This window comes from Lepus europaeus, chromosome 5, assembly GCF_033115175.1.
Source record: "Lepus europaeus isolate LE1 chromosome 5, mLepTim1.pri, whole genome shotgun sequence".
In the NCBI taxonomy this organism is placed as follows: domain Eukaryota; kingdom Metazoa; phylum Chordata; class Mammalia; order Lagomorpha; family Leporidae; genus Lepus; species Lepus europaeus.
This window is the reverse complement of record NC_084831.1, coordinates 71019984-71092072: the sequence shown is the minus strand read 5'-3', so window position 1 is coordinate 71092072 and position 72089 is coordinate 71019984. Positions and strand designations below refer to the sequence as shown.

General features: G+C 40.7%; 2 protein-coding genes across 2 annotated transcripts; both read left to right on the top strand.

Moving 5' to 3' along the window:
- The first annotated feature begins 39942 nt into the window (after positions 1-39942).
- LOC133760818 (large ribosomal subunit protein eL39-like) lies at positions 39943-40098 on the top strand. Its single transcript, XM_062193409.1, has one exon. The coding sequence runs from the start codon at positions 39943-39945 to the stop codon at positions 40096-40098; it is 156 nt and encodes a 51-aa protein (XP_062049393.1).
- Positions 40099-69208: 29110 nt separating this feature from the next.
- LOC133760817 (ubiquitin-conjugating enzyme E2 K-like) lies at positions 69209-70021 on the top strand. The gene has a single exon (XM_062193408.1). It carries the CDS (start codon positions 69244-69246, stop codon positions 69844-69846), a length of 603 nt encoding a protein of 200 aa, XP_062049392.1. The 5' UTR covers positions 69209-69243; the 3' UTR covers positions 69847-70021.
- Positions 70022-72089: the final 2068 nt, after the last annotated feature.

Here is a 72089-nt window from a genome sequence, read left to right as displayed (position 1 = left end):
AGCCTCTACCTGTTATGTTGGTATCCCATCCCCACTCCCATACAGGTCCCTGCTAATGGCCTGTGAAAAGCAGCAGAAGTTAGCCCAGGTGTTTGGGTCCCTGCATCCACATGGAAAACCCAGAAGAAGCTTGGAGCTCCTGGTTTCCAGCTGACCCAACTATGGCCATTGCAGCCATTTGGGGAGTGAACCAGCAGTAGGAAGATAGCTCGCTCTCGCTCTCTCTCTCTCTCTCCTCTCTCTCTCTCTCTCTCTCTGCCTTTCAAATAACTGAAAAATAAATCTTAAAAATGGAAAAAACTGTTTTAAAAACTAAATCAAATTTTGACAGAAGTAATAAATATGCAACTCTAAATTTCGACAGGAAATGAAGAAAATGTCACCAAAATCCACTGGTTCACTCCCCAATTGGCCACAATGGCCAGAGCTGCGCCGACCTGAAGCCAGGAGCCAGGAGTTTCTTCTGGGTGCAGGGGCCCAAGGACTTAGGCCATCTTCTACTGCCATCCCAGGCCATAGCCAAGAGCTGGATCATAAGAGGAGCAACCGGGACTAGAACCAGCACCCATATGGGATGCCAGCACTTCAGGCCAGGGTGTTAACCCACTTGCCACAGTGCTGGACTCCGCTATTTTATTTTTAAAGAACAAGCAACAAATGTTTTCCATTATAAATTGTTTAAGACAAAAATAGACAGGGGCTGGTGCTGTAGCACAATGGGTTAAGCTGCCACCTACAATGTCAGCATCCCACGTGGATGTTGTTTCAAGTTCAACTGTTTATGTCTGATCCAACTCCCTGCTAATATCCTGGGAAAGCAGTGGAGCATGGTCCAGGTGTTTGGGCCCCCAATACCTGCATAGGAGACCTGGAAGAACACATTTTCTGACCAGTCTGCACAAATTCAAGTAACAAACTCACTTGTGTTCAGCAGCGGATGATGACAATAGGGGCCTTTGCTGAATAAATCAGGACTGCAAGGACAGAGGATTGTCACTGAAAGCACAGGAGAAGAAAAAAGCAAAAAGCTGGTACTACTGTTTATCTCAATTTCCTCTTCAATTAAAATGGAAGGAGAAAAAAGAAAAGCTTAGAAAAAGTTCTATTGTTTTTTAAGCTTAGAAATCCCTGCAAAGCAGTTCTTGCTTTATCAGGTCAGGTCACATAATTTTAAAAGAATTTGAGGACTTGGTTTCATTGAAAACCGAATAGATGGCAGCATGTATGTCACCACTACAAAGAGAGCCTGCAAAAAAATCTAAAAATATAATGGAAAAAGAAACAATAAATTGAGTCCTGGAGCAGATTAAAATAAATAAAAAGTAAACAGCATGGAAGGAAGGAGGGAATGTGTCTTTCAGAAACTGGAAAAAATGGGTGGTGAAGTTGTGAAACTTGATGACAAAGAAGATGGGAAGCTAAGGGATTTTATCCCTGAGAACCTTGAAGTCACACTCAGGAAGGACAAGGCAAACCTGTCCACTCATTTTGGAGAGCAGGGGCAGCACAAAACAAAGTAGAGGCATTATAAGGGCAGTGATGAAGGTCTGGGATAGTCAATGAGGACAACTGGGAGGGAGGAAACCACCAGATTTGTAAACAGATTTGAAAGCTCACCTGATATTGGGCACCACAAATGTATGGAGGCAAATGTACACACAACTGTATGATATTTCCAATAACCTAAATGTAAAACTAGAGTAGGAGGCTATAATGGTCTAAGTTTGGCAATTTGCAGGAGCAGTGTGGTATAAAATAAAATGGAAAATCTTCCATGTTCATGAATTGGATGAATCAACAGCATCAAAATGTCCACACTACCAAAAGCAATTTATAGATTCAATGTGATACTAATCAAAATACCAATGACATTCTTTGAAGATCTAGAAAAAAATGATGCTAAAATTAATACAGAAACACAAGAAACCTCGAATAGCTAAAGAAATCATACAACACAAACGAAGCCAGACACATCACAATATCTGATTTCAAGACACACTACAGGACAGTTATAATCAAAACAGCCTGATACTGGTACAAAAAAAGATGGATAGACAAATGGAACAGAATAGAAACACAAAAATCAATCCAAGTATCTATAACCAACTTATATTTGACCAAGGAGCTAAAACCAATCCCTGGAGTGAGGATAGTCTCTTCAACAAATGGTGCTGGGAAAACTGGATTTTCACACGCATGAGGATGAAGTAGGACACCTACCTTACACCTTACACAAAAATCCACTCAAAATGGATCAAAGACCTAAATCTATGACCAATACCATCAAATTATTAGAGAACATTGGGGAAAACCTACAAGGCATTGGCATAGGCAAAGAATTCTTAGAAGACCCCAGAGGTATAGGCAATCAAAGCCAAAATTGACAAATGGGATTACATCAAGCTAAAAAGCTTCTGCACTGCAAAAGAAACACTCAACAAAGTGATGAGGCAACTGACAGAATGGGAAAAATTATTTACAAACTACACAAATGATAAAGGGTTAACATCCAGAGTCTATAAAGAGCTAAAGAAATGCAACAATAACAAAACAAACAACCTAGTTAAGAAATGGGCAAAGGACTTGAGCAGACATTTTTCAAGGGAGGAAATTCAAATGGCCAACAGACATTTGAGAAAATGCTCAGGATCACTAGCCATCAGGGAAATGCAAATCAAAACCACAATGAGATTTCACCTCACTCCAGTTAGAGTGGCTTACATACAGAAATCAACAAATGACTAACACTGGTAAGGATTTGGGGAAAAAGTACCATGGTCCACTATTGGTAGGAATATAAATGGCTGGTGCCACAGCTCACTTGGCTAATTCTCCACCTGTGGCACCGGTACCCCAGTTCTAGTCCTGGTCGGGGCGCAGGATTCTGTCCCGGTTGCTCCTCTTCCAGTCCAGCTCTCTGCTGTGGCCCAGGAGTGCAGTGGAGGATGGCCTAAGTCCTTGGGCCCTGCACCCGCATGGGAGACCAGGAGGAAGTACGTGGCTCCTGGCTTCAGATCAGTGCAGCACGCTGGCCATAGCGGCCATTTGGGGGGTGAATCAAAGGAAGGAAGACCTTTCTCTCTCTCTCTCTCTCTCTCTCTCTCTCTCCCTCCCTCCCTCCCTCCCTCCCTCTCTCTCTGTCTAACTCTGCCTGTCTATATATATATATATATATATATATATATATATATATATATATATATATATAAACTGGTACAGCCACTGTGGAAGCTAGTATGGAGATACCTCAGAAATCTGAATATAGACCTACCATATGATCCAGCCATCCCATTTCTGGGAATTTACCCAAGCCAAAATCAGTATATCAGTATATGAAGTGGTCATCTGCACCCCCATGTTCATTGCAGCACAATTCACAATAGCTAAGATATGGAATCAACCCAGATGTCCCTCAACTGTTGACTGGATAAGAAATTTTTGTATTTATATAAAATGGAGTATTCAGCTATAAAAAAAAAGAAATCCTGTGTTTTGCAACAAGATGAACACAATGGGAAACCATTTTACTTAGTGAAATAAGCCAGTTCCAAAAAGATAGGTATCGTATGTGTTCCCTGATCCAAGGTAACCAACAGAATACCTGAAATGTAATGTGTTGGAGTGAAATAGACATTCTGAGATTTGATGATTATTTATAGCCCTTGTCTCTTCCATTGAGGAACAGGGTTTTGTTCTAGTTTTTGTTTTGTTTTTTCTCTTCATACTATTTATTGAACTCTTTTACTTAGAGTAGGGTTAACTATACAATCATTAATTATACTGAAATTAGATCTTTGTAAAAAATTGAGAGTGGGGATGTGAGAGGGAGGGAGAGGAAGGGTTGGAGTACAGGTGGGAGGAAGGGTGGGGGTGGGGGAAGTGTCACTATGTTCCTCAATCTGTATATATGAAAAACGTGAAACTTGGATAAATTAAATAAAATTTTTAAAAAACATGGAAGAAGAAAAAAGAAAACTGTTAGAAAAGTAAAGAATGAAGTAAGAAATTGTTTTCTTTCTTTTTTTAAAGATTTATTTATTTTACTTTGAAAGTCAGAGTTACAAAGAGAGAGGAGAGGCAGAGAGAGGGAGAGAGGTCTTCCATCCAATGGTTCACTCCCCAATTGGCCACAATGGCCAGAACTGCGCTGATCCGAAGCCAGGAGCCAGGAGCTTTCTCCGGGTCTCCCCATGTGGATGCAGGAGCCCAAGGACTTGGGCCATCTTCTACTGCTATCCCAGGCCACAGCAGAGAGCTGGCTTGGAAAAGCAGCAGCTGGGACTAGAACCGGTGCCCATATGGGATGTTGGCGCTTCAGGCCAGAGCGTTAACCTGCTGCACGACAGCACCAGCCCCGAAATGGTTTTCTTTCTATCCTGAGTTTCTAGAACACTTTGGAAAAAATTTTGACCAACACATTAAAAGAAGAATGAAGAATATGTAGAAGTGAAATTACATATGGAATTCAATTATAAATGCAATTTACATTTTTTATTTGTTAGACTATGCATTACCAAATTTGAAAAAGAATAAACATCTAAATTTTTCTAGTTGTATAAACCACTCTGTAAGTGCAAAATGCTGCTGTATTCTCAGAGGATGAGTAAAACAAATCAAAAAGAAGCATTTAAGTCTTGTGTCACAGGCTACTATTTCAAACTTCTGTGGCATTATTATAAGTGGCTAGTTTAAGAATTGCCATTCCGGCCGGTGCCGCAGCTCAATAGGCTAATCCTCCACCTGCAGCGCCAGCACCCTGGGTTCTAGTCCCAGTTGGGGCACCGGATTCTGTCCTGGTTGCTCCTCTTCCTGTCCAGCTCTCTGCTGTGGCCCAGGAGTGCAGTGGAGGATAGCGCTTGGGCCCTGCACCCGCATGGGAGACTAGGAGAGGCACCTGGCTCCTGGATTTGGATCAGCGCAGTGCGCTGGCTGCAGCACACCAGCCACAGCGGCCATTGGAGGGTGAACCAACGGAAAAGGAAGACCTTTCTCTCTGTCTCTCTCTCTCACTGTCCACTCTGTCAAAAAAAAAAATCTGAAAATGCACAGATGTTCCTCCTATAATCCAATCCACCAGAAAGCCTGGTGATTCATTCTCCAGCAATAAAGATCCAGGAAAACTTTGATTAAATTGAACCCACCAGTGCTACATCATTGCTCAAAAATTCACACTTAGGAAAGAAAAATAAAGATGTTCTTCATGAGAAAATAAGCCAACTACATATTCTGAATACCCTCCCATGTCAGAGAATCACAAGCCATTCATATTGTGAAATGATACCAGTGACATAAAAAGGTTTGCCTCACAAACTCTCTGTGTGTGATCTGAAACATTGAAAGGGTCAGAGCCTGGCAAGAGCTCAGTGTTGTGTGGAAATTATTGAGAGATTTGCTCTACCTTGGGAGCTCTCAGTCACTGAGGAAACTCCAAATTACGGCAATAAGCTATCGCACATGTTGATTGTATTCACTCTAAAATTTATTACTCCAACATCTTCTATTCAAAAGTAGTCAGATTCTCTCCCATGGGCAAACAACCTCCATTGAGTCCAAAAGGAATTGTGCCAATCTGAGAAGAATACAATGGATCCTTCAGCAGCTGGGAGCAGAACTAACCTTTTACTGCTGAAAATAAACATGAGCATCACAAAATTCTTTCTTCTAGAAACATGTTGTACCTGAAGATTAGTTTCCCATGTCAGCTCACAAACAGTTGGTTAATTCTCACTTTTCCTTAAACATCTTATAGACATACTAGAGGACCTATCCACATGAAAACCTTGCTTCATGGATTTAATAAGTATTTTGGGAACACTAGTCGTCAGATACTGTGCTTTTGCTGGTTACAGAGTTGCAGAACACAGAGAATACAGTCCTTGTTCTCAAGGAGCTCACAGGGAGGGGCACAGACAAGGAGAACATCAAATCTGTTAATGAGCAGTCAGTGTCATGGCAGAAACACAACAGGGGTGAGGGAGGGAAACAACTAGTGCTGACAGTTGAGGAAACAAAGGGTTCTCAAGACAGACAAAATCTCTGACAACCCACAGCATCAAAGCCCATGCAAAGCTAGAACTTAGGTCCTATTCAGCTATGATTCTCTCCAGTTATTATTCTCTCTTGCTTGCTTGGCCTGCATCCTACTGAGCTGGAGGCTCCATGTGGGGTCTCTCCTAGGTGAGAGCAAGACCTAGCAGAAGACAAAGCACTGAGGAGCAGAAGAGCCAGAGGAAGTGCAGGGGAGCCTGGGGCAAGCTGGGGAGGGCTAAAAGAAGGAAGCAACATCTTCAGGAAACAGGAATGAGGCACCTTATGGGAAGCGATGTCATAGATCCATCATTCTGGAGAACCTACCCTATTCTGTGGGTATACGAGGATCCATAAGACATGTTCCCTACTAGGAAAAATCTTTGAGATTTAACAGCTGGACCAAGTGTATAACATGTCTTGAAATGGTTAACAGGATATTATTTATTTTGGATGTCAGTATGAGGATTACAGAATATGATACACATACATGGTACTTGGTATATGATAAGAACTCAATAAATGTTAATATTAAGTGCAAACAGAATTAGATGAGGTCATGAGTATGGGCCCCCATGATGGCATTAGTGGTTTATAAGAGGAGAGACCTGAGCTAACATGTTTGCCCTGTCTTCCATGTGATGTCCTCCGTCATGTTATGACGTAGCAGGACAGCCCTCACCAGCACTGAGCAGACACTGGTGCTCTGCTCCTGGAATTCCCAGACTCCAGAACCTTGAACCAAGTAAACTTCTCTTCTTTATGAATTATCCAGTTTCAGGTATTTTACTGTAGCAAAAGAAATGGGTCCAAGACACCTGGTGTTGTGTAGTTCCAAACTAACCTTTCATACTTTCTGTATTGCCTTTATCCTCTACCAAGGATTGATCTTCAACTGATACTTCACAGTAAAATATTGTCAAAAATTCCCCCTCTTTATACTCTGCTACATGGCACCCTTAAAATTTCCTGGGCTCAGTGAGTTCTTTCATTCCTTCAAAAATCATTCATTCCTCTGCTATTCATACTGTTCTAGAGCTAGATAAGAGAAATGTTATCAGTTCATTTTCTGAAGCTAGCACATTCCTAAGGAGAGAAAATCATAACAAATATAACAAAAACTTATATAATAGAAAAAAATCCTTAAGACAATAGCCAAATTATTCAACATATTTAAAGGAAAACAAACCATAACTTGGAAAGATAAGTTTCTAAGAATAAAGAATTCACCAAAGGCTCTAATAATTTTACATATAAAATATGTGAAGTCAAACAATATACCATTTTGCTCCCAAACTAAGATTGGAAAAGATAAGAGACAATGAGTACTCCAGTTTCATAGGAGTATAGTTGGTTTGATATTTGACAAGATGATTAAACAAGTCATTTCTAAACCCTTAAAAAGGTGTCCCAGTGATTCCAATTTTAGAAATTTATCCTAGGGGCCGGCACTGTGGTGCAGTAGGTTAATCCTCCACCTGCAGACCAGCATCCCATATGGGCGCCGGTTCTAGTCCTGGCTGCTCCTCTTCAAATCCAGCTCTCTGCTGTGGCCTGAGAAAGCAGTAGAAATGGCCCAGGTGCTTGGGCTCCTCCATCCGCATGGGAGACCAGGAAGAAGCACCTGGTTCCTGGCTTCAGATTGGCACAGTGACCATTGCAGCCATTTGGGGAGTGAACCAACAGAACAAAGACCTTTCTCTCCGTCTTTCCCTCTCACTGTCTGTAACTCTACCTCTCAAATAAATAAATAAATAATCCTTAAAAAAATAATAAAATTTATTCTAGGCAAATAATTGCACACAAACAAAAATATATGAACACGGATGTTTAAAATAGCTAAAAATATATACATACAATGAATGGTTAATTCAATAAATCACAGAGTACCCATTCAATAAAATATTATGCAGGAGAAGATATTTAGTGTAGCAGTTAAGGTGTTCATGTCCCACATCAGAGCGCTAGGTTTGATTCCTGGGTCTGGCTCTTGACTCCAGACTCACGCTAATGCAAGGATAGGAAGCAACAGTAACAGCTCAAATAATTGGGTTCCTGCACCTATGTGGGATATCTTTTTTTTAATTAAACTTTTATTTAATGAATATAAATTTCCAAAGTACAGCTTATGGGTTACAATGGCTTCCCCCTCCCAAAATTTCCCTCCCACCCACAACCTCCCCCTTTCCCGCTCCCTCTCCCCTTCCAATCACATCATGATTCATTTTCAATTCTCTTTATATACAGATGATCAGTTTAGTATATATTAGGTAATGATTTCAACAGTTTGCCCCCATATAGTAACAAAAAGTGAAAAAAAATACTGTTGGAGTACTAGTTACAGCATTAAATAAGAGTGTACAGTACATTAAAGACAGAGATCTTACATAATATATTTTTTAAATTAATTAATTTTCTATGCCATTTCCAATTTAACACCAGGTTTTTCCTTTTTTCATTTCCAATTATCTTTATATACAGAAGATTGATTCAGTATATAATTAACAAAGATCTCATCAGTTTGTACCCACACAGAAACACAAAGTGTAAAAATACTGTTTCAGTACTAGTTATAGCATCACTGCACATTAGACAACACATTAGGGACAGATCCCACATGGGATGTAAGTACACAGTGACTTCTGTTGCTGACTTAACAATTTGACACTCCTGTTCATGGCGTCAGTAATCTCCCTAGGCTCTAGTCATGAGTTGCCAGGGCTATGGAAGCCTTTAGAGTTCGCTGACTTTGATCTTATTCCGATAGGGTCATAGTCAAAGTGGAAGTTCTCTCCTCCCTTTAGAGAAAGGTACCTCCTTCTTTGATGGCCCTGTTCTTTCCACTGGGATCTCACTCCCAGAGATCTTTCATTTAGGTCTTCTTCTTTTTTTCTTTTCCATGGTTTCTTGGCTTTCCATGCCTACAAAACTCTCATGGGCTCTTCAGCCAGATCCAAATGCCTTAAGGGCTGATTCTGAGGCCAAAGTGTTGTTTAGGACATCTGCCGTTCTATGAGTCTGCTGTGTATCCTACTTCCCATGTTGGATCTTTCTCTCCCTTTTTGATTCTATCAGTTAGTATTAGCAGACACTTGTCTTGTTTGTGTGATTCCTTTGACTCTTAGACCTATCAGAGCCATCGAATGTGAACTGAAATTGATCACTTGGACTAGTGAGATGGCATTGGTACATGCCACCTTGATGGGATTGTATTGGAATCCCCTGGCACATTTCTAACTCCACCATTTGGGGCAAGTCTTTTTGTGCATGTCCCAAATTGTACATCTCCTCCCTCTCTTTTTCCACTCTTAAATTTAACAGGGATCACCTTTCAGTTAAAATGTAAACACCTAAGAGTAATTGTGTGTTAATTACAGAGTTCAACCACTAGTACTAGAACAACAACAACAAAAACAACAACAAATACTAAAAAGGATAAAGTATTACATTGTATATCTAGAGTCAGGACAAGAGCTGATCAGTTCATTGTTTCTTACAGTGATATCTTAATTGAATCCAGCTCCTGGCTTTTTTGGGGGAGTGAACAAACTGATGAGATAGCTCTCTCTCTCTTTCTTCCTCTCTCTCCCTCTCTGTGTCCCTCTCTCTCTCTCTCCTTCTCTCTCTCTACCTGTCGAATAAATAAAACACTCTACAACCGATGCGCTAGAAAAGTACTTAATGACTGGAAGATTTACACTAATGTACACTGAAAGTGTAATGGGAAAATAGTATCCACTAAAAGTCTGACCAGGTTGTGAATGAACTTGAAAGAAATGATTCTATATGCGTAAGACACAGAAAGACACCTCCTGCAAGATCTCACTTATATGTGGAATCCAGGAAAGTCAAACTCATAGAAATAGTTGAATGGTCAGGGGGTAGAAGAAATGATGGTTAAAGGGTATAAAGCTGCAGTTGTAAGACTAATAAAGCATAAAGCTCTAATATATAGCATGGTGGCTATACTTAATAATAATGTCTTATTTAGCTGAAATTTGTTAAGAGAGTGTATCTGAAGAAACCACAAAAAAAAAGGTTACTATGTTACGTGATGGTTATATTACTTGGCTTTAATATAGTACTCATTCTCTCTCTCTCTCTCTCACTCTCTCTCTCTCTCTCTCTATATATATATATATAAAATAGATATATATATTTATATATCAAAATATCATCTTGTACCCTTGAATATATACAATTTTGTCAGTTTTATGTCAAAAAATCTGGAGGGGGCAGCAATAAGTGTGGTAAATACATAAGTATAATATATCTGGCAGGGCACCCCCATGTTTCTTCTTGAACTACTTAGAGCAAATGGCATACAGACACATCTTTTGTCAATTGTACATCAGAAAGACTAAGAATTTCTTCGAGAAAAATTTATACAGGAGAGGAGGCTGCAAAAACTAGGACCCCCGGATAAATTTTTTGAAAACCTATTAGTCATTCTAATTCTTTCTCAAAACTATTATCAAAAATGCCTACCTGGGGCTGATATTGTGGTATAGCAGGTTAAGCTGCTGCCTGCAATGCCAGCATCCCATATGGATGCCAGTTCAAGTCCTAGCTGCTCTACTTATGATCCAGCACCCTGTTAATGTGCCTTGGAAAGCATCAGAGGATGGTCCAAGTACTTGCGCCCCTATACCCATATTGGAGACCTGGAAGAAGCTCCTAGCTCCTGCTCCAGCCTCACCCAACCCTGGCCATAGAGGCCATTTGGAAAGTGGGCCAGCAGATGGAAGACATTCTCTCATTCATTCATTCTCTCTCTCTCTCCCTCTCTCTCTTCCTTTCAATAAAATAAAATAAATATTTTTTAAATGCCTACCAAATCTCACTGCAAGAAACACTGAAACTGAGTTCCAAATGAAGACCTCTTTTCTCATTCTAATTGGATGCAAAGAAAATAATAGAGAAAATAGAAAGATTAAAAAAACTGCACTCTGCTGTGATCCTCTGTTATATTGACTCATATGCTTTACAATGGGTCATTAGACTGCCCAGTTTAATTCAATTACTTAATGTGTAGAAAGCTGTACACAGGAAGGAATACAATTGCATTGCATTTATTTTTTGTTAAATATGATTTGAATTTTGTGATGATCTACTAGAAACTAGGTCAATTTTCAGAAGGCTACCTTCTTAATCTTGATTGCAATTTAAGAATATTTTATTATTTCAGTTTTCACCCTCTTTTAACATGACAATAATCTACATCTGCAATATGTAGTTAGCTACATACTGTAGACCTGTGCTAGTTCTACATCCGCTTTATCTTTCCTATGCCTCAGCTTGTAAAAGGATAACACTTTTGTCTTCAAAGAGAAGAGTTTCTAACACTGACACAATGACCTCACTCCTGTAGAAAACTTTCTTAAGGAAAAAAGTTAAATAAGCTTGCAAAAAGTGTAAAAGATACCAGCAGCTGCTCAATTACATAACAGCACAAGACAACATTGTTGTGAACAACTTGGGTGAAACTCCAGGAAGCATCTACAATGGCTGTCTTTCTGAAGTAAACATCTGCGCTGAAGGGAATTAATACACAAACACACATCTGTACTCACAATTCAAACACAATTTCTAAGTGAAGTGCTAGAATTCTGTTGGCTTTTAAGGGGGAAAAATGTTCTAAACTTTGTAAAATTGTCTATAACAGTAGCCAAATTCAACCACATAAAGATTTCTTTCATCTATGTGTTTTAGAAAACAATTAGGAAAGTTGAAATTGATATTTCATTAGATTTTTTTTGACTTGAGCATCTTCAGCAGTCCCTACATCGCATCTATGGTCCTTCTGGGCAGCTGACGCCAGCCATGGTATTTGTCCTTGATGATGGTTTCTTCCCCAGTCTAGTCATCGATTTTTTCCATTCTACAAAACACTTAGTCATGAATGTTTTGTTTATATACTTTGTTCCAAAAGCATTCTTGTACACCACAAGCAACAAGAGCTGTCACTCATGTGCCATTACCTTGAAAAACGACATATTCCTCTTTCCCATTCTCATTCTTCCTTCCAAAGATAGGTCATAGTGGAAAGATTACTTCACTGGCCTTAGAAAATACACCAGAGCAACCCCACCTTGTAAGTGAACCACACCCATATCATCAGGAAACACAAAAATACGAAGATGTTATATGTGAACCCTTGCTGTCTCCTTTTAAATATCAGTCCCTTTAGGAAAGGAAAGATTTCTTCTCATATTCCTCATGATACTAAGTTTAGCTTTATTGACAAGTAAATTCACAAGAGAAACTAACAAAAACCCAAAAGCCTTTTCTTATTGTTTCCTTTCCTTTGTATGTAGTGTCTTTCTACACTGGGTCTTTTTGGGAGGGGGAAGCCATTGTAACCCATAAGCTGTACTTTGGAAATTTATATTCATTAAATAAAAGTTTAATTTAAAAAAAAGAAAAGAGATAAAAAGAGCAAGGATAAATGACAGAGGGAGTGTGAAGAAGTAGACTAGCACTTTATATACCCCAGCCCCAAGCCTCACAGAAGACCTGCAGAGTTTATTCATTCCCATGTTAGTAATGAAGAACCTGGATTTCATAAGCAGGTAACAAACTTGTCCCTGAAGACAACTAATAATTGACAGAGACAGATTTCAATGTCATTGACAATTGACTACCTGGAATTCAGCATTTCTATACTGCCAACTTAACTGCAGAGCTCTCAACAACTGAGTGAACAGTCAACCTAAAATGATAGAATCATTTTATTCTGAAAATCTGATAAAGCTGGTATAGCGAAAAGCGCAGGCTGACCCTAAAACAATCTTAGGAGAGCATTCATAAAATTTCTAGTGTTAAGCAACATAACTTCCTGGTGAGTCCTCTTATAAAGCAATTGCAAAATTTTTATGTAATAAGGCAATTTGTTTTATTTATGGGATTATTACCTACAAAACAGTGAAGAGTCAGGAGACTATATTACATTTCTATTTCTGAATAACAAATTACTGCAAATTTAGCAGCTTACAAAAGCACTTATTAAAGCTACTGTTGAAGGTCAGAGTCCAACATCGGGACTGGCACTGTGGCACAGTGGGTTAAACCACTGTATGCAGTGTCGGCACCCCACATGGGCACCAGTTCAAGTTCAGCTGCTCCACCTCCAATCCAGCTCCCTGCTAATGTGCCTGGGAAAGCAATGGAAGATTGCCCAAGTCCTTGGGTCCCTGCACTCACATGGGAGACCAGGATGAAGCTCCTGGCTCTTGGCTTGGCTGGCACAGCCCAGGCTGTTGCAGCCATCTGGGGAGTGAACCAGCAGATAGAAGATAAGAGTATGGCAGAACAGCACCAGCAGCTTCAAGTTAAGGGTCCAGAATCTGTCTGCCTGGGTTAGGATCTCAACTCCATTGCGTACTTGCTACTTTTAACAGCTTTTTCACGACCTCTCTAAATCTCAGTTTCCTTATCTCTAAGATGGGGATAGTAATGCTACACTGCCATGTCATTGAAAGGGCTTCTTCCTTAAGAGAGGGGACTCCACATGTCTTCAGGTGGAAAACTCATTAGATTCATTCTGTCTAGGTTTAGTGTTGACAGAATTTGAATACATGAGGAAGAACTCATTTTGTGCCACCCTCTCAGACCTACCAGCCGCATCTCATTGTCAATGGCCAAACACGCCAACCTCTAAAAATGTGCATCTGCTCTTCATGTTCATTTCCTCTGATAGATCTGTCTGCTTGAAAAACTTTTCTTCATTCTCTGAGTCTTGTCTCTTGCATTGTGCCATCTGAAAACATTTTCCTGACTTCTCAAGACAGAATGGGTGATCATTTGGCCACCTTTCAATGGCACTTGTGAATACCACTAAAGTCATACACATTACTTTGCAACAAAATTTCATACTTATATGTTAAACTCCTCACTGTTTTGAGCTTCTGGAGGGAAGAAACTAAATACATCACTTGGCACGTATGAGACAGCAAACAAGTTCCTTGAATGAATGATGTTGATGTCTTCAGAGATAATGAACTCCTACCACCAGAACTGATTAAACAAAGACTAGACAGGGATCAAGTTAAAAGGATTGAGGCATCTGACACTGGAATAGAAGTCCACTAAATAGGAAGCTCCAAGCCTGAGTACCCATCAGGGAAGATGAGGAAAATGGATAAGCACAGGCAGAAGGGAGAGTGATATATTCAGTCAATAGCAAGTGACAGCATTGGCCTTGGAAAGAGAGGAAAAGATGGGGAGAAGATTCCAACAAGAAAGAGATGATTCATTCCAAAGAGTAAAGGAAAATGATTTAATAAAAGTGTTATTTAGAGGAATTAGGGAGGAAAAATATCCACCATGGATTGAGAACATGACAAGGACCAGCAAGAGTAGGCAGTCAATCCTATCTGTGTGTCTGAAGGGACAGAGGAAAGAAATGGAGTCCCCAGAGCCCCACTAAAGACAGGTGACTTGATGTGAATTGTGGCCTAGGTAGAGCAACAAGACTCAGTCACCACCAAAAACAGAGAGCAACAGGAGAGGGAAAGGATCAATATCCAGACAAGTACCTCCCTCTGCCCTCTCCAGTAGCCAGCAGGGCTTGCTATTGGTCAAATCTAACAAGAAGACAGAAAATAAGGGCAGCTAGGTGAACCAAGCTATAGAAATCAGCCCCCTAGGGCCAGCGCTGTGGGGTAGTAGGCTAAGCCTATACCTACAGCTCCTGTATCCCATATGAGCACTGGTTCATGTCCCAGCTGTGCTTCTTCCAATTCATCTCTCTGCTATGGCCTGGGAAAGCAATAGTAGATGGCCCAAATGCTTGGGCCCCTGCACCCACATGGAAGACCCATATAAAGCTCCTGACTCTTGGCTTCGGATCAGCCCTGGTACAGCCATTGTAGCCATTTGGGGAGTGAACCAGTGGTTGGAAGATTCTCTCTCTCGCTCTCACTCTCGCTCTAACTCTGTCTTTCAAATAAAATAAATAAATCTTTTAAAAAAAATCACTTGTGGGGCCCATGCTGTTTCATACCAGGTAAAGCCACCACCTGCAGTGCCAGCATCCCATACTGGTACCAGTTCATGTCTCAGCTGTTCCACTTCTGATCCAGCTCCCTGCTAATGTGCCTGGGAACACAACAGAAGATGACACAAGTACTTGGGCCCCTACGCCCACATGGGAGACCCAGAAGTTCCTGGCTTCAGTTTGTCTCTGGCTGTTGGGGCTATGTGGGGAGTGAACCAGTGGATGGAAGACTTTTCTCTCTGATTCTCTATCTCTCTATCTGTAACTCTAACTCTCAAATAAATAAGTAAAACCAGAAAGGAAGAAAGGAAGAAAGGAAGGAAGGAAGGAAGGAAGGAAGGAAGGAAGGAAGGAAGAAAAGACAGAGAAACAAAGAAAGAAATCAGCCTCCTTTGGCTCGGGCAGGCCAGATAATGCACCTATACCTGGAGAGCCCAGCAGAGAATAAAGCAGCACAAATCCGGTAGGCCACAGTGGCAGGCAGTTGGTGCAAACATCTTTCTGGTCCCAGACAGCAAGGGTTGCCCAGTTCCCAGGTCTTGACTTTGCCCCCCAAGAAAGAGTTCATGAATGAGTTGGAGAATGGTGAAGAGCAAATAGCAAGTGCTTCATTAAGAAAGCGAAAGTATATACCCCAGAGTCAGAGCATGCCCCAATAAGAATGGAGTGGCCTGTCTCTGAACTGTGTTTACATTATATGGTTATTTAATGAAAGGGGTGGTGCATGCTAATAAAGGGAAGAAACAGCCATGGTTCTTTTGGGAAGTAGATTTTCCAGAACCCAGCTACTGCCCCCTTCCACTACTATCAATGAGTGTATAATGAACTGTACATCAGTCTAGGTCTGGTTGGCCCCCTAAACCAGTACGAACCTGGTCAAGGAAGGGGGTTTGTTTATCTTCAGTGCACGAGAAACCAAACTCATATCCGCTAGGCCTTGAGATAACAGAAGCTACTCCCAGGTGGCTTAGCTGCTCCTTGTGCCTCCAGGGGAGCCCCTGGAGCCTCTACAGAGTGTGAGGCCTGGGCTGATATGACCCAGGCTTGGCTCTAGGATGACTCACGTGGTGGCTGTCATCAGAATGAACTCTGAATGGGGGAAAGAAACAGGAGGCAGAGAAACAAACCAGGGAATCCCTGCCCTGGTGCAAACAAGAAGGGAGGGGCCTCATGAGGGAATGCACTTATTTTGTTTATCAGCCTCGCAGCTGATTTCTGGCAGATATGTGCTGATATCCCTGTGAAGGCCTCACAAAGCCAGGACAGTGAAAAGGGAAGTCCTCTGAACTGAAGCACGTCTACCTGTGAGTCCCACTCCATCACTGACTTTGCCTCTTTCCCTTTGGCACTGAAATCACAGAGCAAAGCGAGAGGAAGCAGCAACAGCAACCCAAGTTCACATCCAGAGCAGGCAACAGTAACCGAGTTTCTCACAAGTCCCTTGAATAAAATAGCGCAACATTTGCACATAACCAACACACATCCCCATGTCCCCTTTAAATCATCTCTGGGTTATTTATAATACCTAATATGATGTAAGTGCTATATAAACAGTTTTATACTGTATTGTTTGGGGAAGTGATGTCCAAAAAAATATTGTATGTGTTCAGGACAGACGCAGCTTTTTTTCTGAAGATTTTTGATTCAAGTTTGCTTGGATGCACACAAACAAAACCTGTGGATACAGAAGCCCAAGTGCCTTTCTATTTCTGCAGGAACAGGTGCAGTTTGCAGGCTTCCTTCTTCCATTACCATCATCTTTTCCCTCCATCACTGTGTGCATCACAACAGTGGCTGCCCTATTTTGATGGGCAGAGTCAGGGTGACCACCTGATATTTCATTTCACCAGCTGGATAGGACACAGCTGCAGCTGTATTTCTTGTTTTCTGTTCAGAATGAGATCCCTTTCTTTGGAGTATTATTGTACAAAGTTTCCTGAAATAGAGCAGCTGCTATTTGAATTCTTGGCTGTTTTGTGACACACCATGCAGCAAGGCCTCATTTCATTGGGTTTTACATCTTTGTTTCTGCACTGCCTCGTTTGAAGGTTAGTGCCACTAAGAGGATTATTTACAATATGGTACTGCAGAGGGGTGGCGCTGTGGCACAGTGGGTCAAGTCTCCGACTGCAGTGCCAGCATCCCATATGGGTGCTGGGTTCTAGTCCCGGCTGCTCTTCTTCCAATCCAGCTCTCTGCTATGGCCTAGGAAAGCAGTAGAAGATGGCCCAGGCGCTTAGGCCCTTGAATCCACATGGGAGACCTGGAAGAAGCTCCCGGCTTCAGATCAGCACAACTCCAGCTGTTGCAGCCATTTGGGGAGTGAATCAGTGAATGGAAGATCTCTCTCCCTCTCTCTCCCTCTCTCTGTAACTCTACCTCTCAAATAAATAATCTTAAAAAAACAATATAGTACTGCTGAGCATGCAGCAGGCCTATAAAGAGTTGTCTTTCAACAAACTGCTTGCTAGACCTTTCAAAATCAAAACATAGGATAGGACACCTGAAAAGGAAGCATGTGTTACCACACACGTGTGAGTTCTTCCCATAGTTGGGACATCGCCGTGGTCACCCCAGCAACATGAATCGATAAATGCCAACAAATAAGTTCCTATTTCAGAGTCAAGGGTGAAACGATACAAAGCAGCAACTCCGTGGAGATAGGCCCTGCTCCCCACAACACACACACACTCCTCTAGCCTGTGTAAAGCTATCTGTGCTCTACCATTAGGTGCCACATTCAGACTGCAGTTCTACAACTAAGTGTTCCTCAGGATCTTCCCTACTCCCCCGCATGGCCAGGGGTGTTCTCTCTAGAAGAGCTGGAACAACAGGCAACCCCTCAGCTTTTGCTTAGACTCAGATCTTCAGTAGAGATAGACACCTCTGAAAAAAAAAAAACAGCAAGGCCAACTGAAGACCAACATGACAAAAAAAAAAAAATCACTTGAAAAACCACCTGTGCCCGAAAATGGTAAATAACATTGTGTGGATTCAACAATTCTTTCTGTTGATGAATCCAGCACACAATTACTTACCTTGTTACAAATTTATTTCTGAAGTCTGATATCTTCCTAAAATCAATTTTCACAACAGAAAACACTTTCTTTAATCTTCCTGATTTTGTACCCAAATCTATTTCCTATACTCAGAACTACACAAATTATTTGCATCATTATTCTGATGGAAAAATCTCTTCTATGTAACTAGACAATTTTCTTGTCTTTTAAATAGATATATCTCTGCACTTCTGCAGCCTTCCTGATGGAGCCCTGCAAAAAAGAGGAGGTATAGCCCAAAAGGGGCTGGCAGGTGAAAGTTTCCCCAGGGAGATTAGGAGAACTGGCACACAGCTGGAGGGGAAGCAAAGGCCGCTTAGACAGACAGAATCTATGCATAGCTGCTCTTTCACTCATCTTCTAAGGAGTTGATCTTTTAAAAAAAAAAAGATTTTATTTATTTATTTGAGAGGTAGAGTTACAGACAGTGAGGAGGAAAAACAGAGAGAAAGATGACTTCCATCCTCTGGTTCACTCCCAAATGGCCACAACAGTCAGAGCTGGGTCCATCTTCCAGGAGCCTCTTCCAAGTCTCCTACGCAGGTGCCGAGGCCAAACACTTGGGCCATCTTCCACTGCTTTCCCAGGGCTTAGTAGAGAGCTGGATTAGAAGAGGAGCAGCTGGGACTGGAACAGGTGTTCCTATAGGATGTTAGTGCCACAGACGGAGGATTAATCTACTGCACCAAAGCGCCAGCCAGGAATGGTTCTTGACTGCTGGCTTAGCTTTCAGAAGATTTGTCAATCAGTTCCCACTTAGGCACGTATTTTCTTCAGCATAAAAGGAAATCAATCAGTACTGGAAAGCTTTGAGAATAGCCAAAAGTGAGTAAATAACTTAGTTTTTCCTCAGTGGAACATGAGTTCTTCAGGAACAGAAGCATAGTCTAGGAGGTTCATGATAACCTAGAAAGGGAATACTAGGGGCCGGCAGTGTGGCATAAAGGGTTGAGCCACTGCTTGTGACACCAGCATTCCATATTTGCACCAGTTTGAATCCCAGCTGCTCCGCTTCCAATCCAGATCCTGGCTAGTACACCTGAGAAGGCAATGGAAGATGGCCTAAGTTCTTGGGCTCCTGCCACCCACATAGGAGACCCAGATGAAGTTCCTGGCCCCTGACTTTGGCCTGGCCCAGCCCTGACCATCGCAGCTATTTGGGGAGTGAACCAAAAGATGGAAAGTTTGTCTCTATCGCTCCCTCAATCTCTCTAACTGCCTTTCAAGTAAATGAATCTTAAAAATAAATGGAATATTGGCTTAACCAGTTTGCATTCCCACCAACAGTGGGTTAGTGTCCCTTTTTCCCCACATCCTCGCCACCATCTATTGTTGGTAGATTTCTGAATGTGAGCCATTCTAAACGGGGTGAGGTGAAACCTCATTGTGGTTTTGATTTGCATTTCCCTGATTGCTAGTGATCTTGAACATTTTTTCATGTGTCTGTTGGCCATTTGGATTTCCTCTTTTGAAAAATGTCTATTGAGGTCCTTGGCCCATCTCTTAAGTGGGTTGTTTGTTTTGATGTTGTGGATTTTCTTGATTTCTTTGTAGATTCTGATTATCAACCCTTTATCTGTTGCATAGTTTGCAAATATTTTTTCCCATTCTGTCAGTTGCCTCTTCACTTTCCTGACTGTTTCTTTTGAAGTACAGAAACTTCTCAATTTGATGCAATCCCAAATGTTAATTTTGGCTTTGACTGCCTGTGCTTCTGGGGTATTTTCCAAGAAGTCATTGCCAGTACCTATATCTTGCAGGGTTTCTCCAATGCTCTCTAATAATTTGATGGTGTCTGGTTGTAGATTTAAGTCTTTAATCCATGTTGAGTGAATTTTTGTGTAAGGTGAAAGGTAGGGGTCTTGCTTCATGATTCTGCACGTGCAAATCCAATTTTCCCAGCACCATTTATTGAATAGACTGTACTCACTCCAAGATTGGTTTTGGATCCTTGATCAAATATGAGTTGGCTGTAGATGTTTGGGTTGATATCTGGTGTTTCTATTCTGTTCTATTGGTCTATCCATCTGTTTCTGTACCAGTACCATGCTGTTTTGATAACAACTGCCCTGTAGTATGTCCTGAAATCTGGTATTGTGATGCCTCCAGCTTTGTTTTTGTTGTACATTAACCCTCTGTTGCTGGGAATGCAAACTGGTTAAGCCACTATGGAAGTCAGTTTGGAGATTCCTCAGAAACCTGAATATAACCCTACCATTCAACCCAGCCATCCCACTCCTTGGAATTTACCCAAAGGAAATTAAATTGGCAAACAAAAAAGCTGTCTTCACATTAATGTTTATTGTAGCTCAATTCACAATAGCTAAGACCTGGAACCAACCCAAATGCCCATCAACAGTAGACTGGATAAAGAAATTATGGGACATGTACTCTACAGAATACTATACAGCAGTCAAAAACAATGAAATCCGGTCATTTGCAACAAAATGGAGGAGTCTGGAAAACATTATGCTGAGTGAATTAAGCCAGTCCCAAAGGGACAAATATCATATGTTCTCCCTGATCAGCAACAACTAACTGAGCACCAAAGGGGAAACCTGTTGAAGTGAAATGGACACTATGAGAAACAGTGACTTGATCAGCCCTTGTCCTGACTGTTGATGTACAATGTAAATCTTTATCCATTTTAGTAATTTTTTGTTCTAGTTTTATTGGTTGAACTCTGCAATTAACACACAATTATTCTTAGGTGTTTAAATTTTAACTGAAAAGTGATCCCTGTTAAATATAAGAGTGGGAATAAGAGAGGGAGGAGATGTACAGTTTGGCACATGCTTATTCGGATTTGCCCCAAACAGTGGAGTTAGAAACGTGCCAGGGGATTCCAACACAATCCCATCAAGGTGGTATGTACCAATGCCATCTCACTAGTCCAAGTGATCAATTTCAGTTCACAATTGATCACACTGATAGGTCTAAGAGTTGAAGGGATCACACAAACAAGATAGTGTCTGAAAATACTAGCTGATAGAATCAAAAAGGGAGAGAATGATCCAACATGGGAAGCGGGAGACACAGCAGACTCATAGAATGGCAGATGTCCTAAACAGCACTCTGGCCTCAGAATCAGCCCTTAAGGCATTCGGATCTGGCTGAAGAGCCCATGAGAGTATTTTAGGCATGGAAAGCCAAGACACTCTGGAAAAAAAAAAAAAGAAGACCTAAATGAAAGATCTCTGAGAATGAGATCCCAGTGGAAAGAACAGGTCATCAAAGAAGGAGGTACCTTTCTCTGAAGGGAGGAGAGAACTTCCACTTTGACTATGACCCTGTCGGAATAAGATCATAGTCGGCGAACCCTAAAGGCTTCCATAGCCTTGGCAACTCATGACTAGAGCCTAGAGAGATTACTGACGCCATAAACAAGAGTGTCAAATTGTTAAGTCAACAACAGGAGTCACTGTGTACTTATTCCTCATGTGGGATCTGTCCTTAATGTGTTGTCCAATGTGAAGTAATGCTATAAATAGTACCGAAACAGTATTTTACACTTTATGTTCTGTGTGGGTGTAAACTGATGAAATCTTTACTTAAATTGGTCTTCTGAATATAACGATAATTGACAATGAATCTTGATGTGAATGGAATGGGAGAGGGAGCGGGAGATGGGAGGGGTGCGAGTGGGAGGGAAGTTATGGAGGGGGAGTCATTGTAATCCATAAACTATACTTTGGAAATTTATATTTACTAAATAAAAGTTTTTTAAAAAGAAAAATAAATAAATGGAATATTAAAATGTAAGCAAGCCTGTCAGAAGAGCATTGGGCTTCTTTTCAAACCAGATCCTGCCTGGACTGAGTTGGGGGAGAATCCCAAGTGTTTGCACTTTGTTTTTCAACAAAGCATTGCTTAGGTTTTATTATTTTTTCCAAATAAATGTCATTTTCCTGGCTAGAGTACCAAAAAAAAAAACACTCCATTTTATCAGCCCACAGTAAGCAAGTCAGTTTATGAATATAAACAGTCTCTGCATTTTGTCATTAGAATGAGTTGTTCGAGTGCACAGTACTCAAAAATGAGGTCCTCACACTACCATAAGCAGGATTCTTTCATTCTTCACTCAAATATTCTTGAATAACTTCTGTGGTCCTGGCATGGACAAGGGATGTTCCAAGTAAAGATTTCTAGTGATATCCTCCTCTTATCCTCCCCATTAATGACACAGCTTGATAAGAGGCTGGCCAGGGCCTCACCTACATAATGTGCACATCCAGACGAGGAAAAGCTCACTGACACTAAGGCAAGTGGTGAAAACCATATAGCATAATGTTTATGCTCGCTAGCTCTGGGGCTGGCTGCCTGGGCTCAGTTCCTCAACCTGGGCCTTGGTAGGTCAACTAGAACAATTTAACCTTGGAGGAATAAATAAAAAGGACTCGGGTAAGGACTTAGCTCAAAGCACTGTAACAAGGCATTTATTATTACTGTTAAGATTCTGGTTTAACAGGGTTCCAAGTCACCACTGAAAGGAATCACTATGGATCCGAGACTTTGCCTTCTTCCCTCCTGAAGGGGCTGAAGTCTTTCCTTATAACACTGAATTATGTCGCTAGCGATGCTGCCACAATAACATGAATGCTCTTCCCTGCAGCCCCTCAGTGTTAGCCACCAGGCTCCTGGTTGAGCCTGCTACTCTCACAAATATAAGGGAGAATTCTCCTGCCGTCATTGCAGCCTCTATCAGACTAGCTCGTTTTCTCCATTTGTTAATAAATCTTATAAAGGGTAGCCTCATCCTTTTAGTTTGCGGCAAGGCTGTCTTCCAAATAACTTGAGAAAAGCTACTGCCTGGGCTAAGTTAGAAAACATTTCAGTGGCATCTCAAATAACCTGCTCAAAAATTCCCCTCCTACTGACCATAAATTGTTACTCCACGGAAGCAAAGACATCTTGATCTTTCTCCCCAAACCTCAGGATCGTCATAATTATGCACATCCTCCCCATATCCCACATCAACGCATTCACACAAGTGTACACATGCATACACACACGGTCTTAAACAATTTGCTAAAGAATTTTACCTTGAGGGCCGATCAACAATTCCAAATTCCCTTTATTATGTTTTCAAGGCAACTGTCAAGTTCTTATGCAAACAGAATCCAGAAGCCTATTTGAGGAATGCTGAGGCTCTTAGGGTTGGTATATAAATTAGCACCTTCTTGGTAATACATATATGCATACGTATTTATACACACATAAAACTTCTTTGACTTTACATTTTCCCTAATAATTCAATGTTACTACTGCTTAAATTCAAAAGCCATCATTGGAAGAATGAGGACAAAGGGTCCGGCACTGTGGCACAGCGGGTTAAAGTCCCAGCCTGCAGCACCAGCATCCTATATGGATGCTGGTTCAAGTCCCAGATGCTTCACTTCTTATCCAGCTCTCTGCTGTGGCCTGGGATAGCAGTAGAAGATGGCCTAAGTCCTTGGGTCCCTGCACCCACACGGGAGACCCGGAAGAAGCTTCCAGCTCCTGGCTTCAAATCAGCTCAGCTCTGTCCATTGCAGTCATTTGGAGAGTGAACCAGTGGATGGAAGACACCTCTCTCTCTCTCTCTCTCTCTCTCTCTCTCTCTCTCTCTCTGGCTCTACCTCTCTATATAACTCTGCCTTTTAAATAAATAAAATAAACCTTTAAAAAAAATGAGGACATAGAGGCAGTTGTACATGAGAATGAGCAGCTACTCACCACTGGGATAAGTGCTGAGTGTGTTCTGGCCACACAAAAGATCCCAGTGAAGGGACACAGCATGAGCCCTGGGTTGCTGCTTGCCAAGGAGAAGCCAGTCCCAGCAAGACTGCTAGAGCCCACCACTGCCGTGCTGGATCCCACTGTGAAGATGTAACAGCTGAAATCAGTGGTGATTTACAGGCAGTCATAACTACCAAAAACCCATGCCATAACTAAAGAGAGAATTAGTCTACCAAGAAAAACAAATTGTTACCAAGGTAGAGCTGGAAACAGTTCTGGGAACAAGCAGTGCCCGTTTCGAACTTTTTCCCAGTGTAAAGGTGTTTTAAAAGCAGAGGGGCTGCAGTCAGAGAGAAGCAGAGGGAACAGTGCAGACACCTGAAGGAAAATACTGGGGCAGGGGCCTCATGATCCTCAGGCACGGTGCTCCTACTCATCCTCGCGCAGGTCCTCGTGGCTGCTCACTCCCTGTAGCCTTGGGTTATAGCACGGAACAACCACCCTTCTCTCCCAGTCTTTGTCTAACTAGTGTCTGCTCATTATCCAGCTCTCTGCTTGCCTCTTCCTGGTCATGGTTAGGTCCCCTTGCTCTGTTCTCACAACTCTGTATTTCCTCTCTCATTATACTCATCAACTCTGTTATTATTACTAATTTATCAGTCTTCCCTTAAAATTGGAAACTCTTGGGGACAGGGACATTTCAATTATCTGTTAAATCAATCCATTGAACTAAATGTGTATATATGAAATGCTTGAAGTTTGGTATACCTTAAATAAAAGATGACTAGGTAAAAATAAAATGAAAAAATATTAATCCATTGATTGAACTGAAACAAAATTTACTTCATGATTCTGAGTCTTTCCCTCTGCCTAAATTTTAAGTTGCAAGGAAAAGAATGCAAGCTAACATCTCACAGGAGAAGACAATCTTGCCTGTGGTTACTCAGCAGTTTAAGGTTGACAATCACCCCGTACCCTCCTCATCAACTTACCTCCCCAAAGCATTTCTCCTCCAGGACTTGTTTTTCACTTTCATTCATCCAACAAATTTCTGTGAAGCAACTTTTATGTGACAGGCTCTGAATCTTATTTTAATTTTTGTCTTCAAGATTTCACAGTTGATAATTTAGGAGATAACAGTAATAAAAATGCACAAATCATCAAGAGTTTAATTGTATGAGGATAAAAATATGCATACTCAAGAATATATTCCACAAAACCTGAAAAGAAATTAAAAATCTTTTAAGTTGATGGTAAAGGAACAACCACTTTAAGTGTGTTTAAACCTATAAAACTAGGACTTCATTGGCTCACACGTGCTTAAAGGCCAGGGACTATTTCAGGCATTGTTGCCCCAGAGTGTCAGGCACCAGCGTGTAGCTCCTTTCTTTGGCATTCTCTGGGCTCCATCCATCAGTTGACAGTCTGCTGCCCACAGCTGCCTGGTAGTTACAGGTATTCTCTGTCACACTTGCTTCTTCCTTCTGCTTCACCCGGAAGAGAAGCTCTTTGGGCAGCTCTCCCAGGAGAAAAAGAAGCCTCTTGTCCTAGGGCCCCGAGCAAAGGAATTTCCTTCCTTCTCAGTTTGAATTAGGCCGGATGCCCATTCCACAATCAATTGTCACACCACAGGAATTGGATTCTCTGATTGCTTTGAGCCAGCCAGGAACCCACTCTGAAGCCAGATGTGGTATGCACTCCATGCCAGCTACATAGCTTAGCAAAGTGGAATATAACCCTAAAGACAAAAACCAAAGACTCTTGGAGAAATGAAGAAATAGATACCAAAGAAGCAATAAATGATACCCATTACACAGATGAATTGACTTTTTAAAGTTTTTTAAATAAGCTTTTTATTTCAAAATGTATTTGAATTTACAAAAAATTTTGTAGTACAAAGAGTTCCCATACACCCTACACTCAGCTCCCCCTATTATTAGAATATCATATCAATATATTTGTCAAAATTAAGACTTTTACAGAGTTACACTCAAATTTTCTCCTCACATAAAAAGAAAAGTCATCAGTCTTGCATAACTTACAGAACTTCTGATTCTTAACAGAATTATACAGAAAGAGTCTAGTCCAACTCCCTAATGGTACAATAATTAAGGCACAGGAAAGTGATATTATCCACTACAGGATACACATAGAGCTGGTGCCATTGAAAAGAACATTACCTAGGTGTTTTTATTTCTGATCTTCACAATCAGGAAAAATTAGACCACATGATTTGTCATTGCTGTTATTCTATAAACATAGAGTTTATTGGCAGAGAATATGTTTGTTTGATTTGTAGAGAATTGAATAGGTAGGAAAGAGTGAAGAAATGGAAAAACAGAGTCAGTTTAATATCTTTTTAACTTTGTTTTAATTCACAGGACTTTCTAAAGTATTTATTAATTCTAAAAGAAGAGTTTTTCACAGAGTGGAGAAATGGGACATCAGGACTTTAATGATAAGAATCCATATAGCAAAAAATTAGGATCATAAATCCTGGTTCCAGGTTCTATTTGGGGAAAAGACAAGATACTAGCTCTGCCCTCAACAGCTCGTATGCTTGAGAGGAGCCCCTCTTCAGTGTACACAGAGAAAGAGTGCATATAGATGATTTTTTTAAATCACAGAGCTTAATGTCCTCAAAGTTCATCCCATGTCTTCACATATGGCAGGATTTCCTTCTTTTAAAGCTGATTAATATTCCACTATATGCATATATGACATTTGTTTTATCCATTTATCTATTGATTGCTCAATTGTTACGTTGCTTCAACTCCTAGCTATTATGAAAAACGCTGCAATGATCGTGGGAGTGTAAATATCTCTTTGAAACACTAATTTCAATTCTTTTGGAATATACCCAAAAGTGAGATTGCTGGACCATATGGTAGTTCTATTTAAGGAGAAATACTCATGACTCCATTTATCTGAGATATCTCAGTCAAACTCTAGAAGCAGACAATAAAATCGTCGTTGCCAAGGTATGGGGGAAGAAGACAAGGGGGAGTTGCTGTTCAACAGATAGAAAGTTTCAGCTCCACAACATGTATAAGCTCTAGAGAAGTGCTGTGCAATACTGTGCCTAAATAGCTCACAACACTGTGCGGTACAATTAAAAATGCATTAAGAAGGTAAATCTCATGTTAAGTGTTCAAACCACAAGAAAGAAAAATAAAAATCACAGTGCAACCTGGGCTCTGCCTGTGAATACTCAGCCAGGTCACATAACAACATTTCATTTTCAAGGAAGACCAGTTAACAAGAGCCAGCTGTGGGTGTGGGAAGACTAGGCAACCAAAATTGCTCTCCTGGAGGCCTGGAAAATCTATTAAATGGATATCCTCAGCCCATCTCCAGCTATCCTAATTATCTGTGTTTATTACAATCCTCCTAGGTGATTTTGAAACAGATGATCCAGGGACTTTGGGATATTATCCTAAGATCCCATGCACTTAGTCTTCAAATCTTTTACACTGTCTGTATCTCACCCCACCATCACCAGCACAGTTGTTAGAGCCTAACAACCTTCACCGGCTGGAATCATTCCCCAAATCCTCTGCCAAAGAAAGTGTAACTTAGAGAGCTGAGGACGTACTATTCACAACTGCCTCAATTTTTGAATGTTGATATCAAAATCCCCATCACTAGACACTGCCTAGTTGTTGGGTATCTTGATGCTTTATCTTAACCTTTTCACCAAATATTTACTTGGACTCCGACCTATTTCCATTACCATTGGAACACTATGTTTTGTGCAGCAATACCTAAATTTCAATCATTCTTCTATGCCTTTATCCACTGTCCCAACATACTGGTTTTGCCTCCAGGATCTAGTTCTCTACAAACTAGTCCTTACAATGGTAAATTATTGACAGTGTCTTTCCAGTTCTTCAAAAATCCCAGCCCATGGCCACATTTTTTTAATCTGAAATCCTGTATTACCAATTGTGATCCTGTGTCACTCATTGTGATGACTTAGCCATCACACTCATTTTTCCTAATTTTATTGCCTATAATCTGTCTCCACAGATAGATTATAAATTAATAGTACTGAGCACTTATATTTGTAGATTAACTCATCATAAAGGCCATAACTTTGGGCGATACAGACCAATACATTTAAAATAATTGTGTTCTATTCTCAGAATCAGCCCTTAAGGCTTCCTGGTCTGGCTGAAAGGCCTGTGAGAGCATTTCAGGCATGGAAAGCCAAGACATTGTGGCAAAAAATTACCTAAATGAAAGATCTCTGAGAGTAAGACCCCAGCAGAAATAAGTTGCCATCAAAGAAGGATGTACTTTTCTCTAAAGGGAGAAGAGAACTTCCACTTCGCTTATGAACCTGTGCAAATGATGATGAAGTTTGTGGACTCAAAAGGCTTCCATAGCCTATGCAGCTCATGTTAAGAGCTTCGGGTGGTCACTGATGTCATACATAAGTGTTAATTGTTAACAACAGGAGTCACTGTGCACTGACTTCCCATGTGGGACCTCTGTCCTCAATAAGTTGTATTATGAAAATTAACTGTAAACCTTGTTCTCAAGGTAGAGCAGCAAGATGGCGGAATAGGAGGGGAGCACACTGATAGTCCAGGAAGAGATAGTTTAATAAAAGTGGAGATACTGCAGGTTCAAGGAAGAGTAGGGGAAGAAACAGCAGACGAAACTCTTCCAGAACTAGTGATTCACATTGGACCTGCATGGAGAGTGTGGGAGCCCACGGTTCGGGACACCAGTGGCAGAATCAACACACCAGCACTGGAACATGAGGTGAGCCGAACCTCAATAGCCCGAGACACTGGCGGGCAAGTGGAAAGAGGAGACTAGAGTGAACGAGGCTTGAAACCCCGTGGGGAAAAGTTCACTAGGCTAACGAGAAGAGAGAGAAAAAAAAAAGTGACCGATGTGGACACGAGTTTCTCTCTCTCCGCTCACCTCTCAAAAGCGAGCAAGACAAAGAGCAGGCGCCATTTTGGACATATGTTATAAGCAAGGCAACCTCAGGTCTGCATCGGCCCTCAGCCAAGCAGAAAAACCTGACTCGGGGTGGGGGGGTGGTGTTAAATAGCAGGAGATTAGGACCTAGTGAATGTGTGGTGCTAATGAACTGAGACTGAGAAAAAAAGAGACTGTGGGGGAGAGAACTCACGAAATTCACTTGAGTACTCTCCAGAGACTCTACAATTCGGTAACCTTGGCAACCCAGTGGGAGACTGCAGAAGAATTTGAGCCCACACAGAGGGCAGCACAGATTCCCTGAGTGGTCCTTGGGAAAGAGCTTCTGATCTCTGGCTCCTGTGGGTATATCATTCGCCTGCTAACTACCTCCAATTCCGCTCAGCTGTGTGGAATTACTTCCCTTTTGAATCAAAGAAAGAAAGAAAGAAAGAAAGAGATTTACCACGCATAACCTGGGAGTGTCACCTTCGGCACACCCTTAACTCTGAGGAACCAAACAGAGCTCTAAGGCCACACCAATCTCAAGCTGCTAAGGCTCAATCAAAAGCAGACAGTCCACTTAATACAGTCATAGTATAACAAGAAAAAAAAAAAAAACACCACAGTGAGGGAAGAAGAATCCAAAGAATATCTCCACAATGCCAAGCAACAAAAGCAGAAACCATGGAAAAAAGAACAAGGAAGACATTATGGCACTCCCAAATGAACAAGACACCCCAAGCCAAGATTATGAAGATGATGAGATGGAAGAAATGCAAGATAATGATTTCAAAAATTTATGATAAGAACAATTAGAAGTTTTCAAAAACAAATGCTTGAGGTAGAGAATTCCTTACTAGACAGGATAGAAAATCTCCTTCAATAAAATGAAATCTTTTTTTAAACTTTTATTTAATGAATATAAATTTCCAAAGTACAGCTTATGGATTACAATGGCTTCCCCCCACCCAAACTTCCCTCCCACCCACAACCCTCCCCTTTCCTGCTCCCTCTCCACTTCCATTCACAACAAGATTCATTTTCAATTCTCTTTATATACAGAATATCAGTTTAGTATATATTAGGTAACGATTTCAACAGTTTGTCCTCACATAGCAACACCAAGTGAAAAATACTGTTGGAATACTAGTTATAGCATTAAATCACAATGTACAGCACATTAAGGACAGAGATCCTACATGATATTTTTTAAAAATTGATTATTTTTCTATGCAATTTCCAATTTAAAACCAAGTTTGTTTTTTTTTCATTTTCAATTATCTTTATATACAGAAAACCCTTCAGTATATACTAAGTAAAGATTTAATCAGTTTGCACCCATACAGAAACAAAAAGTGTAAAACTACTGTTTCAGTACTAGTTATAGCATTAATTCACATTGGACAACACATTAAGGACAGATCCCACATGAGAAGTAAATACACAGTGACTCCTGTTGTTGACTTAACAATATGACACTCTTGTTTATGGCGTCAGTAATCTCCCTAGGCTCTAGTCATGAGTTGCCGAGGCTATGGAAGCCTTTAGGGTACACCGACTTTGATCTTATTCCGACAGGGTCATAGTCAAAGTGGAAGTTCTCTCCTCCCTTCAGAGAAAGGTACCTCCTTCTTTGATGGCCCCGTTCTTTCCACTGGGATCTCACTCGCAGAGATCTTTCATTTAGGTCTTCTTTTTTTTTTTCCAGAGTGTCTTGGCTTTCCATGCCTAAAATACTCTCATGGGCTCTTCAGCCAGATCCGAATGCCTTAAGGGCTGATTCTGAGGCCAGAGTGCTATTTAGGACATCTGCTATTCTATGGGTCTGCTGTGTATCCCGCTTCCCATGTTGGAGAGAAAATGGAATCTTAAGGAGGAATCAAAATGAAACGCAGAAACTAGTAGAACAGGAAAGTATGATAGTGAAGAGAAATCAAAATGAAATGAAGAACTCAATAGATCAAATGACAAACACATCAGAGTGCCTTAAAAACAGAGTCAGTGAAACAGAAGAGAGAATATCGGACTTAGAAGACAGAGAACAGGAAAGTATAAGTCAAACAAAAGAAAATAAGAGGAAATTAGAAATCTAAAAAATATTGTCAGGAATCAACAGGATACAATTAAAAAACCCAACATTAGGGTAATAGGATTCCCTGAAGGCATGGAGAGAAAGAATTAGAAGGCCTTTTTAGTGAGATACTTGCAGAGAACTTCCCGGCTCTGGAGAAGGACAGAGACATCCTAGTACAGGAAGCTCATAGAACCCCTAATAAACATGACCAAAAGCGATCCTCACCATGACATGTTGTAATCAAACTCAACACAGTGAAACATAAAGAAAAGATCTTAAAATGTGCAAGAGAGAACCGTCAGATTACTCTCAGAGGATCTCCAATTAACTCACAGATGACTTCTCATCAGAAACCCTACAAGCTAGAAGGGAATGGTGAGACATAGCCCAGGTACTAAGAGAAAAACTGCCAGCCCAAAATATTATATCCTGCAAAGCTCTCATTTGAATGGAGGTGAAATAAAGACCTTTCACAGCAAACAGAAATGGAAAGAATTTGTCGCCACTCATCTAGCCCTGCAAAAGATGCTTAAAGATGTGTTACACACAGAAACACAGAAACATGGTCATCAATATGAAAGAAGGTAAAGGAAGGAAACCTCACAGCAAAAGATCACAGGAAGTCCAAAGCATTATTAGAAAATATCTTTGGCAAATGTCAGGGCAAAGTTACTGCTTATCAATAGTCACATTGAACATTAATGGCCTGAACTGTCCAGTTAAGAGACACAGATTGGCTGATTGGGTTAAGGAACAAAATCCATCCATTTTCTGCTTACAAGAAACTCATCTTTCCAACAAAGTTGCATGCAGACTGAAAGTGAAAGGCTGGAAAAAGATATACCATGCCAACAGAAATGAAAAAAGAGTGGGCGTAGCCATCTTAATATCACACAACATAAACTTTACCACAAAAACTGTTAGGAGAGACAAAGAGGGGCACTATCTAATGATTAAGGGATCCATTCAACAGAAAGATATATCGATTATCAATGTATATGCACCTAATTACAGGGCACCAGTTTATTTAAAAGACTTATTAAGGGACTTAAAGGGAGACTTAGACTCCAATACAATAGTACTGGGGGACTTCAATACTCCACTCTCAGAAATAGACAGATCAACAGGACAGAAGATCAACAAGGAGACAGTAGATTTAAATGACACTATAGCCCAAATGGATCTAAAAGATATCTACAGAACTTTTCGAATTCAGTTAGGGGTGGAGCCAAGATGGCGGAAGAGTGTGGGCACGCACCAACAGTCCGGGAAAAGATAGATTAACAAAAGTGGAGTTACTGTACCCTCAGGAAGAGACTCAGAAAAAAAACTGCAGAGGAAATTCTTCCGGATCTAGTGGATGTGACACAGAAGATCTATGGGGAGAGCAAGGTGACCCACTGCCACGCCGAGGGAGCCGCGCGGCACTGTGCCGAGGGAGCCGCGGGAGATGCGAGAGCGGGGAACCCAGCGAGCCCAGCCACAGAAGCCCAGCCGCAGAATTTGAGCCCCAGCACTGGAAGGAAAGGTAACTCAAGACATTGGCCAGGAAGGTTAGAGCGTGGTCTGAACTCACAAGGGGCGGGAGGGGGGGGTGAGGTGGAGGAACTGCACCAGGCTGACTGGAGGAGAGAAAAAAAAGCAAGCGATAAATAAGGGGAACTGGCAGTATCACTAGCCTCTCTTTCCACTCACCATACAAAGCCGAGCAAGACAAAGAGCAGGCACCATTTTACATATGTAAAACAAACTCTGTAACCTAGGCAACCCGGTGAGCTGTGTGGAATTTCTTCCCAACTGAGTCTAAAAAAAAAAAAAAAAAAAAAAAGCAAGAGAGCAAGCCAGAGAACAACCCTGAAGAACCAAACAGAGCTCTTTGGCCACACCTCCAAGATGCCAAACAAACGTAGAAACCAAGGTAACAAGAGCAAGGAAGACACTATGATGCCCCCAAATAAAAAAGACACCCCAATTCAAGATTATGAAGATGATGAGATAGAAGAAATGCAAGAAGCGGATCTCAAAAAATTGGTAAGATCATTAAGAAGCTCTCAAAAACAAATTCTTGAACTACAGAAATCCTTAATGGACAAGATAGAAACTCTCACGCGTGAAAATGAAATATTAAGGAGGAATCAAAATGAAATGAAACAACTAGTGGAACATGAAACTGTGATAGTGACGAGAAACCATAATGAAATGAAGAATTCAATAAATCAAATGACACATTAGAGAGCCTTAAAAACAGAATGGGTGAAGCAGAAGAGAGAATGTCGGACTTAGAAGACAGACAGAGAACAGGAAAGGAAACAGGCAAACCTGTTGAGGAAATTAGAAATCTAAAAAATATTGTCGGGAATTTACAGGACACTATTAAAAAACCCAACATTCGGGTCCTAGGAGTACCTGAAGACATGGAGAGGGAGAAAGGATTAGAAGGCCTTTTTAGTGAGATACTTGCAGAGAACTTCCCGGCTCTGGAGAAGGACAGAGACATCTTAGTACAGGAAGCTCATAGAACCCCTAGTAAACATGACCAAAAGAGATCCTCACCATGACACATTGTAATTAAACTCACCAGAGTGACACATAAAGAAAAGATCTTAAAATGTGCAAGAGAGAAACGTCAGACCACCCTCAGAGGATCCCCAATTAGACTCACAGCTGACTTCTCATCAGAAACCCTACAAGCGAGGAGGGAATGGCGAGATATAGCCCAGGTACTAAGAGAGAATAACTGCCAGCCCAGAATATTATATCCTGCAAAGCTCTCATTTGTGAATGAAGGGGGAAGAAAGACCTTTCACAGCAAACAGAAATTGAAAGAATTTGTTGCCACTCGTCCAGCCCTGCAAAAGATGCTTAAAGATGTGATACTCGCAGAAACACAGAAACATGGTCACCAATATGAAAGAAGGTAAAGGAAGGAAACCTCACAGCAAAAGATCACAGGAAACCCAAAAATGGTAGGGCAAAGTTACTACGTATTGATAGTCACATTAAATGTTAAAGGCCTGGAAAATCCAGTTAAAAGACACCGATTGGCTGATTGGGTTAAGGAATTAAATCCATCTATTTGCTGCTTACAAGAAACACATCTTTCTAACAAAGATGCACACAGACTGAAAGTGAAAGGCTGGAAAAAGATATACCATGCCAACAGAAATGAAAAAAGAGCGGGCATAGCCAACTTATTATCAGATAACATAAACTTTACTACAAAAACTGTTAGGAGAGACAAAGAGGGGCACTATCTAATGATTAAGCGATCCATTCAACAGGAAGATATAACGATTATCAATGTATATGCACCTAATTACAGGACACTGGTTTATTTAAAAGACTTATTAAGGGAATTAAAGGGAGACTTGGGCCCCAATACAATAGTACTGGGAGACTTCAATACTCCACTCTCAGAGATAGACAGATCAAAAGGACAGAAGATTAACAAGGAGACAGTAGATTTAAATGACACTATAGCTCAAATGGACCTAACAGATATCTACAGAACTTTTCATCCTATACATAAAGAATTTAGATTCTTCTCAGCAGTACATGGAACCTTCTCTAAGCCATAAAGCAAGTCTCACCAAAATCAAAAGAATTAGAATCATACCATGCAGCTTCTCAGACCATAAAGGAATGAAGTTGGAAATTAGCAACTCAGGAATCCCTAGAGCACGTGCAAACACATGGAGACTGAATAACATGCTCCTGAATGAACAATGGGTCATAGAAGAAATCAAAAGAGAAATCAAAAATTTTCTGGAAGTAAATGAGGATAACAGCACATCATACCAAAACCTATAGGATACAGCAAAAGCAGTGTTAAGAGGAAAGTTTATATCAATAGTTGCCTACATCAAGAAATTGGAAAGGCACCAAATAGATGAGCTTTCAGTTCATCTCAAGAATCTAGAAAATCAGCAGCAAACCAGACCCAAACCCAGTAGGAGAAGAGAAATAATTAAAATCAGAGAAGAAATCAACAGGATTGAATCAAAAAAAAAAATTACAAAAAATAGCCAAACAAGGAGCTGGTTTTTGAAAAAATAAACAAAATTGACACCCCAATGGCCCAACTAACTAAAAAAAGAAGAGAAAAGACTCAAATCAATACAATCAGAGATGAAAAAGGAAACGTAACAACAGACACCACAGAAACAAAAAGAATCATCAGAAATTACTACAAGGACTTGTATGCCAGCAAACAGGGAAATCTATCAGAAATGGATAGATTTCTGGACACATACAACCTACCTAAATTGAGCCAGGAAGACATAGAAAACCTAAACAGACCCATAACTGAGACAGAAACTGAAACAGTAATAAAGGCCCTCCCAACAAAGAAAAGCCCAGGACCAGATGGATTCACTGCTGAATTCTACCAGACATTTAAGGAAGAACTAACTCCAATTCTCTCAAACTATTCAGAGCAATCGAAAAAGAGAAAATCCTTCCAAATTCTTTCTATGAAGCCAGCATCACCTTAATTCCTAAGCCGGAAAAAGATGCAGCATTGAAAGAGAATTACAGAACAATATCCCTGATGAACATAGATGCAAAAATCCTCAGTAAAATTCTGGCCAATAGAATGTAAAAACACATCAGAAAGATCATCCACCCAGACCAAGTGGGATTTATCCCTGGTATTCAGGGATGGTTCAATGTTCGCAAAACAATCAACGTGATACACCACATTAACAGACTGCAGAAGAAAAACCATATGATTCTCTCAATAGATGCAGAGAAAGCATTTGATAAAATACAACACCCTTTCATGATGAAAACCCTAAGCAAACTGGGTATAGAAGGAACATTCCTCAGTACAATCAAAGCAATTTATGAAAAACGCACAGCCAACATCCTATTGAATGGGGAAAAGTTAGAAGCATTTCCACTGAGATCTGGTACCAGACAGGGATGCCCACTCTCACCACTGCTATTCAATATAGTTCTGGAAGTCTTAGCCAGAGCTATTGGGCAAGAAAAAGAAATTAAAGGGATACAAATTGGGAAAGAAGAACTCAAACTATCCCTCTTTGCAGATGATATAATTCTTTATTTAGAGGATCCAAAGAACTCTGCTAAGAAACTATTAGAAATCACAGAAGAGTTTGGAAAAGAAGCAGGATATAAAATCAATGCACAAAAATCAACAGCCTTTGTATACACAGACAATGCCGCAGCTAAGGAAGAGCTTCTAAGATCAATCCCATTCTCAATAGCTACAAAAACAATCAAATACCTTGAAATAAACTTAACCAAGGATGTTAAAGATCTCTACGATGAAAATTACAACACCTTAAAGAAAGAAATAGAAGAGGATACCAAAAAATGGAAAAATCAACATCATCAAAATGTCCATTCTTCCAAAAGCAATTTACAGATTCAATGCGGTACCAATCAAGATCTGAAAAAAATGATGCTGAAATTCATATGGAGACACAGAAGATCTCAAATAGCCAAAGCAATCTTGTACAACAAAAACAAAGCCGGAGGCATCACAATACCAGATTTCAGGGCATACTACAGGGCAGTAGCTATCAAAACAGCGTGGTACTGGTACAGGAACAGATGGATAGACCAATGGAACAGAATAGAAACACCAGAAATCAACCCAAACATCTACAGCCAACTTATATTTGATCAAGGATCCAAAACCAATTCCTGGAGTAAAGACAATCTATTCAATAAATGGTGCTGGGAAAATTGGATTTGTTGTTTCTGTGTGGGTGCAAACTGATGAAATCTTTGCTTAATATATACTAAATCGATCTTCTGTATATAAAGATAATTGAAAATGAATCTTGATGTGAATGGAAAGGGAGAGGGAGCGGGAGATGTGAGGGGTGCGAATGGGAGGGAAATTATGGGGGGAAGCCATTGTAATCCATAAACTGTACTTTGGAAATTTATATTTACTAAATAAAAAAAAAAAACCTTCAACTGTGAAAAAAAAAACTTGTTCTCAAACAGTTTTTTTAAGATATTTTATTTATTTGAAAGACAAGTTACAGAGGTACAGAGGTAGAGACAGAGACAGATGTCTTCCATCCACTGGTTTAATCCCCAGATGGCCGCAACAGCCAGAGCTGTGCCAATCCGAAGCCAGGAGCCAGGAGCTTCTTCCGGGTTTCCCATAGTTTTTTATATTGTGTGTGTATGTGTGTAAATTGTTGAAATCTTTACTTAGTATAGCGTTGGTCTTCTGTGTACAAAGTTAATTGAAAATTAATCTTGGGGCCAGAGCTGTGGCACGGCAGGTTAAAGCAGTGGCTTGCAGCGTTGGCATCCCATATGGGCGCCTGTTCGAGTCCTGGCTGCTCCACTTCCAATCCAGCTCTCTGCTGTGGCCTGGGAAAGCAGCGGAGGATGGCCTAAGTCCTTGGGCCCCTGCACCCACATGGGAGACCTGGAGGAAGCTCCTGGCTCCTGGCTTCAGATTAGCTCACCTCTGGCCGTTGCGGTCATTTGCGGAGTGAACCAACAGATGGAAGACCTCTCTCTCTCTCTCTCTCTCTCTCTCTCTCTCTGACTCCACCCTGTTCTATAACTCTGCCTTTCAAATAAATAAAATAAATCTTTAAAAGAAAAAGAAATTTAATCTTAATGGAGAATGGGACTGGGAAGGGGAGAGGGAGGTGGAAGAGAGGTGGGAGTATGGGAAGGAGGACAGGAATGGTGGGAAGAATAAATATATTCCTAAAGTTGTACTTATGAAATGTGTATTCCTTAAAAATAAATAAGTAAGTAAATAAATAAATAATGAAAAGAATTTACAGGGACTTGAGCTGTATTTGAAAAAACAATAAAAAATAAAATAAAATAATGATGTTAAGTCTAGAGGGACTGGTATTGCCAGAAAGATCAGGCTCAGAAAATATCTTAGTGTTTGCTATGAGTCCCCAGGGCAAAGTGTTTAACCATAGTGATATTCCCTATTTATAGAGAGCTAATTATGTGCCTGGCACTGTACTACATGTAGCTGTATTACAGGTCTTTCCTCTAATCCTCACAACTAGCCTATGAACAAACTGAAGCTTAAGGAATTTCTTGTATTTCCCAAGAAACTAGAAAGTTGATAGAACCAGAAAACAAAAGTGCTAGGACAATATTACAGGTTGACTCCAAAATCCTATGATCTTTAAAGAAACAATTATCACCACCTCCCCAACATTGTCCAAGTTTCCTTTTCCCTGAAAGACTCTAATGTCACTTGGAAAGTTTCAACAAGCTCAAAAATGGTTAAGAAAGAGGAAATACAGAAAATACAGAACAAGGCAGAAATGTTCTGCCCAACAGCGGTGTTCACTCCTCTGTTCAACTTAGGGTATAAGCATAAAGTAAATTAACTCTGGACACTTTAATGTTACTTTCGTTTTGTGGACTCTGACTTCCACTTACTAAGACAGGAAAACAGACCACTGAGCAGACTCTTGCTTCGTGGCTCATCCTAATAAGGCTTTATGGTTGAGTTTCTGTGTTTCTATGTTGGCTTGAAAGACCCCTTGGCCCCTTTCCTAATTGCTGGAACTGTTCCCAGCGTGAATACTAGATTAGTTAAAGAACTATAAGGGCCATAATAGCCAGAACACCGTATGGCTTCCAGGCACCTTTGGTGGATGCCAAGAATTAATTAATTGATGCCAATGAGAGTTGTAAGCTTAACTGAAGGAACCACAGACTGGAAGCAGATGCAGCAGAGCCAGCCTCACAGTCTGGCACTCCAGCTGCTTTGTGGGGTGATGGTAAGTGCACTGAGTGTGGAATCAAAAGCCCAGACCCAAGTCAATGGGAACTTCTGTCTTGCTGGTATTTTTCAACCTAGTTTTTAACTTGAAAATGAGCATAATCCTAGCACTACTCATTACATAGGACTTGGAGGGTCCCAGTTGAGTTAAAGCCTATGGCTAAGTTAAATGCCACTCGACTACTCTTTTAATGGTCTGTGCTTCCCCCAAGAAGTATTTATCCTATTTTACTAGAATTGTTTCCTAGTTATTGTTTCTTTGTCTTTATCTTCCATACTATGAAGACCATATGGACAGAGACTATACTAATGTGCATCGTGTCTCTCATGGTCTATGACAGTGCTAGGCACTTGGTTGGTGCTCACCAAGTATTTGCAATATTAATGAACAAATGAAGTGCCAATATATTAACCATTTCTTTCATGAAAAACTCATCCCATTGTCAAAGAAATCCAATGTCATCATCATTGTCTCAATCTTTAGAAATTTTGTTTCACTTAACAGCTAAAAACCATCCATCAGACACAGTTGTGGTATTCAAAAATGGCACAATCCAAAGGGAATAAGACACATACAAAGAAAAATCAATCAAACAGTAAATTCTATTCTAACAGATTCTTCCTTTTACTTCAGCTTTTCCCTAAAAATTAGCCTCTGGAAGAATTCCCAATATCCTAAAACCACAGGTTTCTTTATTTTCAGGCTATGGACTTCTTAGTATGACCAGATGGGCTATTGTGAATATAAATACAGTCCTGTGGAATCTCAGACTTTGTGGAGGAGAGACTTCCTCAAAGTTCTGAGAGCCAAGTCAGTGCTGCGGGAAGGTGTTGAAGAAAAGGCAAATGTGGGACAGAAGATACTTCTATAGATTGCAATGAAATATTTTTGGGAAATAAAGATCCAGGCACAAACTTATGAAACACTTCAAAACATGTGTGGGAAAATGAAATTAAAAGATAAATTTATTTTGGTGCAAAAAAATTTAAAATTCCTGCAAACTTTTTTCATGAGACTCATTTTCTATGAAAATTTTGAAGACCTCTTGTATGAAGGAATTTCAATTATTTTGCAGCAAAATGAACTTATCTTTTAATTCTGTTTTCTGTGAACTTTTTGAAGTCTCCTCAAAGCTGTAGGCTTCATAATTTATTAAGATCTGCATGTATTGAGACGTAATGGAACAGTAATATGTAATAAGTAATATGGAAGTGGTTCCATGTCCCAGCAATTTTAGTACCTTGCAATTACAAATGTCCTTTCCTCTGCTTTTATGAGGAAAAAATATGCAGACTAACCCAACAACTAAATTAAATATGCTGCTTTTCTCCTTTCCTCTGCCATCATGGTGAGTGTACCTGACACTTCCTCACCATGTCTTCTCACAAGACCTTCAGAATCAAGAGATTCCTGGCCAGAAAACTAAAACAAAACTGCCCTATTCCTCCATGGATCCAGATGAAAACTAGTAATAAAATCAGATGTAGCTCCAAGAGGAGACATTGGAGAGGAACCAAGCTGAGTCTATAAGGAATTGCACTTGAGTGGACAGCACACATATTTATGCTGTATCAATGTCACTATCTTTTTGACCACCACATCAAGCTGAAGATGTGACCATCGTGTGCACAGCTAGTCATATTCGATTAGGGCTGCGACTAGTGGATTGGGCCAGTAATAAATAAGTGAGATCTTTTGAGAAAAGATGACTAGCTGACTAGCCCAACAACTAAATCAAGCCACCATGGGTTTCTTTTGAGAGGAGGCAATGAGTTTACAGAGCAGCTGAGAATAGGGACATCATATGATCCATGACGTTTGAAGATTCTTCTGGCAAGGAAGAATTGAGAGAATTCTATCACTGTGGTGAAGGGTGAGAAGAAAATAAAATGATTACAGCAACAAGCTGGGAAGTCTAAAAGAACTTCCCATTCTACAGTTGAACAACTTGTGAACCATGCAATGATTAAATAAAGTTCCTTAATCATTTCCAGTACATTCCTTAAAGACAGCAAGCAAATGTAAGACTAACTCTTCACTGCATCCATTACCCTACAAATGATTGTGAGAATGAAGGAAATATCCTTTACCTGGTAAAAGTGATTTTTAGGTGTTTTCCTGGAATAAGTACCTGTGGTAGACATTTTGGGAAGTATAATAAATTAAAAGTTGTCTTCCAATATCTGTTGTCCCCTTTGTCCGCAGTAAAGACCACTAGCAATAAACAATACATTTCTCTGATGCTAGATATGCTCGTGTTACTAAGTTCTACCAATGTACATTTTGATTTAATGCTATAACTAGTACTCAAACAGTATGTTTCACTTTGTGTTTCTATGTGGGTGCAAACTGTTGAAATCTTTATACTAAATTGATCTTCTGTATATAAAGAGAATTGAAAATGAATCTTGATGTGAATGGAAAGGGAGAGGGAGCGGGAGAGGGGAGGGTTGCGGGTGGGAGGGAAGTTATGGGAGGGGGAAGCCATTGTAATCCATAAGCTGTACACTGGAAATTTATATTCATTAAATAAAAGTTAAAAAAAAAAAAACTAAGTTCTACCAATGGAAAACAAACAGAAGTGCCACATTTGCAGCTTCCAGGAATCTTAAGAACGTAAGTGCATGCTGTTAGCCCACTCTACCATTGTTTCTCCCTCCCTTCTTCCTCCAGAATCAAACACGCCACCTCGTAGAAGCTGAGGACCACACTCTTGGGATGGAGGACCACTGAGCTGGAAGTAACAGAAGCTAAGAGCCCTGGATTGCCTATCTCTGACTATGTGAGAAAAATACCTGCCTATCTTGATGAAACTGCAGTTATTTGGAAGTTTTCTGTTACTGCTAGGCTTCACTGATACAGGTAAAGCTTGGTATTCAAAGGAAATAACCAAGAGTTCCCAACTGCAATCATAAACTAAAGAATGATATGAGTAGTATACACATAACTATAAATTTGTACAAGGCAGAAAATTATGAGAGTGGGAGAAATCGAGCAAAATGTTTTCTTGAGGCTGGAAACAATAAAAGGGAGATAAATCACTACTGTTGAAAGAAAATAAGGGAAGGAATCATGGCTCGCAAACATTGGAAATGGGCCCTAAAAGAATAGATTTTAGTAAATGAACATGCAAGAAAGCCAAACTAAGCGAAAGAAGAGCATTACAAAGGCATGGAAGTGGGAAAGCACTAGTTGTGTTCAGGGAATGTTAGATGATTCAGTTTAACCAGAGCACAGGTTGCAGACACTGATTCTTACTGATCATTCATTTTACCTATTTCCTTATTTGGCTGCATTTTCTCTTAGGACCCTTGACACTGTCTAACAGCACAGTGTATTGACTTTACTGTGTACTTATTTTCTAGAAGTACTAACATAGAAATTCTCAAATTTTTTTGTCTTGGGACACCATTTATATTCTCAAAATCATTAAAGACCCCAAAGACTTTTTGTTACATAGGCTGTACTATGTATATATTACTCACTATATATTATATACTATGTATATAGTACTCTATATACTATATACACTATATAGTATATACTATGTATATAGTATATTATATAATATATACACTATATATTATATACAATGTATATAATACTCAGTACATTATAAATGTAAATTGAGATGGGGTTGGCACTGTGGCACAGTGGATGGGACTGCCACCTGCAGTGCCAGCATCCCATATGGGCACCAGTTTTAGTCCCGGCTGCTCCACTTCTGATCCAGCTCTCTGCTATGGCCTGGGAGGGCAGTGGAAGATGGTCCAAGTCCTAGGGCCCCTTCACCTGTGTGTGAGACCCAGAAGAAGCTCCTGGATCCTGGATCCTGGATCCTGGATCCTGGATCCTGGCTTCAGATCAGTGCAGCTCCAGCCATTGTGGCCAAATGGGGCGTGAACCAGCAGATCGAAGACCTCTCTCTTTTTTCTCTGCCCCTCCTTCTCCCTGTGTGTGACTCTGACTTTCAAATAAATAGATAAATCTTTAAAAAACCATAAATTGAGAATATTTTAAATGTTTATTAAGTCATTTTAAAGTAAGAAAAATAAAACCATCACAGGCTAATGTAAATAACATTGTACTAGATGGATGTTCCAGCACCAGAAGAGAACACAAATTCCCTTTTCTTCTGCCTTTTTGCTCTACCTGGGCCTTCAATACCTTGGATGATGCCTATGCACATTGGGATGATCTTCAGTACACTGACTCAAATGCCAATCTCTTCTAGAAATCCCCGTACAGATATAGCCAGAAATACTGCTTTACCAGTGATCTTAATTCCCTTAATCCAGTCACATTCAAGCTTAAAACTAACCATCACACATATTTTCACACAAAACAACTATTTTTTTCAAAAACATAACTAGAAGAATGGCATTGTTTTATGTTTGCAGACTTCCTTAATGGCTCGCTTAATAGACAACAGCTGTTTTCCTACATCTCTTTCTACATTCACTCTGTTCATGACATCTCATGTCAGATAGTCTATGGAAAACTTCGCTGGACACACATAAAATAAGAGTTAAGATGACAACACCTTAGTATTGCTATGAAAATAAATCTGGGAGCCAGCATTGTGGCACTGTGGGTTAAGCCAGCACCTACGATGCTGGCATCCAATATGGGCACTAATTCAAGTCCTAGCTGCACCACTTACAATCTAACTCACTGCTGATGCACCTGGAAAGGCGGTGGAGGATGAACCAAGTGCTTGGCCCCTGCCACCCACATGGGAGATGAAGATGAAGCTCCTGGCCCCTGGCCCCTGGTTTTGGCCTGGCTCAGTCCTGGTTGTTATGGTCATTTGAAAGATTTCTTTCTCTCTCTCTCTCTCTCCCTCACCTCTCCCTCTCCCTCTCCTTCTCCCTCTCCCTCTCCCTCTCCCTCTCTTCTCTCTCTGTAACTCTGCCTTTCAAATAAATAAGTAAATGTTAAAAAAGAAGCATTATCAAATTAATATTAAATTTCAGTGTTAGTTGAAATGTTTGGGGAAGAAAATAAATTTATTTCTTGAGATATTTTAACTTATTTAAATCTCAAGCAACTCTTACAATGTAATTACTTTCCACATGTGTCAATCAGCAGAAATACCTAAGGCTTCACAACTTGTGCTAAGACAGAAGCTGAACACACATGATTCTGAAATCTATCATCTTCCCATGATATAACACCACCTCAAAGAAATTAAGTTCCTATTTAAATTTGAATATGTTGTCATCAATTTGAAGTCTGGATTGACAACAGTAAAATAGGTACATATAGAATCAAACTAGTTATGACCTTAGTTAATCTAGAAATATTAGAGAATTCAACTCTGTAAGGGAAAATGATTACATCCAGATAATTAAAATGTACAAGAAACTGTAAGCAAAGATGGAGGAGAGAGCAAGTCAGCCAATGAAATCTGAGCGAAGCATGATAGAATAACAACATTTCATTTTACTTTCCAACTTGAGCACACCAGTGAGAAAGAAACAGGTTCTGTTCTTCATCATCTTTTTGTTCATTTTGGTTAAATTAAATTAAAGTCCACCCTGGGAATACATGAGAAGTGCTCTGAGGTAGTTACCAAATCAGCAGTGGCACAAGCAGTACTGCTCATGAAAATCCTCCCAACTCTCTGACTCAGACATCAGCTCAGATTTCAACTCCCTGAGGGCACTGGATTGGAAGATTTCATAATGATTTTCAAGAAGGTATCTAAAGTTTATATTTCATCTCAAAGAAAAGAAAGGGTGCATCTGTTCTCAACTTTGAATCAGAAATGTGCTCTACTTTGTGAAGACTGCATGAGGAACACCCACCTGTAATCTCTTAAAAATTATTCCTCCTTTCATCCCTCCCTGTCCAACTTCCCAGCAATTACTGTTGTGGGGCGCACCAAGCAATGGACCACTAATCGAGGAGTCTGTATTAGCCAGCTGGCGGCTGCCCGGCTCACAGAACAAGTCCGGAGAAGACAGCCCCAAGTTGCAGCTGTGGGGAGCTTTTAAAGTCAGAAAACACATCCTGGTGGCCTTGGTCGTTCTCAAGCAAGCAAGCAGAAGTACAGAAGCCAGAAATATGCCAGTCACAGCCGGATGAGCAGACCGATACCTATAACTTATTTATTTCAAAGGAACAGCTCCTATTCTGAAGCAACCAAGCAAGTTAACCTAGACCCGGGTATGTTATATCTTGTGGGAAATTTTAAATTTTGAGTCACTCTGTTACATTATCTAAAAACCAACTTGGAGATCTTTACTTACTTGTGTGATAATACATTCTGAAATTATATCCTCAGAATGTATTATTATTTTTACAATAAACTGAGATACATCAGTAGATTCCTGATTATTATTAGTCTAATACAAAGTTAACTTTGCTTGAGAATGTACTGTAGGTCAGGCAGTGTGTTAGGTACTGAGGGTCCAAAAATGAGTAAGGCAGTGGGGAGAGAGAAAGACAAGTAAGTAGATAGGTATTTCATTGATTTCTTATTATCCACAAATATTTGAGCAGCTACTATATTCCAGTTGTCCATGTTAGGTGCTGGGAATACAAAGACAAAAGTCTCTACCACAGAAAAGATAGTTTAAAAATCAGAAAGAAATGAACATCCTGAAATGAGCTGTGTGAACACGACATAGGCTTTGCCTGGGATAAATTCATGCTTTTGGTAGTAGGGCGAAAGAACATGAAAAAGCCCATCAGGAGGAAAATGGCAAAGAAAGAAGGGCCCCCTGGCAGCTCGGCCTGGTGAGTGAGCAACCTGAGAACAGCCCTGTCAGGCTCTGAGGCAACAGGCCAACCAAGGTTGCAGTGTTCTTCGAGATTTTTCCATGAGTTGTGTTAATGCCACAAATTAGCAGATTGCTTATGTGGCAATCAAGCCCTGGTATTGAGGGTTGAGGATGGAGGGAAATGGTGGTTAGTAGCTAAGTGTAAAATTACCCGAACATAACCATTCTGGTGAGAAATACCAAGTGCTTTTTGGACACATTCCTTTGCCCATTTTGATTCCAACTCAGCACTACTCTGTATTTACTAAGTGGTGGAGCTTATATTGACTTCCAGTTATTTCACTTGAGTAATACTCTTAATTAGCACAAGCATGAGTCCTTTATTGTCTCTGAAACACTGCCAAGCTTTAGTCCCCCCTCAACAAGAGAAAACTTAATTAGCATTTTGTTACTTTCTAGAAGTGTTACAATTCACCCTCCTCTGGGGTTTCCACCTGATTCTGAGAAGGTATGGATAAAAGTGATCATCGACAAAGAATATGGTAGATGAGGCATAAAAATTAACGTGGAATTTATCCAATTCTCCAGGTAGTCAGAAAACCTAAACTGTTTTGGAAATTCCTGTGGTAAATTTTAACCCATAAATAACCAGGCGGGGGAATGAGACAGCTTTACAACTCCTTTGGTTATCTTGAAGCTCCCATCCCCTACTTTAAACTAATCCTGGCTCTGCTACACCCACAAGAGCCAGACCATAGTTGAAATGCAAATTGAAACAAAATAAGTTAACTTTTAGCTTTTAAGATTCCAGAGCTGGGGTCCTAGCATAATGAAAGACTATCTGGGAGCCGGCTGTGGCGCAGCGGGTTAATGCCCTGGCCTGAGGCACCAGCATCCCATATGGCTGCTGGTTCTAGTCCCACTGCTCCACTTCTGATCCAGCTCTCTGCTGACCTGGGAGGGCAGTAGAAGATGGCCCAAGTCCTTGGGCCCCTGCACCTATGCGGGAGACCTGGAAGAAGCTCCTGGCTCCTGGATTCAGATCAACGCTGCTCCAGCCGTTGCAGCCATCTGGGGAGAGAAACATTGAATTGAAGACCTCTCTCTCTCTCTCTCTCTCTCTCTCTGCCTCTCCTCTCTCTGTGTAACTCTGATTTTCAAATAAATAAATAAATAAATATTTTTTAAAAGACTATTTATCTGGGAATGCCTTCCATCACCTTTCCCTTTCCACACTGGGGAGAGCAAATAAAATCCTTATGGATAGAGGAGGTGGCAAGAGTTCGGAGAAAAAGGAAAAGATGATTCTTGCCTTTGGCTTTGCCTTTGCCTTTGCCTTTGCCTTTGCCTTTGCCTTTGCCTTTGCCTTTGCCAGGGACTCTCAGCTTGAAAGAAAGATGGTTCTCCCTGTGAGTCTGAGGCTATGAGACAGATTTCAATGAGAAACCAGTCTTCAGTTCCCTTGGCCCCAGAGAAGAAAACAGATAGCTTCCTGGAGCTATAAAGAACCCTAAGTTTCCTCTCAGTCTCTGGATGGCACAGGAAAAGCACCTGAATTTCCCTGGCCCCAAACCCCAAGGGAGACACAGACGTTAGCAGCGAGAAAACTAGCTCTGAGGGTCCCACAGAAGGGTCTAATGAGCTCTGGGTTAGTCCCAAAATCCTGCTCCCCGGATATCTGAGTACCCTGTGTAAGTGCAATGAGATTTTACAACTGTGATTGGATTGCCTTATACAGCAAAGGCAAGGGGAATTTGAAGACACAGTTAAAGTACCTAAGTAATTGACTTTGAGTTAATCCAAAGAAGATTATTTTGGATAGAAGTGACTTAATCAAGTGAGCCCTAAGATTAAAGTAAAAATGATTCTTCTGTTGGCCATGAAGAAGCAATTAAATGCTGGGAGGAAGGCCTTTGTCTTAGTTTTATGTCACTATAACAGGGTATTTAAGGTTGGGAACTTTACAAAGGAAAGAGGTTTGCATAGCAGACAGTCACAAGACTGAGCAGCTTCATCTGGTCAGTCTCCAGTGAGGGCCCTCTGGTGGCGACACAGCATGGTAGATGGGATCCCACGGTGGGAGTGCATGCAAGAGAGATTACCTGGTAAAACAGGCTGGGGGGCAGGACAGGACTTGATCTATTTTAACAACTTACTCTCACAAGAAGTAATCCACTCCCATCAGATCTAACCCACTTGGAGAGACCAACATCAATCCCTTCAAAAAGGTCATAACCTTATCAGCCCCACGCTTAAAGATACCACCACTTTTCTTTTTTTTTTTTTTAATTTTATTTAATAAATATAAATTTCCAAAGTACAGCTTTTGGATGACAGTGGCTCCCCCCCCATAAATTCCGTCCCACCCACAACCCTCCCATCTCCCACTCCCTCTCCCATTCCATTCTTCATCAAGATTCATTTTTCAATTATCTTTATATACAGAAGATCAATTTAGTATATATTAAGTAAAGATTTCAACAGTTTGCACCCACACAGAAACACAAAGTGTAAAGTACTGTTTGGGTACTAGTTATAGCATTACTTCACATTGGACAACACATTAAGTACAGAGATCCTACATGGGAGTAAGTGCACAGTGACTCCTGTTGTTGACTTAACAATTTGACACTCCTGTTTATGGTGTCAGTAATCACCTGAGGCTCTTGTCATGGGAGCCTTTTGAGTTCGCCAACTCTGACCTTATTTAGACAAGGTCATAATCAAAGTGGAAGTTCTCACCTTCCTTCAGAGAAAGGTACCTCCTTCTTTGATGGCCTGTTCTTTCCACTGGGATCTCACTCATGGAGATATTTCATTCAGGTCATTTTTTTTTTTTTTGCCAGAGTGTCTTAGCTTTCCATTCCTAAAAAATCTCATGGGCTCTTCAGCCAGATCCAAATGCCTTAAGGGCTGATTCTGAGGCCAGAGTGCTGTTTAGGACATCTGCCATTCTATGAGTCTGCTATGTATCCAACTTCCCATGTTGGATTGTTCTATCCCTTTTTTATTCTATCGGTTAGTATTTTCAGACACTAGTCTTGTTTATGTGATCCCTTTGACTCTTAGTCCTATCATTATGATCAATTGTGAACTGAAACTGATCACTTGGACTAGTGAGATGGCATTGGTACATGCCACCTTGATGGGATTGAATTGGAATCACCTGGCACGTTTCTAACTCTACCGTTTGGGTAAGTCTGATTGAGCATGTCCCAAATTGTACAAAAGATACCACCACTTTTCAACATCATTACTTGCAGGACCAACCCTCAAGAACATACGGTTTGGGGGAACAAACTGTATCCAAACCATAGCAGCCTGTACAATGGCCACATGACAAGCACCTAAGGGCAGTTTTCAAAGCCAGTAGTGATCCCCGGCCAACAGCTAACAAGAAAACAAGAATCTCGTTATGGAACCACAGGAAATTAACTCTGGCAACAGCCTGAGTCAGTCTCGAAGCAGATGAGTCCCCAGAGCCTCCAGTGAGAACACAGCTTGGCCAACCCCTTGATTCTGTCTTGTAAGGCACTGAACAATGGACTCAGCTAAATAGAGTCCAGATTTCCAAGACATAGAAATTGTGAATTAACATATGAATGTAGTTGTGAACCAGCAGAATTGTGGCCATTTGTTATGCAGCAATAGCAAAGTAATGCACATATCCAGGTAAGAAAATGTAGAAATAGGATCATGAGGCTAAAGACTGGACTGGAGGTGGGTGAAACTCTGTGGGTATCAGCGTGGATGGAGATAATCAAGACTAAGTAGTATAAGGACTTTCTCCGTGACATTGACAGACAGTAACAAAGAACACTTTTCAGTGGATACACAGTAATCTTGCACCTGTTTTATATGATACTTGTACCTCTTCCCTACCCAAGCTTAGCAGAAACTCAGGAGCAAAGAAGTTGGGGAGTGAGTGTTAAAAATCCTAAAAGTTAAACCTGAAATATGTCTTAAAAAAGTCAGAAGTGCCTGAGTTTACTTCTAAGTGAATGGGTTAAGATTTTTGCCTAAGACCAGATAGGTATTCAAGCTAGAAAATTTTCATTATGGAATAGAATGGAAAAAGAGTTTCCATTTTTACACAGTCAAATTTGTGAGATGCCAAATTGATTTCCAACCTGCCATCTTCTCCTAGAGTATTGCATCAATTAGCAGCACCATGTTTTAGAAATGTAGAGCTTTGATATCCAGAATATATAAGGAGCTTGAGACACTCAACAACAACAAAACAAACAATTCAGTTAAGAAATAGGCTAAGGATATGAACAGACATTTTTCAATGGATGAAATATAGATAACCAATGGACACATGAAAATATGCTCAGGATCACTAGCCATCCAGAAATGCAAATAAAAACCACAGTCAGGTTTCAACTCTCTCCAATCAGAATGGCTCTCACACAAAAATCAACAAACAACAAATGCTGGTGAGGATGTGGGGGAAAGGTGCCCTAATACACTATTGGTGGGAATGTAACTAGTACAATAATTGTAGAAGACAGTATGGAGATTCCTCCAAAATCTGAAACTAGATCTACCATATGACCTAGCCATTTTATTCTGGGAATTTAACCAAAGCAAATTAAATTAGCATATGAAAAAATTTTCTGTACCCCCATGTTTATAGCAGCTCAACTCAGAATGGCTAAGATGCAGATTCAACCAAGATTCCATCAACTGATGACCAGATAAAGAAATTATGATATATATATATATATATGTATACACACACATACACACACACACACATATATACAATGGAATACTATGCAGCCATTAAAAAAGAAAATCCTGCCTTTCACAACAAAATGGGTGTAACTGGAGACCATTATGCTTTGTGAAATAAGCCAGTCCCAAAAAGACAAACGCATGTTTTCTCTGTTTTGCGGTAACTAATATACAGAGGACAAGAAAAAGTAATGGATATGAGTGAAATCAACATTTTGAGATTTGATTATTGTTTATAGCACTTGTCTATACTTTTGAGGAACAGTGCTTTTTCTACTTACTACTTGTCTAATTCCCTTTTTAGTGCAGAGTTAAGTTTGTGATTATAAAGTAAATTGAAAGTAAGTCATTGTAAAAATTAAAAGAAAAATAAGAAAAGAAGGAGGTAGGAGGGTGGGGGTAAGGGAGGGTAGAGTGGGAAGCATCATTATGCTCTTAAAACTGTAAATATGAAATACATGAAATTTGTTCCCTTTATATAAATAAAATTTTTAAAAGTTAATGACCAGAAGAAGAAGAAGAAGAAGAAGAAGAAATGTAGAGCCAAAGGTAAAAATAACGGCCGGCGCCGTGGCTCAACAGGCTAATCCTCCGCTGAGCGGCGCCGGCACACCGGGTTCTAGTCCCGGTCGGGGCACCGATCCTGTCCCGGTTGCCCCTCTTCCAGGCCAGCTCTCTGCTGTGGCCAGGGAGTGCAGTGGAGGATGGCCCAAGTGCTTGGGCCCTGCACCCCATGGGAGACCAGGATAAGCACCTGGCTCCTGCCATTGGAACAGCGCGGTGCGCCGGCCGCAGCACGCTACCGCGGCAGCCATTGGAGAGTGAACCAACGGCAAAAGGAAGACCTTTCTCTCTGTCTCTCTCTCACTGTCCACTCTGCCTGTCAAAAAAAAAAAAAATGTAAAAATAACCTCTTATTCCCAATATTATTAACCTGAGGAAATCAACTTAAAATCAACATGTAGGGCAATGTTTTTAAAATATTTATTTTATTTATTTGAACAACAGAGTTACAGAGAGAGGTAGAGACAGAGAGAGAGGTCTTCCATCTGCTGGTTCACTCCCCAGATGGCCACAACAGCTGGAACTGTGCTGATTCAAAGCCAGGAGCTTCTTCCAGGTCTCCCTTGTGGGTGCAGGGGCCCAAAGTCTTGGGCCATCTTCTACTGCTTTCCCAGGCCATAGCAGAGAGCTGGATTGGAAGAGGAGCAGCCAGGACTAGAACTGGCGTCCATATGGGATGCTGGCGCTTCAGGCCAGGGTGTTAACCTGCTACACCACAGCACCTGCCCCTGTAGCTCAGTTTTTAAAAGTAGTCCTAGGGAAGGGCAATTTTTGTAGCACTTAAGATGCCAGTTGGGATGCCCAGTCTGGGTTCAAGTCCCAGCTGCCGACTTCAGCTTCCTGCTGATGCTGACCTTGACAGACAGGGGTGGTAGCTCAAGCATTTGAGCCCCTGTCACCTACCTGTGAGAAATGAATTGAGTTCCCAACCCCAGTTTTGGCATGGAGCAGTCCTGGCCTTTGAAGAAACTTGGAGAGTGAACCAGTGGACAAAAGAGCTAACTTGCTCTTACTCTCTTTCTTTCTCTCTCTCAAATGATTTAATAAAAAAAAAAAAAAAGCAATGCCAGATATTTCCATGAAAGAAGATGGGTTAGCATCAGAATGTATCAGGTGGAAGTTTGAGTTTCAGTTCCGGCTCTGCTTCCAATTCAGTTCCCTAATAATGCAAACCCTGGAAGGCACCAGGTGGTAGCTTGAGTACTTGGGTCCCTACTATCCAACTGAGAGACCCAAATTGAGCACCTGGTTCCTAGCTACTGGATTTAGCCTAGCCTAGCCCCAGATGTTGTGAACATTTAGGAAATGAACCAACATATGGAAGATTCTCTCTCTCTCTCTCTAAATATTTATATATATGTGTATACATATGTGTATATATGTATATGATAGATGTATATATGTATATGATATATATGTATATGATATATATGTATATGATAGATGTATGTATATGTGTGTCTCTCTGCCTTTTGAATTAATTAATTTAAAAATTCAAAAACAGCCACGCCTCTGATATACCAAATCAGAAATGCTCTTCTTAATAAAAGCAGCCAGTAAATAATTCACTTATTCAAGTGTGGACTTCCTGAATGACCATTGTCAACAATTTCTCAAAGAATTGAAAAAACTGAAGCCATTTTTTAAATTTTTAAAATATTTTATTTTATTTAAGGTAAGCAAATTTCATGTATTTCATATATACAAATTTAGGAACACAGTAATACTTCCCACTCTACCCTCCCCTGCCCACATTCCTACCCTTCCTACTCCTTTCTCTCCTAGTCCCTCTCTTAATTTTTACAGTGATCTACTTTCAGTTTATTCTACATTCATAAGGTTATCCCTGCACTAAAAAAAAAGAGTTCAACAAATACTAAGAAGAAAAAATCACTGCTCCTTAACAGTTGAGACAAAGGCTGTGAACAAGTGCTGAAGCTCAAAATGTCAATTTCACTCCTACACATTACAATTTTGGATCAGGGAATAACCAGTCATTTTGGGACTTGCTTATTTCACTAAGTATAATGGTTATCAGTTACATATAATTTTGTTGCAAAAGACAGGATTGCATCTTATTTTTTTACTGTTGAGTAGTATTCCATAGTGTATATATATATACCATAATTTATTTATCCAGTCATCAATTAATGTCCATGTGGGTTGATTCGATATCTTAGCTATTGTGAACTGAGCTGCAATAAATATGGGGGTACAAATAATTCTTTCTAATGCTGATTTCATTTCCCTTGGGTAAATTCCCAGGAGTGGGATTGCTGAATCATATGGTATATCTATTTTTAGCTTTCTGAGGTATCTCCATATTGTCTTCCACAATGGCTGTAATAGTTTCTATTCTTACCAATAGTAGATCAGGTTACATTCTCCATATCTTCACCAGCATTTACTGTTTGTTGATTTCTGTATGATAGCCATTCTGACTGGGTGAGGTGAAAACTCATTATGGTTTTTATTTGCATTTCCCTGATGCCTAGAGATCCTATTATCCATTTGAATTTCCTCTCTTAAAAAATGACCATTCAAGCCCTTTGCCCATTCCTTAACTGGATTGTTTTGTGAAGCCATTTTTTTAAAAGCTAGAAAACAGATCCTACTAAAATGAACATCAAATAAGTGTGGAAAAACTGGCAGCATTCAAAGGCAGGGACAGAATTTCAAGGCCATATTTGAAATGATGACTAGATGAAAAGAAATAGAAAGATTCCATGAATCGAGATGTGTTTTCTCTGCCACATGTTCCTCTCACCAGCACCTACCCCTACTGCCACTCCGCAGACAATACATGAGATGACAGGTGAGGTGACAAAGCCTCAGAGGAATTTCACAAATGTCCTCAGAAAGGAAAAGAAAATGTAGAAGGGAAATCACAGGCAGGAAACTCAAGGAAGACCCCTTGACAACAGAGTCTCTTCACTATAAGCTCACTATTTTCTTTTTTATAGCCAAAGGAAAGTAGGTAAATGAAGATTCTACCCAAAATATAAATAGCATTTTAAATGGCAATAAGAGATAAATAGTTCAATACAAATATGAGTATAATTCATACAGATGTTCCAAACAAGAGAAAACAAAAAATGTCAATAAATATTTTAAAAGATGTTCAATCTCATTAGTAGTAAGCAAAATTCCTCTATAACACAATTAGAATTTTTTTCTGCACCCAACAGATTAGTAAACATTAAGCGGAATAACAGCGAGTAAGATAAGGACATGACGGAATGGGAGTTCTCATAAACTGCCACTAGGAGAATGGAGGAGAAGCCCTGGAAAGGCATTGAGCATTGTATGGGTATTGGAAGCACTGGATAACACATGCTCGGCTTGGACCCATTTACTGACTAGCCATGAGTCTGCTAGTGTTGAGTGGGGCCAGAGCTAGTGAAGTCTCTGCAGGAGGTCCAAGCTTGGATGCACTCCACTCTGCCACCTCCTGATCATTAAATCCAGAGGAACTCCATGCATCTGTGGTAAATAAATACACTGGGTGGAAACTTCTAGCAAGTCCTAGTAAGTGAATCATAGAAGTAAGCTGGCCTAGTGGTTAAGATGTCTGTTTCCCATATCAGTGTGCCTCGGTTCAGCAGGGAGCTCTAGCTCTTGACTCCAGCTTCCTGCTAAAGAGGCAGAAGTGATGGCTCAAGTAGTTGGGTTCCTGACAGCCACATGGAAAAACTGGATTAAGCTCTAGGCTCCTGGCTTTGTCCTGGCCCAGCACCAGCTGTTGTGGGCATTTGAGGAATAAACTAGCTAATGAAAGACTCTCTCTCTCCCTCACCTCTTCCCTCCCCCACTCCCTTTCTTTCCACCTTTTTCCTCTCCTTCTTAAGTAAATAACTTTTTTTAGAGATATTACAGCAAAGATCCTTGAAGTCCTCGTCTGCTAACTCTTAACTTCTTTTAAGAAACAGCTCCTGAACCTGTAGATGTGAAACTGACACTATGAGAAACCATGAATTGATCAGCCCTTGTCCTGACTGTCGAGGAATAGATTACTATTTTATTCTTTTTAGTATTTTCTTCTTCTGCTTAATAACATTGGTTGAACTCTTTAACACACAATTTTTCTTAGGTGCTTAAATTTAAATGAAAATTGATCCCTGTTTAAAAAAAAAAAGAGTGGGAGTAAGAGAGGGAGGAGATGTACAGTTCGGCACACACTCACTCAGACTTACCCCTAATGGTAAAGCTAGAAACGTACCATGGGACTCCAAATCTCATTAAGCTAGCATGTACCGATGCCATGTTGGATCATTCTCTTCTTATTAATTCTGTCAATTATTATTAGCAGAAACTGGTCTTGTTTATGTGATTCCTTTGACACTTAATCCTATCATTATGATCAATTATGAACTGAAACTGATCATTTTAACTAGTTAGACGGCACCGGAACATGGGAAGTGGGATACACAGCAGACTCATAGAATGGCAGATGTCTTAAACAGCACTCTGGCCTCAGATTCAGCCCTTAAGGCATTCATATCTGGCTAAAAATCCCATGAGAGTTTTACAGGCATGGAAAGCCAAGACACTGGACACTGTGGCAAAAAAAAAAAAAAAAGACCTAAATGAAAGATTTCTGTGCATGAGATCCCAGTGGAAAGAACAGGCCATCAAAGAAGAAGGCACCTTTCTATGAATGGAAGAGAGAACTTCCACTTTGACTATGACCTTGTCTAAATAAGGTCGGAGTTTGTGAATTCAAGAGGCTTCCATAGCCTTGGCAACTCATGACAAGAGCATCTGGTGATTACTGACGCCATAAACAAGAGTGTCAATTGTTAAGTCAACAACAGGAGTCACTGTGCACTTACTCCCCATGTAGGATCTCTGTCCTTAATGTGTTGTACTATGTGAATTAATGGTAAAACTAGTACTCAAACAGTACTTTACACTTTGTGTTTCTGTGTGGGTGCAAACTGTTGAAATCTTTACTTAGCATAGAGTTGATCTTCTGTACATAAAGATAATTAAAAATGAATCCTGATGAAGAATGGCATGGAAGAGGGAGTAGGAGATGGGATGGTTTGCAGGTGGAAGGGTGGTTATGGAGGGAAAAACCGCTACAATCCAAAAGTTGTACTTTCGAAATTTATATTTATTAAATAAAAGTTTTTAAAAAAGAAAAAAAGAGTGGGAATAAGAGAGGGAGGAGATGTACAATTTGGGACATGCTCAATCAGACTTGCCCCAAATGGTGGAGTTAGAAATGTGCCAGGGGATTCCAATACAATCCCATCAAGGTGGCATGTACCAATGCCATCTCACTAGTCCAAGTGATCAATTTCAGTTCACAATTGATCACACTGATAGGTCTAAGAATCAAAGGGATCACACAAACAAGACTAGTGTCTGCTAATACTAACTGATAGAATCAAAAAGGGAGAGAACGGTTCTAGTCCCGGTCGGGGCACCGATCCTGTCCCGGTTGCCCCTCTTTCAGGCCAGCTCTCTTCTGTGGCCAGGGAGTGCAGTGGAGGATGGCCCAAGTGTTTGGGCCCTGCACCCCATGGGAGACCAGGATAAGCACCTGGCTCCTGCCATCGGAACAGCGCGGTGCGCCGGCCGCAGCGCGCTACCGCGGCGGCCATTAGAGGGTGAACCAACGGCAAAGGAAGACCTTTCTCTCTGTCTCTCTCTCTCTCACTGTCCACTCTGCCTGTCAAAAATTAAAAAAAAATTTAAAAAAAGGGAGAGAACGATCCAACATGGGAAGTGGGATACACAGCAGACTCATAGAATGGCAGATGTCCTAAACAGCACTCTGGCCTCATAATCAGCTCTTAAGGCATTCAGATCTGGCTGAAAAGCCCATGACAGTTTTTCAGGCATGGAAAGCCAAGACACTCTGGCAAAAAAAAAAAAAATGACCTAAATGAAATATCTCTGTGAATGAGATCCCAGTGGAAAGAACAGGTCATCAAAGAAGGAGGTACCTTTCTCTGAAGGGAGGAGATAACTTCCACTTTGACTATGGCCTTGTCTAAATAAGGTCGGAGTTTGCGAACTCAAAAGGCTTCCATAGCCTTGGCAGCTCATGACAAGAGCTTAGGGTGATTACTGATGCCATAAAAAAAGAGTGTCAATTGTTAAGTCAACAACAGGAGTCACTGTGCACTTACGCCTCATGTAAGATCTCTGTCCTTAATGTGCTGTACATTGTGATTTAATGCTATAACTAAGTACTCAAACAGTATTTTACACTTTGTGTTTCTGTGTGGGTGCAAACTGTTGAAATCTTTACTTAATACATACTAAATTGATCTTCTGTATATAAAAAGAATTGGAAATGAATCTTGATGTGAATGGAAGGGGAGAGAGAGCAGGGGGTGGGAGGGAAGTTATGGGTCGGGGGGGGAAGCCATTGTAATCCATAAACTGTACTTTGGAAATTATATTCATTAAATAAAAGTTTAAAAAAATCTCTGCACAACAGTCGAAAGGAAAAATATACTCAAACAGTGAGCTTTAAATCCCCTGATGGCTTTTAAATTACATTTACAGATTTTAATAATTCAATTCCTAAATACCTACTGCCTTACTTTGCAAGTTACTTCCATATTTTATAGACTTAACTGTGTCTATTAAAATCAAGGAATGCAGAAATGTAAGAACAATAGAAGTAATTTCCTATATAAAGGGTCACTTTCTCAGAATTTTGCTGCTTGAGAAAATTTTGGAATGAAATTATTCTAAAATCATAATGTAGACACAAGTTGGTGTTCCTGCTTATTCTCAAGTGAATCCTGACTAGGAAATCGACCTGGCAAATATCTCTCGTATTAGTAAATATCGTTAGTCTCTCAGCTGTGTCATCCTCCAGACAATCACACAGATGGGTCTCCTAAGAACAAATTTAAAAGAAAAGATGAATAGCATGACAAGTACCAAAACTGAATTAATGAGTAATCTCCCAGCTCCCACACACGAGTTATGCACCCTCTTGTGCATCAACATCTGGACTGCCCATTCACATTACATCTGTACAGCCAGGCATTGCCAGTCAAGGAAACAAGATAAACCAATTGACTCTGAGTACCTCTCGCTTACTCACTCAGACACACACACACAGACACACACACATACTTTTAAAAATCTCTAGTGAGAAGACTAGCTATTAAAATTTAAAATAGTTAGCCAGGTTTCCAAAGTGTCCCCAAATACACCAGTCCACTAAATTTTCCAGAGCAAGAAGTGAAATTGTCCACTGCCATTCCTCCCATTCCGTAGAATCAGCAGGAATTTTGATAACTCTGTAAGCAAACCTTATCCTGCTCTCAGGAGAGCATCAACAGAAGTTACATATGAACTATTTCAGGTCACTAAAGTCATGCAAGTAATTCCTGCTGCAAGTCAATAAACAAGGTCACCATTTCAGTCCCCAATGTCTCTGTTCTCTAAGCAATGCTGGACCTCCAGAGAGCATCCCACAGGTACTCTCAGAATCAACCTCATTACCTTGTTTGCTTTGCTCCTTGCCCCCAAAGCACCAAAAACAAGAGTGCTTCAAAACCCACCCTCCACTGGACCCACAAATGACCTTCCTATTTGTTACCACTTGTTACACTTCTTGTTCCATTCTCTGCTCAGGTGTGGCTTTATTAAACTCTCTGTCCCCATCCCTCTCCTAGAAATAGAAAATGGCTGTCCCTCCTTTAAATCTCTCAGATCCCTGCATCCTCTCCCTGGCTAGCACTTACCACAATGTGCTATAATTATGGGACTCCCTCTCTATAGCATAAGACCCTGGGGCACAGTGCCCCACTGTGATGAACTCAGGGCTTAGCAATGTGCCTGATGTGTGGTTTTTTTTGAATGACTAGCCTGGATTCTTGGCTTTAACCCTGATTACACCTTATAATTTAGCTTCAACCACACTTTCTTCCACAAGGTTGGGACATTTTGCTTAACCACTGGCCTAGGCTGCGCACGCCAAACACAGAGCCTTCTGCTCAAGAGGGTGCGCTGACATTGTGCTGCTCCCTCCTGGGCACAGCCAGCCTCCCTCTACCCAATAACACTTTCCTCTGTCCCAAAGGAAAAATTGTACTTAGACACAAAGGGACAAGGTAAAGGAAGAAAGAATAACTCATGCAAATCTACTTCCACTATCTAAAATAGAATCCTAAGAAGTATGACTTGATCTGCCAAACAGCACATACACAGCTGAGCACCCACCAAGTGGTAGGCACCATGCTGTGCTTTCTGTATGCAATCTCATTTAATCCTGCCAACCCTATGAAGATATTATTATCTCCATTTCACAGATGAGAAAACTAAGACTCACCATTTACATAATTAACCAAAGATGCCATAGCTAAGTAAGAGTGGAGCTGGGATTCATACCCAGGTCTGTCTGACTCCTGTACCGAGGCCAGCACTACTTCCCCTAAACCTCTAAGCCATACTACAGTTGTCTTAAAACTGGGCTTTACGAAGTATATCAAATGAAAACTCTTCAAAGAATGAAAAACACCTTCAAAACAGAAGGCACCAATGGACCTGCCCTGGAGTCGAAGGATGCCCAGGTCAGAGCCACAGATCTTATTGGCTCTAAGCTGAAAAGCCCTTCACTCAGCCCAACTTCCAAAGTGACCACTGCAGCTGAGGGGATGGTCAAGTAGGGTCAGCAACATTACAGGCAGAACTGTAAATTTCTTGTTAGAGATGCCACCTGCCTTTACCTGGCCAGCTCTCCTCCCAGGCCAGCCAAGTAATGAAAGTCAACAGAGTGCCTTCCCCTAGGAGGTTCACACCTCCCTTAGGATATACCCCATGTGAAGAGATAGATAGGTCTGGGCCTCTTAACTTACAAGGCCTAAAGCCCAACAGATTATTATCAAGCCCCTTCTGTCAGGTTCTATTTGTCTCTCAATCAGAAAACTTAATTGTTGCTTAGACAGCACCTTTCTTAGCTCCTCTAATAATGACTCTGTCCTTTGTTCTAGGCCCTGTCTAGTGCACTTGGGCCTCATTCCTTCGTAATCATAACCTCTACTCTACCACCAATGGCTCTACTCCCAACCTGTGTGTACTGATGGTCCTCTTCCCCACTTAATGCTGTATAATTGTTCAAACCTGGTAAATGCCACTCTTAGGATCATTGGTTACTATCCTCACCCTGTCTTTTATGACCTTGTCTAAATATGATCAGAGTCGGCAAACTTGGAAGGCTTCCATAGCCTTGGCAACTCATGACAAGAGCCTAGGGTGGTTACTGGCGCCATAAACTAGAGTGTCAATTTGTTGGGTCAACAACAGGAGCCACTGTGCACTTGCTCCTCATGTGGGATCTCTGTCCTTAATGTGCTGTACATTTTGATTTAATGCTATAACTAGTACTCAAACAGTATGTTTCACTTTGTGTTTCTATGTGGGTGCAAACGGTTGAAATCTTTATACTAAATTGATCTTCTGTATATAAAGAGAATTGAAAATGAATCTTGACGTGAATGGAAGGGGAGAGGGAGTGGGAGAGGGGAGGGTTGTGTGTGGGAGGGAAGTTATGGGAGGGGGAAGCCATTGTAATCCATAAGCTGTACACTGGAAATTTATATTCATTAAATAAAAGTTAAAAAAATAAAATAAAATAATAATAGAAGGCACCAAGACTAACCAAAGGGTAGGCATGAAGAAAAAGGAAAAGAAATCCATTAGTCAAAGCAGTTTGATAATAATTAAAGTAGATATAACAATGCAAATATCATAACATTAGTTGAATGATTTTAATTCAACATTTTAATGAATCATAGAAATATTCAAAATAATTAGGAAAATCAGGCCTTTGTATATAATAATCTCTTTTTTTAAAAAAAGCATAATGCTATTGAGCAAAATGAACACTACCCAGGAACCAAGAGTTAGTTACACAATTGTAATCATTTATTCCCACCCTGCTTTTTCAAGCACACAAATTGTCTCATTAGTTACTGTGAATATAAAATAACCCAGGCCAGAAGTGACTAGCATGCAAATAACTGTGCAACACAAAATGTTCTCCTACAATCAGATGACTACACAAGATTAATCAGAGAAACCATTTTCACTTTCAGATAATCTTTTGAATACTTACCTAGAGAAAGTATTTAACTATTTCCTTGATCTCATGACAGATAATAGTACAGACAAAATTTACATGATGTCTAAGGAAAAGCTGGAATGTTAACATATAAATTATAAGAGTATATTTCTGTGTGTTTATTAGTTTAACTCTCTCCTACATTAGCTCCATGAGGCTAGGAACATGCTATTTTGTTCAGCATTGTTTATCCAAGGTCTGTCACATTCTCTAGAAGTTATTAGGAGCTTAAAGATATTTGCTAAATGCATCAAAATGTGTAATATCCATACATATTTACCAAGTCTCCTTCCAGAGGGAAAAAATAACACCATCCTCAAACACACCTTTGCCATGACATTGCGATTGATTCTAAACAAGCCATCACTTTCTAGTAGTGCTCAATGAGTTTCCACACTGTGGCATAGAGGGTAAAGCCGCCACCTGGGATGCCAGCATCCCTATGAGTGCCAGTTCAAACCCTGGCTGTTATACTTCTGATCCAGCAGCTGCTAATGCACCTGGGAAAGCAGCAAAGGATGGCCCAAAGAGCTTGGGTCCCTGCACCCATGTGGGAGACCCGAAAGAAACTCCTGACTCCTAACTTCAGATAAGTTCGAACAGATCCAGACAGTGCAGCTATTTTGGGAGTAAAGCAGCAGATGGAAGACTCTCTCTCTCTCTCTCTGCCTCTACCACTCTCTGTCTTTCAAATAAATTTTAAAAACTTTTAAAAATAAAATAAAAATAAACAAAATAGATCCTATTTAAATCAAATCTTGATTCATTTTCCTCATATAAAACAGCTTATTTAATAAAATCTTTATAATTCTGATAACAACTGACTGAGTTGTTGAAAGACAGCCAGACAGACAGATTCCCCCCATCCACTGATTCAATCCCCAAATGCACACAACAGCCAGGGCTCGACAAGACCAAAGTTGGGAGCTCATCACAGGTCTCCCAAATGGGTGGCAGGGCCTCAATTGCTTGAGTCATCCCTAGCTACCTACCAGGGCGTACAATAGGAAATTGGGATAAAAAGTGGAGTTAAGATTTGAACCCAGGCACTCCAATATGGGATGCAGGCATTCCAAGTGGCGTGTTAACCACCGCACCAAACACCTACCCCAGCCATGTGACTTTTTTAACTGGTTCTATACCTACTCTAGAGCTGAGGTTTGATGTATTTTACAAATTAATTATGGGATCCAGCATTGTGGCACAGCAGGTTAAACAACTGCTTTCAATGCTGGCATCCCATATCTGAGTGCCAGTCCCAGTAGCTCTACTTCTATCCAGTTTCCTGCTAATGCACTGGGAAAGCAAGAGAAGATGGCCCAAATATTTCAAGAGAATTCACAGGAGCTTTCGGCAGTCTCATGCCTGTTTTTTTTTTTTTTTTTTAAGATTTATTTTATTTATTTGAAAGAGTTACAGAAAGAGGGAACAACAGAGAGAAAGAGGTCTTCCATCTGCTGGTTCACTCCTCAAATGGCCACAATGGCCAGAGCTAAGATGATCCCAAGCCAGGAGCCAGGAGCTTCTTCCAGGTCTCCCACATGGGTGCAGGGACCCAAGGATTTGGGCCATCCTTTGCTGCTTTTCCAGGCAGGTTAGCAGGGAGCTGGATAGGAAAAGGAGCAGCCAGGACCCTCAAACTGGCGCCCATATGGGATGCTGGCACTGCAGGCCAGGGCTTTAACCTGCTGCACCATAGCACCGGCCCCATGATCCCTGGGTTTTTTGGAGGTCTGCCCAACATCACTTCTTGGGACACTTGCATCACATATCAGAGTGTCTGGGTTCAAGTCTCAGCTCTACTCTCCATTCTAGCTTCCTGCTAATGCTCACCCTGGAGGGCAATAGGGCAATGGCTTAAGTAGTTTTGTCCCTTCCATGTGGGAGACCTGGGTTTAGTTCCCAGCTCCTGGATTCAGCCCTGTCCATTGCAGGCATTTGGGGAATGAATCAGTGGCTGGGAAATCACTTGATCTCACTCTCCCTTTCTCTCTCTCTACCTCTTTCTTTCTTTCTCTCTCTCTCTCTCTCTCTCTCTCTCTCTCTCTCTCTTCCTCTCTCTCTCTCTCCCCTCTGTGTGTGTGTGTGTCTCTCTCTAAAATAAAACATTTTAATTAAAAAAGCAAACACCAAGAGATGGGAAGGATGCAAACTGGAATTCTTATATACTCCTGGCTGTGCTGGTTGTAAATGTTAAACACTACCCATTAGGCCCCACCTCCCCAGCACTGTTGCATTGGAGATTAAGTTTCCAACATAACCATTTTTGGGGGACGCATTCAGACCATACAAGCTAATATGGCTGAAGCGGAGTGTGCAAAAGGAAAGGCAGTTGGTGGTGAGGCCAGAGAAGTTACAAGGGTCCACATGATGCAAGACCATGTAGGCATTGTGAGGTCTTTAGCTTTTACTCTGAGTAAAATATGGACACTTGGAAGAATTTTTAACAGTGTAGTGCCACATATTACTTCAGTTTTGAAATGATCATTCTGCTGTGTAGAGAGTAGACCATATGTGGCTAGCCTAAACACAGAAAGACCAGTCTGGATGTTATCACAATAGCTCACAGGGAAGATGATGGTGTTTTGCATCAGAATGGTAGCAGTGAAAATGTTTAGTAAGGGTCAAATCCTGGAAACATTTTGAAAGTAGAGCCAGCAGGATTTGCTCATGGGTTGGATGTAGAGTTTAAAAGAAGTTAAGTTTGCCTCTGAAGTTTTAGCTTGACCAACTAGAAAAATGAAGGGGCCATTAACTGAGAATGTTGGGAGTAGAATAGAATTATGAAGGAAAAACAGGAGCTCACTTTTAGACATAAGGCGGAAGAGAAATTTGGCATGGGGATAAATATTTGAAGTCATGGACAAATAGGTAGTATTTCTCAAATAAATAAATAAGTACTTTTATAAAATAGAAAATTCTCAGATTAATCATCAAAGCCCCTACCTTAAGAAACTAGGAAAAAAGTTTTAACTAAAAGAATCCCAAACCAAACAGAAAAAAGAGAAGAAGAAGGGTATGAACAGAAATCAATAAAATTGAGGACAGAAAATCAATTTTAAAAATCAAGAAAATGAAAAGCTGACTCTTAGGGAGCCAGAGTTGTGGCCCAGCAGGTAATGTGACATGAGCATCCCTTGTTAGAGTGTTGGTTTAAATCCTGGCTACTTCACTTCTGATTCACCCTCCTTGCTAATATGCCTAGGAAAGTAAAGGAAGATGGCCCAAGTACTTGGGCTCCTACACCCATGTGGGAAATCAGGATGGAGTTCCTGGTTCCTGGTTCCAGTCTGGCCCAGATCTGGCTTTTGCCAGCATTTGAGAAGGGAATCAAAAGATGAAGATGGAAGATCTCAATCTCATATTGTCTCTTCCTCTTCCTCTCCTTCTCTCTCCTTCCTTCCCTACCTCCTTCCCTTTCTCTTTGTTGCTCTGCCTTCAAATAAAAAGAAATAGGGGCTGGTGCTGTGGCACAGTGGGTTAACACCCTGGCCTGAAGTGCCAGTATCCCATATGGGCACCAGTTTGAGACCTGGCTGCTCCACTTCTGATCCAGCTCTCTGCTATGGCCTGGGAAAGCAGTAGAAGATGGTCCAAGTCCTTGGGCCCCACACCCATGTGGGAGACCCAGAAGAGGCTCCTGGCTCCCGGCTTCAGATCAGCTCAGCTCCGGCCATTGCAGCCATCTGGGGAGTGAACCATCGGATGACAGACCTCTCTCTCTCTCTCTCTCTCTCATTCTCTCTGCCTCTCCTCTCTCTGTGTAACTCTGACTTTCAAATAAATAAATAAATCTTTAAAAAATAAATAAATAAAAAATAAATCTTTTTTAAAAAAAATCCTGACACTTAGAACAGAACATAATATTGGTAAAATTCCTAGCCAGGCTGATCAAGGAAAAAAAAAGGAGAGGAAAAAAATTATAAAACATCAGGAATAAAAAAGACGTTTCCACTGTAGATCCTACAGCACCTACATCTGTCTGTCTTTGGAGACACCAGTATTTCTTGAAATTTTGGATTAGCTAGCCATTTTGTTGCAACCTCAGCTTTCTGATGAAATGTGATTTGTAGATTCTTCCTCCCCCTCCTCCTCCTCCTCCTTCTCCTCCTCCTTCTCCTCCTCCTCCTCCGCCTTCTCCACAACCACCATCGCCACCTCTTTTTTGGTGATAATGGCAGCAGGGTTCTTCCCAGCTTTCTAGGTTCTAACCAAAAAATTATGAAAAATGGTGCCTATGAATCCTACGGCTTAGATTAAGTGGATGACTTCCTTGAAAGTCACACGGTCAAAGCTCACTCCAGAGAAAACTGATAATCGGACTAGTCATATTTCTGTGGGGCTTTTCTCTGTATGTTACTCACTGTGCCTTCAGGTTTTTCTGTATATCTTCATACTCATCTTTCAGTCCAAGGGTTATTAGACCTTCTCTGACGTTTCTAACTGAAATAGCCCTTTTTTCCAGTCACTATATTCACACAGATTTGATTTTATGCTTGTTATGGGTTGAATAGTACTTGTCTCTCTAAAAGTCAAGCAGATGTTTAATCGCTGATGCCTTAATGTTAATGGTAAATGGATTAGGGTTGGAGACTTGACCCAGTCATGTGTCTGAGAGGTAGATCATTTGTGACATGCCCTCAGAGTGTTGATTTTTATTTGATTTCAAGTTCAGCCTAGTTTTCTCCCATGCCTTCCTGACTCACCATGTGATTGTTCCCAGGGACCCACGTGAACAGCTTCCACAGAAAGCAGCCTACAGGGCACCTGACCTGCACTGTAACATCCAATCTGTAAGCCAAAATAAACCTTTTCTTTCCCAAGTTAATTATATACACGAATTTATCATGTATACATGAGCTTATCATGTTTACCTTTTGTAGATTTGTTGATGGTCTGTCTCCCCACATGTTCCATCTTGAGCATCAGTGTGTCCACAGGCCTTAGTACAATGTTTGGAATGCTACAGGTGTTCAATCAATAAATTTTTTTCAATAAAATTAATGTTACTGGGGCCAGTGTCGTGGCTTAGCAGGTTAAGCCTCCACTTGCAAGGCCAGCATGCCCTGTGGGCACCCATTCAAGACTTGGCTGCTCCACTTCCAATCCAGCTCCCTGTAGCAGAAGATGGCCCAAGTACTTGGGCCCCTGCATCCACATGGGAGACCGGGATGAAGTCCTGGCTCCTGGTTTCAGCCAGCGTTGTGATCATTTGGAGAGTGAATCAGTGGGTGGAAGATCTCCCCCTCTCTGCAACTCTGTCTTCCAAATAAATAAATAATAAAAGGTGCACATGCACTTTCCTGTCTCCCTTCCCCCCATGCTGATTGATGAGTCATCCAGACCAGAGGCTGGGCAGACTGAGAAGCAAGTCCATGGTGCAGCATTCAAGGGCTCAAAGAGCCACTGGTGCTAAAGCCGGGAGGATCCGAAACCGAGAGGGTCCAAAAGAGGGAAAGGAAGGTTTTTCACTAATGACAGTCACTTCATGGAATGATCCCAAGTGTCTAGAATAAAATTTATCAAAGCAGCCCTTCTAAGGTGGGACCAGTCCCCTGTTTGGAAGATACGATTCAAACCCAAAACAAAATACTGGTTTTTAACCCTCTTCTCAGCAACTCCTTACATGATTGGCAAGAATAACATTGTTAGTAAGAGGCTGCACACATCCCTTCCACAAAAAGGGCAGAAACCCAGGGTCACGTAAGGAATGTGGCCCTGCAGGACACTCCACAGATCAGACCTTGGGCCCAGCACCCTCATGATTCCGGACTCCTCAGGGCAACTGTTGTACCTGAGCGAGTATGAACAAAGGAGCTCCATACATTGATAAAATTTGATGGTCCTTTATTTGCCGGTGGTGGAGAGTGGGCTCATGCCCTAAAGAACTCTCGACCCTGAAGCCTAAAGCAACAGGGTTTATAAAGGCAAAAACCACAAAATCAGGAGGGGAATTCATGGTTGCTAGGAACAGGGGGGAATACATGGTTACCGGGGTCAAGCTGACCTAAAACCTATGGGAAACTAGTATCAATTATAATCTTGACAATACCAGTTACAATCTTATAATCCTGACATTAATCCAGGTATTGGTTTTAATTATATGTAGGACATAGACGAATTACATTTTTATCATTAACTCAGGTGCAACCTTTTTACTTTCAAGCTTGAACAATTATGCGAGGGGGTTTCTATGCTCTGCCAAGTGTGATGTAGTGGACTGCTATTGTTCTACTGTTTTAGATCATAGTTTCAGACCAGAGTCTCGGGGGGGGGGGGGTGCTTTCCCAGAATGGAGTCTTAAGTGCTCCAAAATGGAGTCCCTACTGTCAAGGTGCTACTTCACAACTAGCAACAGGGAGCCTTTCCAGTCTCAATATGAATGTCTAGTACAGTTCTTATTTTACCTTCCAAGTGATATTTTCCCCAAAAGGAACAAAATAACCCCAATTCAAAGGAGTTTTCCTCTCTTTTTATGCCAAGCTTGTTCCTTCAAATGAAAAAGGAGAGGTTTGTTCAAACTGAAGGACAAAAATCACTAAGTTCAAAAAAGTTAAAAATGAGTGCACCTGAAAAACCCAATTCCTTGGGTAAATTAGGCCAGCCATCCTGACTCCTAACACACAGAACATCATCCCTTGAAAGATTTAATAACTCTCATGTCAAGAACATGAATATTGCCCTCATAGTGATGTGGGCCTGAGCATATTAATTTTCATTTCAGGTTCTTACCTCTAAGTGGAGGTGTTGTAATATATCAAGTAGGAACAGGAATATTTAACAGTGAGAGAGAAAGCATACATACACAGGAGAGTGTGAGAAACACCCATGGTGAGTGGGCCAGTGGGCTGTCCAAAGGGGGCAAAGGGCCTGAATAATACCCCCTACCATGTTTGTGATGAAAAGAGAGCTCTCCCTCATTCTCAGCTTGTTTTTTGAGGTAGAGGGTGGTGCCTTAGCATCTGTGATGCCATCTGGGAATTTTACGGCACCTCCATATGGAGTTTAATAACCATACATTCACGGCATCTCCCCTTCTGGGACCCACATGAGACACAGGGACATTCTGGGAAGGTGAGTATTTTTGACTGACAGGTAGAGAAACAGTGTATTGCAGGTATTTAAGGTTTCCAGGTCACTTAGGGCTGACTAGTTGCCTGCCTAGTCTCACCATATCAATAGCCCAATAAGTCCTCCAGGAAAAATAAATGACTCCAGGGCTTTCTTGCAAAACAAATCTGTTTTTTACCAATTCCAAATGTTCATGTCTCTGACCTCATCCTTTTGTATAGAAAATATTTTCCAGTGCTCTTCTTGCTGTCCTAAAGTGGAATTCAAAAAAACAATTTTTACTTGCCTACACATATAAATTTTTTTTTACTTTTTTTAAGATTTATTTATTTATTTGAAATTCAGTGTTACAGAGAGAGATTTACTTATTTATTTGAAGTGCAATGTTACAGAGTATTGCAAAGAGAGAAATATATATATAGAGAGATCTTTCATCCGCTGGTTTACTCCCCAAAAGGCTGCAAAAGCCAGAGCTGGGTTGATCTGAAGCCAGGACCCATGGGCTTTTTCTGGGTCTCTCACATGGATGCAGGGGCCCAAGAACTTGAGACATCTGCTGCTTTTCTAGGCCATAGCAGAAATCAAGATCAGAAGAGGAGCAGCTGGGACTAGAACTGGTGCCCATATATGATGCCAGCACTGCAGGCGGTGGCTTTACCCACTATGCCACAGCACCGGCTCCCACATATAATTTTTTAACAAAACAGTATAGTACCCTGACTACAATACAAAGGAGAAATGAAAACTGAAATTTATAACAAAATATGAGTATTGTGCATGCCAATAGACTCATTAACAGCTATATCAGAAGACAGTTAAATAGTCAATAAATCTACACATCAAATCAGTGCAAATTTGATTTCTACAAATTCAAACTGACTTATGCATGTTTATTGGTGATTTGAATATTAAAAGCAGCATGATGCTTGGGAAATGTGGTTTTCCAAAAGAGGGAATGACTGGTGGCAAACTTCCAATGAATCAAATATACTCTTCCAAAAAATTACAAATGGGCTAAAAAAATTCAGTGTATTTTAAAACCATGCAATAAAATTTAAAAAATAATAATAATTAAAAAATGGAAATTTATGTTCATTAAATAAAATTTTAAAAAATAATTAAATATATATATATAAACCATGCAAAAATTATTGTAGGTTTACATATAAAATGTAATTAGGTTCTAGACTCAAACAATTTCCACATACCTGAGTGGCTTGTCAGGCCTTCAGGTTGTGCAGAATACCAAACAACTCTCCTTTGTATGCAGATGGCAGCTTTCTAGCAGCCATGGAGTGCCTCTGACTTCCTTCAGACTACCAAAAGCAACCCAAAATAGCTCAACATGCCCTCTCTGGGGCAGTATCATTCCTATTAAAAATAGGAATCTATGGGCTTGAGAAAACTAGCATATTTTAGATCAATGTATCTCTGTGTGGCGGAGGAGGCGGGTACGAATCAGCTGCGGGCGGAGACATGGCCAACATCGCGGTGCAGCGAATCAAGCGGGAGTTCAAGGAGGTGCTGAAGAGTGAGGAGACGAGCAAAAATCAAATTAAAGTAGATCTTGTAGATAAGAATTTTACAGAATTAAGAGGAGAAATAGCAGGACCTCCAGACACACCATATGAAGGAGGAAGATATCAACTAGAGATAAAAATACCAGAAACATACCCATTTAATCCCCCTAAGGTCCGGTTTATCACTAAAATATGGCATCCTAATATTAGTTCCGTCACAGGGGCTATTTGTTTGGATATCCTGAAAGATCAATGGGCAGCAGCAATGACTCTCCGCACAGTATTGTTGTCATTGCAAGCACTATTGGCAGCTGCAGAATCAGATGACCCACAAGATGCAGTAGTAGCAAATCAGTACAAACAAAATCCTGAAATGTTCAAACAGACAGCTCGGCTGTGGGCGCACGTGTATGCTGGAGCACCAGTGTCTAGTCCAGAATACACCAAAAAAATAGAAAACCTATGTGCTATGGGCTTTGATAGGAACGCGGTAATTGTGGCCTTGTCTTCAAAATCATGGGATGTAGAGACGGCAACGGAGCTGCTCCTGAGTAACTGAGGCCTGGCGAGCTGCAGACCCAGTCAGGCGGCCTCCTCTCCGGGAGCTCCGGCATCGCTATTTTTAGGATTCTGCATAGATTTCTTTTAAACTGGCATTCTTGCCTAATGATGTTATCTAGGCACCATTGGAGACTGAAAAAAAAAAATCCCTGCTCTGTAAATAAAGCTAATTAAACGTCAAAAAGAAAAAAAAATATGGAGAAGTAGAGTTTTTGTCTGTTTATTGTGGCAATCATTGAGCAATCTTCTAAAACTACAATCCCAAATGTCTATAGCGCCAAAGTGTTTCTCAAGACTTCAGCTATTGGTGGGAGCCATGGCACACTGGAGAAAAACATGCACTGTCTAAAGCAAAGAGATACAGGACAAGCAGCTTGTGTCACTATGGGCAATTCAGGAACAGTGTGCAGATCTTCAGATATTTCAAAAGATGCCAGAAATAAGGATTTTTTGTGAAGTCTCCCAATTTGCCTTAAAGTTGTTGGCTATTTTTTAAATTTTTTTTGGTTGTGTGAGCCAATTAAAACCTGTTTGTGAATCTGAGAGGAAAAAAAAAAAAGAAAACAAGCATATTTTAAAAGAATTGTCACTCTGAAGTTCATATCTTTCAAATTTATTTTTAACCTTGATATTATTTCATTTGAGAAAAGTGGAAACAACTCTGTTCTGGAATTGTATTCTGATTTAAATCTCAATTTCACCACCCAATTCACTCCACTTCACCTGAAGAACCCCTTCACCTCTCTATCATCAGGCACTTCTCGTATAAGAGGGAGAAAATGATGTCATTAAAGCAGGACCATAAATTTAACCCACACTCAACTCAGTAATGTCTTGACTGTCCATAAATTTGCATGCTCCCATTCACCAGATAATGGAAGACAAATCAACTTTATGCTCAATACGGTTTAAATTTCATCCAGGTTGATCATTTAAATAATCCTTTTGAGTGATGTTATCTAAGGGGAAAAAACATTTAGGCTCTCAGCTGAACCAGTTTCATGGGCATGCAAGTTGTGCAGATGCATGGGACTCTACACTCAGAAGGGCCCCATACCAACACTCTGCTGACACAGTCTGGAAATTTTTAATTTTTGAAAAAAAAGACTTCCCATCTTGCTTGTTGCACTGGGCGTAGTCCATTATGTAGTCAATGTTGACCTCCCCTGCTTCTCTCCTGAAGATGGCATCTGGATGCCTGAGGAGAGGGAGTGTTGATAGATTCCTGTGGCATAGGGGTAAGAGCCTTCTGGCCTCACACATTTGCTCGATATGGGTGGGGAGTCACTGCTGATTTCCAGGACGATGAGCACTACTCAGTGGGGCCTTTTTGCTCTATTGGGACCCAGTAGCACCTCTGCAAGACTCAGCTCACTCCTGTTGCATGGCCACAGACCAAAGAGTGACTGCTCTGTCCCTCATCTGGTCTACTGGCCATGCAATTCCCACTGCCTTGCTGGGGCTGGACGAACAGAGGACACCTGGAAGACCTGCCAGCTCTTATCACACCCTCCAAAAAGGGAAAAAATTATAAGACACACAACAATCACTCTCTTCTCTTTCCACTCCTTTCTGCAATCTCCTTAGCCCAAAAGGGCAGGAAGCAGGGGAGACTTTACCTCGTCCACATCATATCCTCATCCTTCCTGAAGCTGATCTTGTAGTCAAGCTTTAGCTATAAACAGGGTGTGTTGTCTCTACATTGGGGGTCCCTTCTATGATTTGAGTTTTCTGGACTCAGTAATGTGTGAAACAGGAGATAAAGAAACCTAGCAAACTTTCCACAACATCTAAGAAGATGGCTATTATCAAAAACAGAAAATAAGGGTTGACAAAGATGCAGAAAAAATGAAATCTTTGTGCGTTACTGGTGGGAATGTAAAATGATGCAGTCACAATGGAAACAGTGTGTTATTTCATCACAGAATTAAACATAGGATCCAGCAACTCCACTTCAAGGTTTATTTCCCAAAGAATTCAAAGCAGAGACTCAAAGAGATATTTGTACACAAGTGATTGTAGCAATATTACTTACAACAATAAAAAGGCAATAAGAACCCAAATGTCCACCAACAGATGAATGGATAAGCAAAGATGGAAAATACATACAATAAAGTATTATGCACTCTTTAAAAGTAATGAAATTCTGATACACACAAAGGGACAATATCTTATGATTCCACTGATATGAGCCCCCTAAGTTGGTCAAACTCAGGCAGGCAAGAGGGGAAATTGAAAGTC

Coding starts and splice junctions, on each gene's coding strand:
- LOC133760817 (XM_062193408.1), top strand. CDS start 69,244: ATGGCCAACATCGCGGTGCAGCGAATCAAGCGGGAGTTCAAGGAGGTG.
- LOC133760818 (XM_062193409.1), top strand. CDS start 39,943: ATGTCTTCTCACAAGACCTTCAGAATCAAGAGATTCCTGGCCAGAAAA.